The following is a 62,256-nucleotide window of genomic DNA, read 5'->3' as shown; positions in this document are numbered from 1 at the left end:
TGATGGTGCTAATAATCCACCTTTACCTGCCATCATTTCCAGGATGGATGTACAGGATCACCGCTTGGATCAATTTGCACTAGCCCTGCAAACCCTGCTGACACGCACTGCACATTTGGACCAAGGTGTCCTGCAAGTTATGGCTGCTCCTGTTTCCGCTGCTGCACCTATGCCTACCAGGAGCATGTCCGGTTCTGCACCTCTACCTCAGTGATATGGAGGCGATCCTATTCAGTGCAGAGGGTTTTTGAACCAGGTAGGCATTTAATTTGAGATGTTACCTCAGGCGTTTCCCTCTGACAGAGCTAAGGTGGGATTTCTCATCTCGTTACTCTCTGACACAGCTCTTGCCTGGGCTAATCCCTTGTGGGAGACTAATAAAGCTGTGATTTCAAATTACCCTGAATTTGTGGCCTCCTTTCAAAGGGTATTTGATGTTCTGGCTCGCTCCTCCTCTGCTACTAAACGACTCATGTCCATTCAGCAAGGTACAAGATCTGTTGCTATTGAGTTCCGTACGCTTGCCGCAGAGGTAGGTTGGAACAATGAAGTCCTTGTTGCCGCCTTCTTTCATAGGCTCTCTGATGCGATTAAAGATGAAGTTGCTGCCAGAGATTTACCAGAGGATCTCGAGGCATTGGTGCCTTTTTTGATCCTAATTGACATCAGACTCAGGGAGAGGCCCTCTTTCAAGGAGCGCTTGCGGAAGCCTCCTGTTCCGTTGTCTCCTACGTGTTCGTTTCCACCCATGCCTCCCTCTCCTCCCATGCCTCCTGGTCCCGAGTCACCAGGTACTGCTGAGACGATGCAGCTTGGATTCACGCGTCTCTCTGCGGCGGAGATGTCCTTTAGGAGGAGGGAGGGGCTCTGCCTCTATTGTGGGTTACAGGACCACCTTTTGAAGTCTTGTCCTACACGGCCGGGAAACGCTCACACCTAAGGTCCTGTCGGGGGCAGACCTTGGGTGGTTTATCCTTGTCCCCGGAACCGCTTAAGGAGAAACCTTTTGTCACGGTTGTCCTTTCCTGGGTGGACTCCTCCATAGTCACCCAGGCTCTTGTTGACTCCGGTGCTGCAGGCTATTTCATTGACAGTGCTTTTGTATCAAAGCACTCCATTCCTGTTTTGCCTCAGTCCATTCCGCTTGCTATTGAGGCCATTGATGGCAGGCCCCTTCAGCCCGCACTCGTTACTCACGAAACTGCTCCATTGTCCATGGCTGTTGGGGCTCTCCATTTTGAAACCTTCGAGTTTCAGGTGATAAACTCTCCGCATTTTCCGGTTGTTCTGGGTTATCCCTGGCTCCAAAAGCACAATCCCAGTCTCGACTGGCGCAGGTCCGATATTTTGTAGTGTATTTCCACTTGTCTTCGGAAACCAGTTAAAGTCTTGTGCACTTCTTCGGTATCTCAATTGCCAGAGGAGTACCGAGAGTTCCTAGACGTGTTTGACAAGGTGCATGCTGGTACGTTGCCTACTCACTGGTATTACGATTGTGCCATAGACCTGCAACCCGGAGCCATTCCTCCTCTGGGCCGGGTGTACCCTCTGTCTGTTGCAGAGAATTGTGCTATGGAGGAGTATGTTGCCAATGCTCTGTCGCAGGGGATCATCTGCAAATCCTGCTCTCCTGCAGGGGCTGGCTTCTTCTTTGTGAAGAAAAAGGGTGGCGAGTTAAGACCATGTATCGATATATATATATAGGGGTCTTAATCGTCTTACCATTAAGAATGCTTACCCTATTTCACTTATTACGGAACTCTTTGACCGCCTCAAGGGAGCTACGGTCTTTACTAAACTTGATTTGAGAGGAGCGTACAATCTCGTTAGGATTAAGGAGGGCTACGAATGGAAAACAGCATTTAACACCAGGAGCGGGCATTATGAGTATCTTGTAATGCCCTTTGGCCTATGTTATGCTCCAGCTGTTTTTCAGGAATTTATTAATGATGTCCTACGAGATATGTTGCAACAGTGTGTTGTGGTGTACTTAGACGACATCCTCATACACTCACCCACACTTGAGGCTCATCGTTCTGATGTTACACGGGTTCTTCAGAGACTACGTGAGAACGGCTTGTTTTGTAAGCTCGAGAAATGTGAGTTCCATCAGACTCAAGTAAATTTCCTAGGTTATGTTATCTCCGTTGCAGGGTTCTCCATGGATCCTGACAAGTTATCTGCAGTTCTGCAGTGGCCTCGCCCAGTTGGTCTTCGGTCTATTCAACGTTTTTTGGGGTTGCCAATTACTATAGAAAGTTTATTAAAAACTTTTCTTCCTTGGTCAAACCTATCACAGACATGACCCGTAAAGAGAATGATCCACTCCATTGGTCACCTACTGCCATTAAGGCCTTTGATAGTCTTAAGATTGCCTTTGCTGCCGCTCCAATTCTGGCTCATCCTAACCCTGTCCTGCCTTTCGTTCTTGAGGTCAATGCGTCTGAGACTGGAGCAGGTGCCCTCTTGTCTCAACGTCCTATGCCTGACGGTTCCTTGCATCCGTGTGGTTTCTTCTCTAAGAAATTGTCTCCAGCAGAGTGCAATTATGAAATTGGCGACAGGGAATTACTGGCCATAATTTTGGCACTCAAGGAATGGAGGCATCTTCTTGAGGGTACTAGCATGCAAGTGATCATTCTTACCACAAGAATTTAACTTATCTATCTGAAGCAAAATGTTTGTCGCCCCGACAGGCCATATGGGCTCTATTTTTGTCTCGGTTTAATAATGTGGTCTCCTACCTGCCTGATGAAAGAATGATGCCCTCTCTCGACAATTTTCGCCTCTGTCCAAGGAGGAGTCTGTACCTACTCCTGTTATAACTCCTGACCATATTTTGGCTACCATACGTACTAATTTGACTTCTCCCTTGGGGGAGGAGATCCTGGCTGCACAAACCAATGCACCTCCTGAGAAACCTAGTGGTAAGTGTTTTGTTCCTGAGAATCTTCAAACTAAACTTTTGCACACTTACCACTATCCTAAAGCCGTAGGTTACCCAGGCAAGAACCAAATGATTTGGTCTGTCACTCGACAATTCTGGTGGCCAGGTCTTCATTCTGATGTTGCTGCGTATGTTGCCTCCTGCTCAGTTTGTGCACAGAATACTCCTCGACGTCTTCCTGTGAGTCTTCTTCAACCTATTGCTAATGGTGAGCGTCCTTGGACACATCTTTCCATGGACTTCATTGTCAAGCTCCCTGTTTCAAATGGCAATACTGTTATCCTTATGGTGGTTGACCGTTTTTCTAAAATTTCACATTGCATTCCCTTGACAAAGCTGCCTACCGCTCAGAAGCTTGCTTCAATTTTGCCCGAGAGGTCTTCCGTTTACATGGGTTACCCAAGGAGATAGTGTCGGACTGGGGTAGCCAGTTTGTCTCCAGATTTTGGCGTTCCTTTTGTGCTCAAATGGGGATCCAGCTTTCTTTCTCCGCGGCATATTACCCTCAATCCAATGGGGCTGCGGAACGGTCTAATTAAACTCTGGAACAGTTCCTCCGTTGCTATGTCTCAGATCACCACAATAATTGGTCTGAACTGTTACCTTGGGCAGAGTTTGCTCGTAATAGTGCTATTAATGCTTCCTCCAAGATATCCCCGTTCATGGCGAATTATGGGTTTCAACCATACTTGTTGCCCGATTCATTCATGTCTCAGGGTATTCCGTCTTTGGAGGAGCATCTCCGGCAACTCCGTTCCACGTGGGTGCAGATTCAGGATTGCCTTCATCGTTCTATGCAGCGCCAAAATTTCCAGGCTGATCGTAGACGTCTGCACGCACCTTCCTACCAGGTTGGTGAGAGAGTTTGGCTGTCCTCCCGCAACTTGAACCTTCGTGTGCCTTCCAATAAATTGGCTCCCCATTATGTTGGTCCTTTTCGAATACTCCGACGGGTTAATCCTGTGGCCTATGCTCTTGACCTTCCTCCTGCTATGCGCATCTCCAATGTTTTTCATGTCTCCCTCTTGAAACCATTGGTTTGTAATCGGTTTACCACTATGTTGCCTCGTCCCCGTCCTATCTTTGTTGACAACCATGAGGAGTATGAGGTCAGCAGCATTATTGACTCTCGTATGTCCAAGGGCCGTGTACAGTATTTGGTTAACTGGAGAGGCTACGGTCCGGAGGAGCATTCTTGGGTTCCCTCCTCTGATGTTCATGCTCCTGCCCTCCTCCGTGCCTTCCATGCCCGTTTCCCCAATAAGCCTTTTGTCCTCCCGTGGGGGAGGGGTCGTTGAGGGAAGGGTATTGTCAGGGTTTTTTCCCTGTTGTGTTTGCCATATGCTGCTGGCAGCCATTTTACTCACCTCTCTTCCTGACTATGGTGCATTGTGGGGGATGCTGCTCAATTCCTGCACTTCCTTTTATGGCCACAGTGGTGTGCATCATCCATGTGAGACAGGATGCAGTCTCAGAATTGTGATGTCATCACTTATTATGTAATGTCTCAGTCTGATTCCTGGCACCCTAACAAATTTAAATTTTCCTGGCTGAGACTTCACACCAGTAGGAGGAACAACAGAGCCCTGGGAGCTCTCAACCCTGTCATCCCCTCCTATCTCCATAACTTCATTGTTAATAACAGATACTTCTGACTGCATAGTTTCTTCTTCAGCCACCTCCTGGAGGTCCTCATCCTCCTGATTAGCAGAACCTCCCAGGGACACCACCAAAGGAACACAACGGCCCCACTGGCGTCTCTCTGGACAAGAACAACAAACGTGGTCCGTACCACCACAAAGATCACAATCACAAACCTTATCATCCTTAGACAGGTGGCCCGGCTGCTTACAAAACTGACACACCTGCTCATCACAGCATTCAGAACCTTCATGCCCATATTTCAGATATCTGCGGCAGAAGGGGGGCATCTGGTTAAAAAAAAGATACTGTCTATTAACACCAAGGGAAAATAATGGGAGAGGTCTCAGGAAATCCCCATATTCTTTTTCATCCGTACTAAAGGACACGCAAATCTTCAATTTACTCGTCCACTCTCCAAATTGGTTCAACACCTGCCCCTCTATCTTTATGTGAGTGCAAAACCGCATCAAATAACGAACAATCTCATGCTCACTCACATGAGGGTTATACATATGTATAATGAGAAGTTTTTCTCCTCCTCCAAAAAGAGGAGAAAACGTTACCTCCTTCAGAGCATTGTGTGAATTATAAATTCTGCATTTGTCCAGGACTACATTAGCTAATTGATTCGAGATCATAGACAAATCATAATAGCCCCTTCTAAAGAAGTCCTGGAAACACATGAACTGGTCAAAACTGAAACCAGTATAGTCTTTTGCAGAAAAAACTAATTTTTTCAGTTTGAAATTCAGGGGCAACCTGGACATGCAGTGTATCATAGGGAAAATAACCTGTAGATCTTACCCTTTGAGGTCTTCTGGGTTCCCCTTCACCACACTCTTTTTGACCAGTACCATCCCGAACACCACCTCCATTAAAATCACCAGCTTCAAAAACTCCGACTCCTCCTTCTCCTCCACCTGACTCCTCCTTCTCCTCCACCTGACTCCTCCTCCTCCGACTTGACGTCGTCCTCCGACTTGTCCTCGTCCTCCTCCGACTCGTCCTCCTCCGACTTGTCCTCGTCCTCCTCCGACTTGTCCTCGTCCTCCTCCGACTTGTCCTCGTCCTCCTCCGACTTGTCCTCGTCCTCCTCCGACTTGTCCTCGTCCTCCTCCGACTTGTCCTCGTCCTCCTCCGACTTGTCCTCGTCCTCCTCCGACTTGTCCTCGTCCTCCTCCGACTTGTCCTCGTCCTCCTCCGACTTGTCCTCGTCCTCCTCCGACTTGTCCTCGTCCTCCTCCGACTTGTCCTCGTCCTCCTCCGACTTGTCCTCGTCCTCCTCCGACTTGTCCTCGTCCTCCTCCGACTTATCCTCATCCTCCTCCGACTCGTCCTCCGACTTGTCCTCCTCCTCCGACTCGTCCTCCTCCTCCTCGTCCTCCTCGTCGTCGTCCTCCTTCTCCTCGTCCTCCTCCGACTTGTCCTCGTCCTCCTCCGACTTGTCCTTGTCCTCCTCCGACTTGTCCTCGTCCTCCTCCGACTTGTCCTCGTCCTCCTCCGACTTGTCCTCGTCCTCCTCCGACTTGTCCTCGTCCTCCTCCGACTTGTCCTCGTCCTCCTCCGACTTGTCCTCGTCCTCCTCCGACTTGTCCTCGTCCTCCTCCGACTTGTCCTCGTCCTCTTCCGACTTGTCCTCGTCCTCTTCCGACTTGTCCTTGTCCTCCTCCGACTTGTCCTCGTCCTCCTCCGACTTGTCCTCGTCCTCCTCCGACTTGTCCTCGTCCTCCTCCGACTTGTCCTCGTCCTCCTCCGACTTGTCCTCGTCCTCCTCCGACTTGTCCTCGTCCTCCTCCGACTTATCCTCATCCTCCTCTGACTTGTCCTCCTCCTCCGACTCGTCCTCCGACTTGTCCTCCTCCTCCGACTCGTCCTCCTCCTCTGACTCGTCCTCCTCGTCGTCGTCCTCCTTCTCCTCGTCCTCCTCCGACTCGTCCTAGTGCTCCTCCTCCGACTCGTCCTCCTTCTCCTCCTCATTCGACTTTTCCTCCTTCTCCGACTCGTCGTCGTCCTCCTCCTTCTCTTCCTCCTTCTTCTCCTCCTCCTCTGATGATGACACTCTCCACGACAACATTTCCTCCAACAATCGCAACCTGGACGCTTTGGATAGCTTATCCCCCAATAGCAGCAGGGGGTGCACCTGAAGGAAACACCACCAGGCCGAGGGGTCAGGTTCCACCACTCCTTCTGACACTTGATCTGAGCCAAAAGGCAGAGAAGCGATAACCGCAACGCTCTTGTCTGGGATGCCACAAGCCCAAAGCACTCCCTCTTTCTCGGGCAGCCGCACACCATTCTCGACAAAATCTCTTTGAGGAAAATTTCAAACAGTATAAAAGACTGATATATAATTTAGGCCTCTTAAAACAAAGAGCCATCCACAAAACCAAAGTCGCTCAATCCCATCATAATGGTTAAAAATATAAATATAATTGATATAATTGTATATATTTTTACATAAAAAGGATGACATTTAATTTTAAGTTAATTTTAAAGGAAAAAAAGGAAAAGGGAAAGACAGGGACTAACCCTACATATCCCTAAATCCTTACCCTAAAAAACTGACCCTCACTTCACCCAACCCACTAACTCACCCTCACACTCTCCCTCACAAATATCCCTAATAACAATCCTGAAAAGGGGAAGGGAAAGGTTTAAATAAATAATTTTGTTCCAAATATAAAAACTATAACATTTCTTTGCACTTTTTTCACCTAAAAGCCTACGGTCTCTTAAATAATAAATATAAATTAGGCTAAGTGCATAGGAGATGCAATTCTTAACTGAAAGTGTTTCATGTTTAAATAAAAATAAATTTCTTGCAAACCAAAAAGCTTATTAAAAACAACCAAATATATAAAAACTTTTCTTCGTATATGCAACGCATACGCCCAAATAAAATAGCCTAATAATTTAATAAATAAATACCGCCCTCCCATTTTAAAAGAGGACTCACTTTCCTCCAAACCTCTTGTGCATATGGGCAATTCCAGAACACATGTAACGGTGTCTCATCAGCCGTACATTCCAGTCTCGGGCACTGTGCTGGAACTCCCTTGTTTGGAGAGATTCAGTAACAATCCCCCAGGCTAAGTCCTTTTGGTAATTACTCTGCCTTTTGTGAGAGACGTTAATCCAAATTTGTTGTGAAACCTCATTAGAAAAATGTAAAACCGTAGAGACCTGCTCGCCAGATTTAAAAACTTTTAAAACCTTTTTATGATCTTGCAAAATCACAACATTAAAATTTTGTAATTTAAAAAATCTAATAATTCTCTCTAAAATAATAAAATGCTTAGGAAGATTAAAAGCATACGGTCTAGTCAATAAAAGCGGAATCCAATTGTACCTCTTAAAAATAAAACCTGCAGCGTATTTTATAAAAAGGCCTGCAATGCAATCATCGCCACGAAGAACCATCTTTATATTAAAAGCGAGGAATTTAAAACTTAAAAACATATTAAAGTCTATTGCATTCTTCCCACCATTTATAGCAAATTTCTGAAGTTCTGTTGTTTTATAGCTTTCCATTTTAGCCTCCCAAATAAAAACATAGCACTCTCTAATAATTATTTTTATCCATAAAACTGGGGGAAAAAACCACCGCTACATATAAAAGAATTGGTAAAATTATCTGTTTAATAATTAAAATCTTTCCTTCAATAGTTAAAATCCTAAAACACCAAGAGTTGAAATGTCTTTTTAACCTTGGCTAAAACTAGTTCCCAATTAAAATCATATTACATATCCTGCGTAAAATAAATACCTAAAATTTTAATTTTATCCCTAGCCACATTCAACTCAACACCCAACAAGCTATCCCATACAACATACATTCTGATTTTTCCATATTCACCTTACAACCAGACACCATACAAAACCATTCAACCACTCTCACAGCTTTCTTAATAGACACAGGATCCACACACAAAATAGTCACATCATCCATATACACCACAGTCTTAATATGTCTACCTCCACCACCAGGCACAGTAACACCCTTAATCATTCTCTCTTTCCTCAAAGCACACAACAGGGGTTCCATACAGCATATAAAAAGAATAGGGGACAACGGACATCCTTGTCTTACACCAGACAACACCTTCACTTCCTCAGTAATAAACCCATTCACAGACACAACACTCACACATCCCTCAAACACACTCAATCATTTTACTCATTCTCTCAGGAACACCCATTCGCTCTAAAACATCAAATAAAAACTCATGCGAAACCCGGACAAACGCCTTCTCAAAATCTATACGAAAAAGAGCTAAACTCTGGTTCCTATTCAAAGAATAAAAAATAGATTATCTAAGAACAGTTAAAATCTCAGTTATGCTCCTCCCAGGCACCGCACAAACTTCACAGGGCGCAATAACTTTAGCATGACAGGTTTAAGACGGGATGATAAAAGCTTAGTAAAATATTTATAATCGCAATTTAAAAGAGTAATGGGGCACCAATTCTTTAAACATTCTTTGTCTCCTTTTTATACAATAAAACCAAGATTTAGGTAAAATATTAAAATCCGCACATCTTTTAATTAAAATCATAAAATTGTCTTTTAAAACATTCCAAAACTTTTTCTAAAATTCAATAAGTAACCCGTCATTGCCTGGGGTCTTCCCATTTAAAAAAAACTCTTAATAACCCCTAAAATCTCACTATCATTAAAATCCTGTGCAAAAAACTGCTGATCATCAGAATTAAAAGAGGAATCTAAAAGGTTTAAAAAATATTTTTCTAATGAACGGTCAATTTTGGGTGAAAATAAATTCGAATAAAAATCATGCACAATTTGCTTAATTCTTAAAATCTCAGATAGATTCACGCTTTAAAACATCAATAAAACTGTTATTCGTAGCTATTTTTTTAAAAAGAAGCGTGAGCACTGCTCATCTTCCTCTAAAACCTGAACTTTAGAATTAAAAATAATTTGTTTACCCTTTTGCTCTAAAACCTTTTTAACCTCCTCATTTAAAACAATAATCTGGTCTTCTACATCACAGTCATATGATCTAGCTTGGTAAAGTTCTTGTAATTTAAATTGTAAATCAGAATAAAAAATGTTCTTTTCCCTACAGAAATAAAAAAATTCTGAATGTTAACTTTAATCTTATCCCACCATGTTAAAATATCCTCATTACCCCTATTAAAATGGCAAACCTTATATTGTTTAATAAAATCAGCACACACACGTTCATCGTCTAAAAGAGTAGTATTTAATTTCCAGTATGTGGGTTTACATTTAAAACCAACAGGCAATTCTAAAACACATTTTAGCAGCTTATGGTCAGATAAAACATTTTCACATAAAACACACGACCCCACTTTAAAAACCTTTGAAACAAAAATAAAATCAATACGGGACTTAACTGATGCACTCCCCCAGGTAAAACCATCACCCACACTCCCACTCGTTCTCCACACATCCTCAATCATACCCTTCAACAGACTCGCTGACCCATCCAATCTCTCTCTCATACCAACACTCTCTCTTTTCTCCCCAGGCCACACACAGTTAAAATCATCCTCTAAAATTAAAGGCACATTACCTGCTAAAATTAAACTTAAAATCTGAAAAAACTCCACCCTCTCTTTCTTTACACGTAGGGGCATACACACAAACCCACTGAAAAGATAAATTATAACAACTCACATACGCAACTAAAATCCTCCCAGGAATTATCTCATCATAATTATTAATCTTAAAAGCACTATTCCCAAAATAATACTTACTCCAACATTTTTATTTTCGTTCCCACCCGACCATACGGATGGGCCCTTAATCCAACTTTTTTCCAAGATACTAAAATCAAAACCCATATCAATATTACACTCCTGGAGAAAAATTATTTCATCTTTTTCATTATACTAAAAATCACACAGAGCAGCCCATTTTATTGGGCTTCTTCAACTCATCTGCAGCATAATTTAGAAAAGTGGCAAAAAAAACTTAGTTATGCGCAATGCACCGGGACCCTGATCCTCAGACAATGCGTCACTGGATGCAGGGCTTAAACCACTTTCCACAGCAGGCACCGAACTCTCTTCGATCCTGAGATTAGGACTGGCATCAGAAGAGTCCACAGGACTTAAAGGAGACACAGCTTCAAGAATACAAGCAGTACCCACAGAAACGTCTGCCTGCAGTGGTTCGACTCGAAGACCGGACTCCTCATGCGACAAGCAAAATAGATTGTTACTGAGGAACATACTAAAATCCGTAGAAGAAGGGGACATAATGGGTGACGAAACACCATCAGACACCTCCTCCTCGAAGTCAATTAGGGAATCAGCTCCTCTCCTCACGTTCAACAATAGCAACAGCATAATTAACTGCCTTCTTCCCCATGACCTTCAGGGACTTTTTCTTGACCTGAGATCCAACCTTTTTTATAGGTTAAGTCAACTTCTTTTTTGCTTGCAACTTACCAACTGAAGAAGTAGTACAATTTGCTGACACAACTTCAGTTGAAACTGCAGGAGAAATTGGCTCTGAGACCTCTCCACAAAATGAGCCTGTGCTTTTCCCAGGAACAGCGTAGGGGTCCTTTGTCCTACCCACTTGCTTGGAATCCACAGTTACAGCAACCTCCCCTCTTCTGGGGACAGCTTCAGGAGTATCCTTTGTTTCGCATCTTCTTTTTTTGGGACAAGTACGAAACATGTGACCAGTCTCCCTGCAGATGACACATTGCCTCTCCATACAATCCTTACTCTTCTGACCAGTTTTCCTACAGAGACGACAAGCTTGGTCTTTCCTACATAAAACTGTGTCATGACCGTATACAAGACATTTTGCGGCAGAACAAAGGCATTTGATTAAAAACCAGAAAGCCTCTGTTATTACAAATTGAAAAAATGGGAGGAGGTCTACGAAAACCCCCAAAATCAGCAACATCTGATTTAAATGTAACAATGAGCCTCCGATTCCCTGTCCATACTCCAAATTTATTGAGAATTTTTCCTTTTGATTTTTGAACAATAATCATCAATGAAACAGATGATTTTTGATTCAGACACATGGGGGTTGTACATGTGCACAACCAACAACTTATCAGGACTTACAAACAAGGGGGAGATGGTCATCCCAGCCATAAGGGCATGATCATGATGAACCCTGGCCTTGTCCATGGACAATTCATAAAACCCCCTACGCTGAAACTCCTCGAAACACATGAAGTCAGTATAAGGTAAGCCGAAAAATTCACTCACCAGCACCTTCTGAATGAAATCTCCATTCTTCTCCACCTGATAAGCATCAGAAATGACAACACGTAGTGTGTCCATCGGTCGAAAACCCTGAGGATGTAGACAAAAGCCTCCACCACTGCTACCAGCAAAGTTTCCGCCACCTCCAGGATCTTCATCTCCTCCTCGATCTTCTTGATCAGCTGCTAACTCCTCCAGCTCTCTCCGCACTTCATCTTCTACTCCAATAGATGCTGCCATAATGGCAACTGGGGATCACAACCGGACATCTCAGATAGCTGTCCCCCCAATAGCAGCAGGTGGTGCACCCGAAGGAAACACCACCAGGCCAAGGAGACAGGTTCTTCAACTCCTAATGGCTCAGAAACTTGATCTGAGCCAAAAGGCTGAGAAGCGATAACGCTCATTTCTGGCACGCCCAAAGCACTCGCCAATAGCAGCATAAGGCTTAAGACCGAGGCCTTAAGGCCGAGTCGCTAGTACCAAGACTAACCTGCCTGATGACATGACCAGGATTGATCGTGACAAAAAGCCGAGAAGCGATAACTACAATGCTCTTGTCTGGGACACCGCACGCCCAAAGCACTCCCTTTGCCTCGGGGAGACGCATACCATTGCCGACAATCTCTTCAAGGAAAATTTCAAGAAGCAGCAGCCCCTGGCTTGCTGCTAGGCCAGGCACAAAAAAAAACAATTACTAGTAGCCTCAGCCAGCTTACTGTCTAGGGAAGACCCCCTGCTTGCTGCTGCAGCTCCTACCTGCTTTCCAATTTGCATGGTTTTTCCTCCCAAAAACGGCCCCCCTCCTTCCCTCCGGAGACAGAGAGACGTGAAAGCACCTGGCTGATGCTGATAGCACCTAATACTGGATCTTCTGTCCCTGTCCAGGCACCAGGTGGAGAAAGAAGCACACAGACAACATTGACACAAGCTGCTGCTGCAGCAGCAGCAGCTCAAAAGACTTCTATTGTCTGTCAAGAAGGATAGATAGATGAAAGAAAAAAAGAATGTCACAAAATTAATAAATACATGACTAAATAAATGAATTAAAACATCAATAAATACATTTGGGAAGTAATCATAATCAAATGAAGATTGAAAAAAACATAGGAGCAAAAAAGACGTTGCCTCTCCTAGAACAGCCTTTTTCTAAACTTTTCGGTCAGCACACAAGGGGTTAACAAAGGTTTTGTTTTCTTCCACTCAGTCTTGCATGATTTTAATATCAGAACATAACCTTTCTGAATAAAAAATGCTTTAAAACATCCTTGTGGAAATAATAATGTGGTTTTTAAGCAGACTGAAAACATAAGAACAAGGGTAACAAAAATATGCAATAATTTAAGAATAAGAGAAATAACTAACTAAAATAGTATTCCATAATAAAAAATAAAAAAAAACTGAATTTGCCTTTTTTTCTCCCAACTTTCTTAACATCCTGTAAATAATAAATATACATAAAACTAAGGCCAAGAGCTAAACAATCTTTAGGAGAAACAGTGTCGTTTTTAAACAATAAAATATTGCTCACTTTCCATAAGGCTTCTTTAAAACAGTTAATTGACATCCATACCCATAAAAACTTTGCTTCATCTATGCATGTGAATCTACCGTATAAAACTGCCTCATGATTTGAAAACCGAACCCCACACAACCATTTAATAAGTGGCCCTGCCAGTCTCCACACCTCTTGTGCAAAAGGGCAATTCCAAAACACATGGAGAGGTGTTTCATCAACTGAGCAGGTCAGTCTGGGACACTTTGCTCTTGCCACTAACCCCCTTCTATGCTGAAATTCTCTAGTGGGTAAACAATCTCTAACAATACTCCAAGCTAAATCTCTGACAATTGCTTAACTCTTTCTTAGAGACATTCCTCCAAATTGCGAAAGACACAGAACCAGAAAAATTACAAACCGACGCCACCACTTCTGCTTGTTTAAATAAAAGCAACGTTTTCTTATGATCAGATAGAGTTTCAGTAGGAATGTCTCTAAGATTAAATTCCATAACTAGCTTTTCTAAAATCACATATTGGGGAGGGGGAATAAAAGCAAAACGAATTTAAGCCACTTATACAGTATCTATAAAAAATGGAACCGGCAGAATATACAATAAAATGCCTTAACATGCAATCATTGGACTGAAGCGCTCTCTTTAAAATAAAAGCCAAATACTTAAAAACTTCTTAATATCAGGAAAATCTTTCCCCCCCCATTCATATGCAATTTATACATTTCTTCCCTCTTAAACCTCTCCATCTTAGAACCCCATAAAAATATAAAACATTCTCCAATAACACGCTTTAACCATAAAACAGGTGGGAATAAAATCATAGACACATATAAAACAATAGGTAAAAGGACTTGTTTAATAACTAAAATCTTTCCCTCCAGAGTTAACTTCCTAAAATTCCATAAAACTATTTTCTTTTTTATCTTTTCCAAAACTATCTCCCAATTTATATCACTTTTCATCTCTTTTGTAAAATAAATACCTAAAACCTTAATCTTATCATACACAACCTTTACTTCTATATCCAATAAACTCGCCCACTCCCCATACAACATACACTCAGACTTATCAGCATTCATTTTAAACCCACACACCTCACTAAACCATCTCACCACCCTTACAGCACGCTTCACAGATACACTGTCACTACATAACACAGTCACATCATCCATATACGCCATACACTTTATTTGTACACCACCACCACCTGGAACATGCACACCTCTTATTGACTTCACCTTACGCACACAACAAAGGCTCAATCGCACAAATAAATAAAATAGGAGACAGAGGACAACCTTGTTTAACACCAGATAAAATCCTTATTTTCTCAGTAAAAACACCATTAACAGATACCACACTCGTACTATTATTATATAATAACTTAATTTGTTCACACACTTTCTCAGGCACACCCATTCTCACCAACACCTTAAATAAAAACTCATGCAACACTCTATCAAAAGCTTTTTCAAAATCTAAAGAAAGGATTGCTAAATTGTTTTTGTTATCCAAAGCTTTAAAAATACAATCTCTTAAAATATATACATTTTGATTAATACTCCTTCCTGGAACAGCACATACTTGATTAAAACCAATAACTTTATTAATAACATTCTTAAGTCTAGTTGCAAATATTTTTACATAAATTTTATAATCTGTATTAAGTAAAGTAATAGGACGCCAATTAGCCAAATCTTCCCTATCACCCTTCTTATACAATAACACTACAACCCCCTGCTTCCAGGAAGGAGGAGATAACAAATCGCACATACATTTATTAAATAAAACCATAAAATCTTCTTTTAAAACACTCCAAAAAGTTAACCAAAATTTAACAGGCAAACCATCCAGACCGGGTGTCTTAGAATGTTTAAAACTTTTAATAATCTCTAAAATTTCTAATTCACTAAAATCCCTCAACAACAACTCCTGGTCAATAGAATTAAAAGAAGATTTTAAAAGAGATAAAAAATATTCTTCTAGAGAAGCATCAGTTTTCTTAAAAGAGTACAAATTTGAATAAAAATCACAAGTTTCCCTTAAAATCAGAAATCCCATTAATTTTACCAATTTTCTCTTTTTTACTGACAATCTTCTTAAAAAAATATCTAGAACACTTCTAGTCATTCTCTAAAATCTCAACTTTAGCATTAAAAATAATAGTCTTACCTTTTTCATTTAACAACTGAGCAATCTCTTTCTTCACAGCCCTTAAGTCTTCTTCCACATCTATATCATTTGCCTTTAATTTAAAAAGCATCTGTCTCATTTGTAACTCATAATAAAATCGCTTTCTACGCACTTTCCCTACCCTAATAAAAAACTCCCGTATCCTCACCTTCATCCAATCCCACCATGCATAAGCATCCATCCTATCCCTCACCATACTTCCTTACAAACCTCTCCCTTAAACATTCATCCTCAAGTAAACACACATTCAACTTCCAAAACATACTTTCATTAACTTTCATCCCACCTACATCACACACACACTCAAGCAACCTATGATCCGAGAAAACATTATCTACTACTGACACACTCTGGACTTTAATATTACCATCAAGAAAAAGAAAATCAATCCTCGACTTAGTATTTTCATTAGACCATGTAAAAACCTCCTTCTTCCCCATAATAAAAGCAGCATCTTGTAACCTAAAATCCTCTAAAATCACTAGCAGACCCATCTTCCCTATCCTGAGTACTAAACCCAACCCTTTTTTCCCCAGGTAAAACACAATTAAAATCCCCACCCAAAATAACAGTTTCAGACCCTACTAAAAATAAACTTAAAATCTTAAAAATTTCCTTTCTCTCCTTCTTATCTGCTGGCGCATAAACATTGAAACATTTAATCGTAACATCATTAAAAATAATCTTAACCATTAAAATTCTACCAGAAATAATTTCCTCAGAACTAAGAACAGTAACACTTGAACCCTTAAATAAAATCCCAACACCAGCACATTTATTATCGTTACCACCTGTCAGAACTCACTATACCACCTTATGTTAAATATCATACAATTACCAATACCACCTTTACCTTTTAGTTCCTCCTAGCCTATTTAAGCTTTCTCCTGACGCCAGCCAGGTGCTTAGTAATTGAGTTTTATCCCTAGGTAACTCTGCTACAAACTGAGCTCCTGCTTATTTCAAGCTACCTTATTGGAAAATAGTTTTAAAACTTATTTCAAGGGAAACTGACACCCTGCTACGGTGTTCTGTTTTCTCTACTTTGGTTTCGGTATTCATTTCAGTTACATCTCCACTTATATTATCAAGCCAGGATTATACTTCAAACATCTGATTGCTTTTGCAACATTACCGGAAGATTTGTAAGTTTATTTCTCCCGCGGACTTCAGCCCTGTGACATCAGACGCCAACCGCAACCGGTTTTCAGTAAGCTGTCACTCACCGCCTATCAACTGCTGTCTCGAGTGCCGCTCGAGTTCTCTGTTCTCAGCCGATTCAACAGGTAACCTGCGACTATCTCACTACAGCTAACAGAGTTGTGTAACATCTAATTGTGACTTTAAATCTCTGGCGCACACCTCACTAATTTGGGCATAGAGGAACTGCTACATTAATTGTATTGATACATATGAACTGATACTTTTCCAAAAATCATCAGAAAGAATTACTTTGTAAATTTGTTTCTAAATGGACACTTAACATATTAAGTTACTCCTTTATTTTTCCTTAAGTCTCCACATAGACTTAAAGTTTATTAACTCACTCTGAGCCCCATTATGGTTAACATCGTCATATGTTAATTAAGTGCTGAGTGAAACATTATATCTGATCCGCAGCTGTAGATCCACAGCAATAGTTACAAAATCTTTAACCTACATAGCCTTGACAGAATTACTAAGCCAGAATAATGGATCCAGCGGATCTGCCGCAAATTGTTTACAATCTTACACAAAAGGTAGATCAACTAGGACAGGCCATGAGTGCCTTACAAGTGGAGAATGAAACTTTAAGAAAGGTTATCAGAGACACTGTGAAGGTTACAACACCACCTCCGGTGAGCCAACCTGAACCTCAGATAGCATCCCCTGATTTCTTTTCAGGCGACAGACGCCTATATCGTCAATTTAAGAATGCATGCATGTTGCTTTTCTCACTCAAACCTAAAACTTACCCTAGTGATCACCTGAAAGTTTTGACAATGATATCTTTTTTACGTGGTGAACCCAGGATCTGGGCAGACTCGTTTTATGAAACACATAATCCTATTCTCACTTCCCTACCAGATTTCCTCACTGCCATGGATGAATTGTATTTGGATACTAATTCACAAATTACAGCTGAAACTAAGATGAGAGCTTTACGACAAGGTTCTAAACCAGTTGAGGTGTATATCACCGAATTTAAGCAGTTCTCCACAGACTCCCAATGGAATCAAATAGCTCTTAGAAACCAATTCAGGCTGGGTCTCTCTGAGTCTATTAAGGATGAGTTGGCTAGAGTGGTTCTACCAGATACATTGGAAGGACTGATGAGGCTGTCCATACAAATAGACAGGCGTCTCAGGGAAAGGAGAAGTGAAAGACACAATTCTGAAGTTATCTACCGGAAACCTACACCTCCCATACCCCATGGGGCTACCAGTAGTTCCACTCAAGAGCCGATGGAGATTGGAGTTCTAAGAGGTCCTCTGTCACTAGAAGAAAAGCAGAGATGCAAATCTCTAGCACTCTGCCTATACTGTGCTAATCCTTCTCATTCCGTAAAGGAATGTCCACTGCTACAAAAGAATAAGAAAAAGAAGTGCATTATGACTAACATTTCTACCTCAAAGCAGAATAACCCTATTTACTGTATCATCTCTCTCTCTTTTCAGTGGGAACGTAGACGCCTAACCACTGAGGCTATTGTTGACACCGGGGCCCACGGGAATTATATAGATTCTACCATTGTGAAAATAAATAAAATAGCACTTGAAAGAAAAACCACTCCTGTCTCTATTCGTGTGGTTGATGGCACATACATATCTAGCGGTCCAATAACACATCATACTGTTCCTTTATTGGTTACCACACAAGACAATCATCATGAATATATTAGTTTTGATGTTTTGCCCTCTCCTCTTTTTCCTGTGGTTTTAGGTATACAGTGGATTCGCTTGCATGAACCCACTATAGTTTGGAAGACATTAAAACTTACTTTAGACTCCCCATATTGTAAGCGTACCTGTACATCCCCCACACATGTAATACAGGTAGCACAGGTAGATGAGGAGTTGCCTATCATTCCCAAGGAGTATACCCAATATATAGAAGTATTTAGCAAACGTGAGGCAGAAAACTTACCACCGCACCGCAGTTATGACTGCCCCATAGACCTGAAACCTGGTGCAACTATACCTTATGGTCACTTATACCCGTTGAGTCAACCTGAGCTTGAACATTTAAAAGCTTATTTAGACGAGAACCTTAAGAAGGGATTCATCAGACCCTCAGTATCTCCTGCTGGAGCAGGCATGTTTTTTGTCAAAAACAAAGATCAATCATTACGTCCGATCATAGACTACAGAGATTTAAACAAAATCACTGTTAAGAATAGGTACCCTCTCCCATTAATACCCGAGCTCATAGAACGCCTTCACAAAGCTAAGATTTTCACTAAATTAGATCTCAGGGGGGCCTACAATCTCATACGCATAAGAGAGGGAGATGAGTGGTTGACTGCTTTTAGGACTCGATACGGTCTGTATGAGTACCTAGTTATGCCATTTGGCCTTACCAATGCACCAGCTACTTTCCAACACTACATCAATGATGTCTTCAGAGACCTGTTAGACATCTGTGTCGTAGTTTATCTGGATGACATCCTGATCTACTCTCAAAACCTTCAAGATCATATCAAGCACGTCAGCTGGGTGCTTTCAAGATTACAAGTACATCGACTTTATGCAAAGGCTGAGAAATGCTTATTTCACACTAAAAAGATATCTTTCCTTGGTTACAACATCTCCTCTGAAGGCATCGAGATGCAACAAGACAAGGCTGAAGCAGTAAAAGATTGGCCTATTCCACAAACCCGAAAGGATCTCCAACGCTTTTTAGGTTTCAGCAACTACTATCGAAAATTTATAAAAAATTATTCCTCTATCGTTAAACCTCTTACCATCCTTACGGGCAGTACAACTACCTATCGGTGGAACTCAAAGGCCAATGAAGCATTTGAATTCTTAAAACACTCCTTTACAACAGCTCCAATATTGCGTCACCCTGATCCTGCTTTACAGTATTTCCTTGAAGTGGACTCCTCGGACTACGCCTTGGGAGCTGTCTTATCCCAAAGAGAATCTTTAACCCAACCTCTGCACCCTATAGCCTTCTATTCGAAAATTATGTCTCCTCCTGAAAGGAATTACCCTATTGGGGAAAAGGAGTTACTCTCCATTAAAAGAGCTTTTGAATACTGGAGGCATCTTTTAGAGGGTACACTCTTACCTGTTATAGTTTATACCGACCACAAAAATTTGGAATACCTCCAGAGAAATAAGACCCTCTCAGCTAGACAGGTGAGGTGGAGTCTTTACTTTAGCAGATTTCATTTTCAAATTATTTATAGACCAGCTAACCGTAATGGAAAGGCGGACGCTCTCTCCCAAAGAGACCCTAAACCACCTTCGGAAGATAACCCTACAGTGATGATTCCCCACGAGAAGTTCCTAGGCATCACATCATCTTCTGAATCTGTTTATCAAAAGGCCATACAAGCTGAACAAGATTTACCTAAAGAAATAACACTAGGAAATGATGGTCTATATTACAATTCAGATAAATTATATATACCCGAGCAATTAAGACAAAATTTGATGAAGGAACATCACAATTCCCCTCTTTCTGGACACCCTGGTATTCAAAGAACTCTAAACCTCATTTCAAGGACTTATTGGTGGCCACATATGGCCGTAGATGTTCGTAACTATGTACAAAGTTGCACTAGATGTATCACTTCAAAATCGGAGAGACGTCCTCCTTATGGATTTCTGATGCCCATACAAGTTCCACAAAGACCCTGGACTCATCTAGGTATAGATTTTATAGTTGAATTACCTACTTCAGCTGGAATGAACACCTTAATGGTAGTTATCGACTTGTTTACCAAGATGGCTCATTTTATACCGCACCACAAATTGCCAACTTCAGCTGAAACTGCACAACTATTTATAGACAACATTATTAAACTACATGGGATACCAGAAATCCTTAATTCTGACAGGGGAACTCAATTCACCTCTCGTTTCTGGAAGAACCTCTGCAACAAGTTACAGATTGAACACCGTTATACCACAGCCTACCACCCCCAGACTAATGGCCAAACAGAGCGCTTAAACCAGTGGCTTGAGCAGTATCTGCGCTGCTACTGTGCCTACCACCAAACAGACTGGAAGAAATTCCTTTCAACTGCAGAATTCGCATATAACAACTCTCTCAATTCGTCCAGTAAGATGTCACCATTCTTCGCGAATTATGCATACCACCCAAAGATTAGTCTCTCAACAAAAGAATCTTCTTTAAACCCAAATGTGGAGGATCTAACTGATAGACTTACTGAAAACTGGCAACTATTACAAAGGAATCTACAAACAGCTCAAGAAACACAAAAGAAGTACTATGACCTCAGAAGAAGGCCATCCCCACAGTATTCAATCGGAGATTGGGTCTGGCTATCTACAAAAAATCTAAAATTGCAGACCCCAAGCAAGAAACTAGCAAGCCTCTTTATAGGACCATTTCGTATTATACGTATCATCAACCAAAACGCTGTTACTTTACAACTTCCTACCACTCTTGCCATCCATCCTACATTCCACGTCTCCTTATTGAAACCTGCAAAAAACACTGGAACCCAACTATTACCTCCTGAAGCTCAGTCTTTAGACCCTAACGTTTATGAAGTGAAGGATATTTTGGATTCGCGTTTATATAAAGGGGATCTACAATACCTTGTCAGATGGAAGGGGTATTCTTCAGACGAAGACACTTGGGAACCCCATAATCTTGTGAACGCTCCCCGACTGGTGTCTCGTTTCCATTCAAGGAATCCTCATAGACCTCGCTTACAAGCCGTGGGACGGCTTGAGTGAAGGGGGCAATCTGTCAGAACTCACTATACCACCTTATGTTAAATATCATACAATTACCAATACCACCTTTACCTTTTAGTTCCTCCTAGCCTATTTAAGCTTTCTCCTGACGCCAGCCAGGTGCTTAGTAATTGAGTTTTATCCCTAGGTAACTCTGCTACAAACTGAGCTCCTGCTTATTTCAAGCTACCTTATTGGAAAATAGTTTTAAAACTTATTTCAAGGGAAACTGACACCCTGCTACGGTGTTCTGTTTTCTCTACTTTGGTTTCGGTATTCATTTCAGTTACATCTCCACTTATATTATCAAGCCAGGATTATACTTCAAACATCTGATTGCTTTTGCAACATTACCGGAAGATTTGTAAGTTTATTTCTCCCGCGGACTTCAGCCCTGTGACGTCAGACGCCAACCGCAACCGGTTTTCAGTAAGCTGTCACTCACCGCCTATCAACTGCTGTCTCGAGTGCCGCTCGAGTTCTCTGTTCTCAGCCGATTCAACAGGTAACCTGCGACTATCTCACTACAGCTAACAGAGTTGTGTAACATCTAATTGTGACTTTAAATCTCTGGTGCACACCTCACTAATTTGGGCATAGAGGAACTGCTACATTAATTGTATTGATACATATGAACTGATACTTTTCCAAAAATCATCAGAAAGAATTACTTTGTAAATTTGTTTCTAAATGGACACTTAACATATTAAGTTACTCCTTTATTTTTCCTTAAGTCTCCACATAGACTTAAAGTTTATTAACTCACTCTGAGCCCCATTATGGTTAACATCGTCATATGTTAATTAAGTGCTGAGTGAAACATTATATCTGATCCGCAGCTGTAGATCCACAGCAATAGTTACAAAATCTTTAACCTACATAGCCTTGACACCACCTGACCAAATTAAAGGACCTTTCCGCCAACATACACTAAAATCATCATAATTTAATTTACTATTGATATCACATTCCTGTAAAAAAACAATATCATGACTCATACAATCAAAAAAATCACACAAAGCATGACGTCTTGCAACGCCCCTCATGCTTCGCATATTTAAAGACGCTATCTTCAATGGCATGAGAATCACCTAAAAAAGCTCATTTTCTCAAAGCATTAAAATCCCCTGGGGATTCACCACCTGTTACTATATCTCCCAAAAAAGGGGAAGAAATACTGAGCGCTTCATCGCTAGATGAAAGTTGTGTCAAGAATTCACGAACATCCGACATCGGCACCTTAACGAGAGAATCCAAAGAACCCGACTCTGTAACCAAAGTCTCAGGAACAGCAAAAACCTCAGAAGACTCAAGAACCTGCAGCACACTACCCGACTCAAAAAAATGAGTCCCAGGCAAAACACCACATGACTGACTCAACAACATGAGCCCCAGGGACCTGTATAAAAGGCAATTCTTCCTTCATCACCTCCACAACATCATCTTCACCATCGACCTCAAGACAAGAGAAGCGATTACTGGTTTGTATATCCAGAATACTTTTCCTCTGAATAACTTCTCTCTTCTTTCCATCTCTTATAATCTTTTCATCCAGGCTTCTTTTCTGTGACTGCTTACTCTTCCTTTTAGGCATAATAAAAGCCTCATCAGGAATCTCTTTAGTCGGAGCCACAGAAACACCCAGAGCATAACTAGATGATACTACTTTAGCCATTTCTGCAACTTTTTTCTTTGCTGCATACTCCTCCTTATGCATCCAAGCACCAACCTCAGAAACCTCAGAAGTCGCACTTTCGCAATGAACAAATCCCATGCGTTTCAGATCTTCATCCTGTTGTGCATCAGAATAGGTGGGAATGAAATCAGTACCAGCCTTCCTCTGAGCACCAGGACCTGAAAACTTCTGAGAGAAACATTGATGCTTCTTAGGGCACTTGAAGTAAGTATGACCTGAGACTCCACACAGGTCACAACACCTGTTAACACAGTCTTTGGCATTATGTCCAGAACGACTGCAAAACCTGCAGAAAAGACCCTCCTCACATTGATGAGTCTCATGCCCATACTTGCAGCAATTACGGCAGAATTCAGGCATACTATTAAAAAACAGAAAGCCTCTACGACCACTAAGATTAATTATAGGTGGAGGTCTTCTAATGCCACCATAACTGTCTGGGTCCACCTGGAAGGAAACACAAAACTTATGTTTCCCATTCCAAATCCCAAAAACCTTATGCACGTTTCCCACATAGGACACAGAACTGCAAAAACGGTTCAAGTACATTGCTATGTCCACCTCAGAAACATGTGGGCTATACATGTGAACCGTCACAAGACGATAAGAGATGCCAAACAAAAGGGTTACACGAAACCCATGTAGCTCTTCCTTGTTGCACTGAAGCTTATAGGCTTCATAGTATCTCCCTGCAAAATGCTCTGATGTAAAAGTTACATCATAAGTACCTCTCTTCAGGAAGTCCTGGATACAAAGAATCTCCTGGCATTGAACATTCCCTCCTCCAGGAGAACCGTCACCACAAACTTTAAATCCCTTGAGAGCCACAGATCCGCTTCAACTTCAAACCGGATAGTATCTGCTTTGTCCATCGTCGCACCTTCAGATTGGAAACTAGTACCTTCCATCTTCGCAACACCACTAAACCGGTGCACCAAAAAAAAGGCTTGACTGTGGTATGACGATCGCAACTCGTTGCTTAGGGTAAGAATCCCCCCAATAGCAACAAGTGGCTTAAGACCTCACAAAGAGGCCGATGCCACAAGGCCGAGGGGAAACGTCCCTTTAGCACCTCCTGAAAAAGACACAAGTTTACACTTGATCTTTGCCAAAAGGCTGAGAAGCGATAACCGCAACGCTTTTGTCTGAGACGCCGCACGCCCAAAGCACTCCCTCTGCCTCGGGAGACAGGGCACACAGCCGACAAATTACACAATTGGAAATTCAAAGCAGCGGCGACGACCACCAACCCTGGCTGGCTGCTAGGCTAGGCCCGAAAAAGACAACTACTAGTCTAAGCCAGCTTACTACTGGCCAGGGAAGACCCTCTGCTTGCTGCTGTTGCTTCTACAGCGCCTACCTGCTGCCTGACTGGACAGCTAGCTGCTCTCCAATTTGCATGGCTCCTCCTCCTCCCTTCCCCCACCCGAAAACGCCCCCCCTCCTTCCCCCGCGGTTGCACTTTGGAGACAGAAAGATGTGAAAGCACCTGGCTGATGCTGAATGCACCTAGCTGCCTACCTACCGAGCTACCTAGCTACCAGGCAAAGCAGACAAAAAAGAAAGAATGTCACAAAAAAGAATGTCACAAAATTAGTAAATACATAAATAAATCAATGAATTAACACATCAATACATAAAAAATGATCAAATACATAAATAAATCAATTAATTGACACATCAATACATACATTTGTGAAGAAATCATAATCAAATGAAGAATGAAAAAAAAGGATAGCAAAAACATCACCTCTCCTAGAACTGCCGTTTTCTAGACCTTTTTGGCCCAGCACACAAGGGGTTAACAAGAGTCTAAAAGAAAGCTGTGCGCACACAGACAGCATACAAGGCAAAAAAAGAATGCAGGCAGCATGTTGCTGAGGCTTTCTTCCCAAGCTCTGCAGATAATGCTTGTCGTTGTTCTGATTCTGTTTTTGTCACACAGCAAAAGAGAGGGGTGCACCGTTCCTGGAGGTACTGCAATACCAGGTCAATGCGTGGAGTGGACAGAGCAAGTTCTTCTTCCATCTCCCTGTTCCAAAAATCCATTTAATATATGGCACCCAGATAGGGGACATATCAGATATTAAACTGTTAATAACATATTTTTTTATTTATTTTTTTTATTCAAAATTTAACTAAGTTATATGCAGAATAAAAGAAACAATAAAAATACAAAATATACAAAAAACATCAATTATACATAAAATGCTAAATATACATACAAAAGAAATACATACAAAAAAACACAGACAAATACATACAAACTAAATAAAATACAAAAACAATCTATCCCTAAAAAACTTTCCCTTACTATCCCTCAATCTCTCCATACAATAAACTATCACTTTCCCTAAAAGAAAAAACCCCCATGACCCTTTAACTAAACTAACAATGTCCCTTCCGCTGTCCCTTGACGACTGTCCCTCCTTCCGACCACAACACCAACATCAAACACTTAAAAAGAGAAACAGAAAATTAGAATACATTATAAAGACGTCCTATTATTCCAGAGCTCAGGCTTCCACCTAGACTTAGCTAGCTGCTCATCATCTTTATAATTGAACTGGAAATAAATATACATAAAGCTCAAGGCCAAACCTATACAATCCTCTACAGATAGTTCGTCTTTCTTAAACAACAAAATATTTCTGAACTGCCATAAACGCAAGCTTAACAGAGTTGATAACCTGCCAGCACACACGGTCATTCACTTTAGAGAGGGAGAGATTCCATCCATACAACACAGTTTCATAAGAAAGATCTTTCAGACCACACAAATCTCTTAGCAGAGGAATAAAATGTTGCCACACACCTTTAGCAAACAAACATCCCCACAGCAAATGTCGTACAGTCTCAGAACAGAAACACCCATCTCTAGGACAGCGACCAGAGCCCACCAACCCCCGCTTGTATTAAAAATCTCGAGTTAGTACGCACCCATGAGCAGCTGACCAAGCTATGTCCTTCTGTAGATTACACAGATGATCAGAAGACACTCTCAGCCATACAGTTCTAGAGAAAGACTCAGAAAATCTGTCAATGATTATAACATGACAGCAAGATGTAACATGAGACGTCAGTTTCCTTTGGTCAGTGACAAGTGATAGGGGCAAAGCTGACAGGCTATATATAGAAACAATTTTCTCAAAAAGGTAATAAAACTTAGGAGGGACTAAAGAAAAAAGAGACTTTAGTGAAATTTTTAACCAGTTAAAATGATTCAAGAGTCTACCAGCATGATAGCGTACAAAAGCCCTAGCTTTAACATCTTTCTGGGAATTTTTAACAATAAAACCCAAAAACTTTAGATATAAATAATCCTGCAATTTAGGAAAATTCTTACCCCCACAAACCTTTGGCTTACACAATTTATCCCGGCTCAATTTGTCCATATTTGAGCCCTAAAAGAAATTAAACAAAGGCTTCGAAAGTCTTTTAAGTCATAAACTGTTGGGGGGGAAAAGAAGACAAGCAAATAAGATAATATGAAGCAAGACAGATTTTATCACTAATACCTTCCCCTCCATAGAAAGGCTTCTTAACTTCCATAAGCTACATTTAGCATTAAGCTTATCAATTATCATGGTCCAATTGTCTTGTCCAGTTAATCGCTGGTCAAACCAAATACCAAGCACTTTAATTTTGTCCTGGACAATAGGGATATCATCAGGCAGGTCATCATTCCAATGTCCAAACAACATGCATGCACTTTTATTCATATTAAGTCTAAGGGCAGAAACAGCTGACAAACATAGAAGCATAAGTCGTGCAAACCACATTCACATCGTCCATATATGAGATGCATTTAACTTGCTTTCCAGCAGCACCTGGGACAAAAATACCTCTGACCACCTTATCCTCACGAATCTTATTGAGGAAAGGCTCAAGGGCGCATATAAATAAAATTGGTGACATAGTGCACCTTTGTCTTACACCAGAGCGTACAGGGAACACACTACCCACATAACCATTTACCTGAAGGGCACTTACACCAGCAGAATACATAGATCTTATATGTTGCACAAAACAGGAAGGGAACCCCATCTTATCTAAAATGGAAAACAAAAAATCATGAGATAAGGAATCAAAGGCCTTCTCAAAGTCCAGGCTAAGCAAAGCTACAGGTATATTACGCTCTTTAACATAAAACAAGGAATCTCTGAGAAGGCACAGACCATCCTGAATAGTCCTAGAAGGAACAGCACAAGACTGATCCTCTTTAACCACCAGACCAACCACTCTTTTCATACGATTAGCAATGATCTTGGCACATAGCTTGTAATCACAATTCAAAAGAGTGATTGGTCTCCAGTTCCTAATATCTTCCTTAGGGCCCTTCTTGTAAATTAGGGAAACCAAACCTTTAGAAAAGGATTCAGGCAGAACATTAGAATCAAAAACATTAAGACATATATGAAGCAGATCACCCTTAATGGAAGATGTACAGAGAGCGACTCCTAGTGCAGATCAGTTAGCATTAAATTGTCCCACTAACAACTCCCCTTAGAAGAATACTCACACAGTGGGAAGCACACTATAGTGCTAATGTAGCTTGCTGGGTATATTGCAGTGGCCCAGCGCACATATACACTCTGGCAATGAACTGTTCCAAGGTATTTTTTTATATATTCTAATGAAACAATAGGAGACTTCAGTGAATAAAAAGAACTTTATAAAAAATCAATGTATCCTATATAAAATCAGTCAGTAAAACACGTTACGCGTTTCTCAGAGCTAACCACTCTGTTTCCTCAGGCAAGTAATGCTGAACAATAGCTGAAGTCTCCTATTTATGTAACTTAGAACCAATTAAGGAATAAGTTACACCTAGTACACACCCTTTCTCTATTCTCACAGGTGTATTTGTCTATCTAATCTAGAACAGCATTGCTTCAATATAATATGAGAAGTGCATGTACACAAAGTTATACAATGTATAAAAAACCAAACAATATATATACATAAGCACATGGAAACATGATATAACATATCCAACAATATTATTTTTAAAACAAATAATTAATACATGTATACATACATTTTAGACTGATAGTTTCCTAGGTCATTGAAATCCATTGTCAAAAAACCATTGTCTTCTGAAATAATCTTGTATTACCATAAAACCCTATCATGGAAACTGTGTTTGTTGTGAAAAACAAGTGACTAAAAACCATCATGTGATGTGTAATCACTAGTGACCGTGCATTCTATATTCATTTGCCGTTAGAACTTGTAACTCTATCTTTGGTCCTGTTTATTTAAGCTATACTTATGGTAGCCACCATCTATTTTTATTTGTATTTTCCTTGAAATAAATTGTGAACCGGTATATGCGTTTTTGTGTGGTGTTCTAACCTAGTTTTTTGCAAGTTGAAATCTGCATCTGTCATCAGCCATGTAGCAGGATGTATAGCCAGTCAGATGACTGGATGAACAAAGGGGTGTGTGGAGCTTGCCCAATGGGTTCGTGTATAAAGTTTTTGAAAACTATCAATGTCAGTCTGATAACTCTTAACCGCTATAGCTACAATATTGCAGAGTGTAGTCTTTACACTATGTGTGATACGAACGATACACAGTAGCTGTTAATGCTTACAAAGTTTGTCTCACATCATAATGTATACTCAGCTCCTCTCTGTCTGAACTATAAGTCCTACGGTTTTCATATTGCTAGGATCTTATTTTGTTCGATATATAGAGGTGTGTCCTTATTAGCCAATGATATTTTTTGTCTGTTAAATGCAACTAAAATGAATGTGATAGTGTCGGACTTTGGTATAAATGAAAAATCTTTCCTAGTTATAGTCTCTTTTCAGCCGTATTTTCGAATAAGCTGATCTTAAACTTGTAGCCCTTGGCCACTGTGGTTTTATGTTCTTAAACTCAATTGCTACACACAGCGATATATATAGAAATTTATAAGATATATGCCTGTCCTTAGAGTGTTTTTAACACATCTTATTAAATAGTATTCTATTCTGTAATTGGGGCTAAATGTCATATGTTAATCCTATTTCGTGAAAATCTTTTATTATTTGAATTTTTAGGGTTTGTCCCTATTGACCAATGGTATTTGGCGGCTATTAAAATGAACCAAATTGAGTGGATAAATGTAAAACTCCTGACTCAGACTTGTTTGTACTGTAAAAAATACCTGCGTCTATTGATAATTGAAAATTATAAAAATGCTAAAAAAATATTATTGCTAATAAAATAATATATACTTTTAAAAATAAACCCATCCATTTGATATTTTGTAAATGGATGTAATATACATAATATCATATTGTGACAATATGCATATGTAGACACCTCATATCTCAAAATAATATAATGTCAACTCTCTTATTATGCAGCGTGATATGAAATTCTATATATGTGAATGTAATTTAGTGTGCATCTAATATAATAAGTTGTCCCTATCTAGAAGGACTTTTAATGTATAGCTATAGAATATACAGTGAACTGATAGGGAATCATAACCAAGTATAATAGTCTTTATTTAAACATGATACCATACAGTAGGAATTATAAATGTATGTGTACCCAATCTAAGTAAAAGTAATATCAATGTATATTAGTCACTATGACTATGGGGGCATATTAATGTAAATAAAGTTCTCTGTCTAGTGTAACTGTACTAGTATTTAATGAGTGTATCAAATGGATTTATATTAATAATGTAGTGTAAATCATGAAGTGATATCAAATAAATGTGATAACTGTAGTGTTTTTAATTAAATCATATATCAAAATATTCCTACTAATCAGAAATAATAAAAATATGAATATATCAGTATAATGCTGAATGTTTAAAAATAATATGAAGATTATGATTCACAACCTATATAGTGAATGGTTTTTATCTCTAATAAGGTGTATAGATATTCAAAAGAATAAGGTGATGTGAGTGTGAATGAATGTGTATACCAGAAAATACCATAACTAAAAGAAGAATGTTTAAATCTGATGTATGTAATAAAATGATTTAAAAAGCCGCTGTATCTATAACATCATTGAGACCCTCTGGATATAGAGAAGAAAATGTGTAAATCCAGTAGGTCTCTCTTTGGCGAAGTTTGGTCATTCTATTTTGTGAGTTGCTAGTGGTCACTATCCCCAATGGAGTGATGTTCATGAGTCATTTCTTAGTACCATGTGATACTGTATGATGCCTGGAGGTACTATATTTGTCTAGTCCTTTCAGAATGCATCTAAGATGTTCAGACCATCTTTGCCTTATCTTCCTGCAGGTGCGACCTATATACTGCAGGTCACAAATGCAGGTGATACAATAAACAATATAAGTGGAACTGCAAGTGATTTTTTGTGTTAGTGTGAAAACTTCCCCTGTGCTGTTTGATTCAATGGTCCTCTGTCCGTTATTGGTGTATTTACACATGCTACATCTACTCATATGGCACCTATAGAAACCTATTTTTGTACTAAGTGTGGGTCCTAATTGGACTGAATCCCTATAGGCTGGTTTGTTATTTCCTTTTTTGCACATTACTACTTTGCTGGGTTCTAGTTTTTCTTTTATTGTTGGTGCTCGTCTGAAGGTACATAGTGGTTTGTCTCCCAGGATGGTTTTTAAAATTGGATCTCTTTTTAATAGTGACCAGTGCTTAGATAGAATTTTTTTGAGTTACAAGTTCTAACGGCAAATGAATATAGAATGCACGGTCACTAGTGATTACACATCACATGATGGTTTTTAGTCAGTTGTTTTTCACAACAAACACAGTTTCCATGATAGGGATTTATGGTAATACAAGATTATTTTCAGAAGACAATGGTTTTTTGACAATGGATTTCTATGACCTAGGAAACTATCAGTCTAAAATGTATGTATACATGTATTAATTATTTGTTTTAAAAATAATATTGTTGGATATGTTATATCATGTTTCCATGTGCTTATGTATATATATTGTTTGGTTTTTTATACATTGTATAACTTGTGTACATGCACTTCTCATATTATATTGAAGCAATGCTGTTCTAGATTAGATAGACAAATACACCTGTGAGAATAGAGAAAGGGTGTGTACTAGGTGTAACTCATTCCTTAATTGGTTCTAAGTTACATAAATAGGAGACTTCAGCTATTGTTCAGCAGGCATATCACACACACACTCCACAATCTTATGGTCAGAAAAAACATTCTCACTGACAACACACGACCTAGGAGTAAAAACCTTAGATAAGAATAAAAAATTGATGCAGGATTTCACTGTACTACTCGCCCACGTAAAACCAGGATAATCCGCACCACACTTCTTCCATACATCACACAACCTGAAATCCTCAATCATACCTTTTAACAAACTTGCAGAACCATCCAATCTAGCACTTACACCGACACTCTCCCTTTTCTCACCAGGTAAAATACAGTTAAAATCCCCACCTAAAATCAAAGGAACAGAACCTGCTAAAAACAAAGCTAAAATCCTAAAAAACTCACTTCTCTCCTTTTTAAGAACAGGGGCATAAACATTAAGACATCGAAATTTAAAATTCTGAAAAGTAATATGGTCAATTAAAAGTCTCCCCGGGACAACTTCCTCATAACTATCAACAGTAAAACAATGACTATTAAAAAGAATCCCTACTCCTACAGATTTATTTTCATTGCTACCTGACCATATAGAGGGGCCATTATCCCAACATTTTTCTAAAACCTCAAGTCTATCATTTGTATTAATACCACATTCTTGTAAAAATATAATATCATTATTTCTAGTTTTCAGAAAATCACACAATGTAGTCCTTCTAGAAGGACTTTTAAAACCCTGTGTATTTAATGATGCTATTTTAAGCATCAGGAGAGAAGATGCAAATCATTTTTATCTTGAAGACCTTCTTAAAAGGAATCCATCCTAGCCCTCAGAAAGATCACTGGGCGCAGGACTTGCAATCTCCTCTCCTACAGGCGTTGACAACTCATCAACCCTGAGATCACTAGCATCCCCACAGCTAGTATCTGAAATATTTACAGTCTCAGTCAATATATCAAAGTCAATAGTTTTTAAAACAGAATCCTGTTCAAGGGGCAAGAAGCGGTTCTGATGCTCCAGGTGGCTCAGATCAGGAGATAGAGAGGAAAAAACATCCTCCCCAGGTAAAATCTTCAGCTTCTTAGGAGGATTATCATCCCCCTCAGCCATAACCTCCTTAGCAGCAGTATGAGAAACCTTCGGCTTCACAGAAGCAAGCTTCTCAGCCCTAAATCCAGATATATGAGTTTTATCCTCAAACCTCCTTTGTTTATAAAGAGAGGGAGGAACGGCAGACCACTGGGTTGAGCCTGAGGACCCTGCCTCACCAGTATCCATAGGCGCATGGCCTCCATCCATGGACACAGATTCCAAAACTTGAGAATCCGAGACATTCAACGTCCCACCACCTTCCTCCATGGGAGACGAAGGGACAGGTTGTTTCCCCACCAGATGCTCCTGACACTCCCCCTTCCCAGAAGGAGTGCCCAGGTGCACCACAAAGGGCTGACGTTTTGTCTCCCACCTTCTCCTTTCAGGACAAGCACGACTCAAATGGTCCGATTCTCCACAAAGGTCACAAATAAGAATCGTGCAGTCCTTACTCAGATGTCCCACTTTTTTACAAAAGCAACAAGCTTGTTCCTCCAAACAAGTTGAAGAGTCATGCCCATATCTCAAACATCTGCGACAATATGGGGGCATCTGATTAAACACCAGAAAACCTCTGTTACTCCCGATAGAGAACAGAGGAGGGGGTCTTAAAAAACCTCCAAACTCGTCTTCGACTGGACGGAAAGCGACTCTAAATTTCCACTTTCCCGTCCACACACCAAAGTTGTTGAAAACTTTCCCCTCAGGGTTAATCCTGGCACAAAACCTCATAAGGTAACGAGTGATTTCACCTTCTGGAACATGAGGGTTGTACATATGTACAATTAAAAGTTTTTCCCCTCCACCAAAGATAGGAGAGAATTTCACCCCTTCCAAAGCCTCGTGATTCCTGTACAACCAGCATTTTTCTAGGACCACATTTGCCAATTGATTTGAAATCATGGTCAAATCAAAATAACCCTTCCTATAGAAGTCCTGAAAGCACCAAAATTGATCAAAAGAAAATCCAAATAAATCCACCATAACAGTTTTCTGAAGGAAAGCACCAGTTTTCAGTGCCTGATATTCAGGAGCCACCTGTATACGTAAAGTATCATTTGGATAGGAGCCAATGGCACTTACCCTTCTGCGACCTGCTTCCCCCTTACCAATAAAGTGACCAGATCCACCATCACGACCTTTAACCTCCTCTCCGACAACTCCGACATCTCCAGCACCTCCGACATCACCAGCACCTCCGACACCTCCAACACCTCCGACACCTTCTCCAACGACTCCTCCAATAACACCCTCCATGGGCACAGCAACAATGGCTGCCATACTGGCAACTCGATCGCAACCGGACGTCTCAGATAGCTGTCCCCACAATAGCAGCAGGTGGTGCACCCGAAGGAAACACCACCAGTCCAAGGGGACAGGTTCTTCAACTCCTAATGGCTCAGACACTTGATCTGAGCCAAAAGGCCGAGAATCGATAACCGCAACTCTCTTGTCTGGGATGCCGCACGCTCAGAGCACTCCCTCTGCCTCGGGGAGACAAATCACACCATTGGAAGTTCACAAGCTGCAGCAGCAACCCACAACAACACATGCCAGGCTGCTAGGCCAGGCAAAAAACACAACTACTGACCTGGGATACAAAAAACAAAATCTGCTTCATGATAAAAAGCAGCAGCGGCGGTGGCGACCACCAGGAACCTGCTGCCTGACTACTGGACAGATAGCTGCTCTCCAATTTGCATGGCTCCGCCTCCTCCACCCTCCCCCGAAAACGGCCCCCCTCCTTCCCCCCGCCATCATCGGAGCTGCACTCTGGAGACAGGCAGAAAGGCGTGAAAGCCGCCTGGCTGATCGCACCTACCTAGCTGCTACTGGATCTTGTGGGCCTAGCTGACCGCCTACCTACCTAGCTAGCTAGCTTGCTTGCTTGCTGGCTAGCAGGCTCCACTCATTTTAGAAAAACTTCCATGAGCAGGCATTAGGTGGAGAAAGAAGCACACGGCCAACATTGACAGCTCCAAAGACTTTTATTGTCTGCCAAGAAGGAGAGATAGATAGATAGAAAGAAAGATTTTGTAAACACATAGATAAATCAAGCGATGGACACATCAAAATACATACAAAATGATGAAACACATAAATAAATAAATGAATAATTTAATAAATAAATAAATTCACACAGCAATACATAGATTTGTGAAGAAAGGTTTGTCACATGAAAAAGGAACAACAAAGGCTAACTAACACATCGCCTCGCCTGGTAAATACCGTTTCCTAGGTTTTTTCTGGCCCAGCACACAAGGGGTTAACAAGACTTCGAAAAGAAAGCATGCAGGAAAGCAGCTCGTTGCTGAGCCTTCCTTCCAAAAATCTGCTGCTGCAGCTCATTTCGGCTTCTGGTTGTTGGGATGATGATGATGATTCTGTTTTTGTCACACAGCAAAAGAGAGGGGTGCACCGGTCCTGGAGGTACTGCAATACCAGTTCAATGTGTGGAGTGGACAGAGCAAGCTCTTCTTCCATCTCCCTGTTTCAAAAATCCATTTAATATATGGCACCCAGATAGGGCGCGTATCAGATATTAAACTGATAAGAACAGATTTTTATTTTTATTTTTTTTCACTTCAGTCAAGAGTTAACCTCCAGTTTTAATTCCCCCGAAGGAGAATACGCACATAAAACCAATGAGGGACTCAATCACATCATCTGTGAAAAAGCCAGAAAAATCAGTAAAAACTGGCAGAAACAAACAGACATAAAACGAACTGACATAAACAAACCGATATAAAATGATATAAAAAAAATGGCATAAAACAACTGGCATAAAAGAACTGTCCCTCAGAATAACCCTATAAGCTCACCCTCAGCTCTGTCTCTCTCTTCACCAACCCAACTAACTGACCCTACAGCTTTCCCTACAGCTGTCCCTACAACTGTCCCTAGAAAAGCATAAAATATAATTAAAAGGAGATCCGGCTCCAGAACAGAAAACCGAAATGTGCTTTAGCGTCTTTGTCTCCAATGCTTTTCCTTTCACGTAAATAATAAATATGGATTAAACTCAAGGCATATTGTACACAGTTCTTTACAGATAAAAGTTCATGATTAAAAAGTAAAATATTTCTGGCCAGCCAGATGGCTTCTTTAAAACAATTGATAATAAGCCAGACATATAAAAACTTTTAGACACAAAAGAAACATGGGAAGAATCCCATTCTAGAATACACTTGTAGCACTCATTATAGGCATAGGAATGTAGATAATAATCGAACTTGGAAATGATCAACAAAGGAAACTCAAGGTCTCAGGTCTGGATAAAACATAACTTTTATTAGGAACACATAAAAATAGGAGATTTAAAATAAAGGGATGTGCAACTTAAAAACAATGCTCATACTAGGGTGATATAGTACCTTGCTATCAAAAATTGTGGTTCCAGAGGTTCAAATGCATATGTGTTATATGTGAACCTTAATGGATCTCTAAATCACGTTGATCCAAATCACATATAGGTTGCACTAAATAGGCAATAGTAACACTAATGAACCTCGTGGATTAGAGAGAGTCTATGTACTATTGGTACAGGTACCTAATATCAATACAAATAGTTCTTGTTAAGAAAGTGTTTATAGATCAGTATACAGATCGGGCATACCAAGGTATCCACAAGGTAATAATGGTTGGGGTGTTGGCTGTGTACTTGAGTATCACATTGGAATGTGTTGATGCATACTTGGATATGCCAATGTTACTTGGCCATAGGGTGGTTATGTAGAATCTAATAACTTTATTAGGGGATTATTTTTGAATCCCTGGATAGTACCCCTGTTACCAGGTTTTACTATATAATTACTGGAGCACTTGTTGATTCCTAGCGGTCTGGTATATGCATATAATACTATGCCTAAGGTGTTTCCACAACTTATAAATGCTATGCAGGGTTAGTACAATCCTGAGTTGTTGCGTAAGTGTGATAAGTACAGATTTTGTAAGACCTGCATAAATATAAGTTAAACTCCTAAGGAAATAGTGGTGGATTATGAACTAGATTGTCCTCCACTGAGCATTCCTAATCGAATTTAAACTATAGGTTGAGAGAATACCTGTCACAACTACCATCATACGTCCAAGATACACCGGATGTACTAAAACATCTTGAACACCTGCATGTGAAACCAAACACTTGGTTAGTAACAGCCGATGTTGAATCGCTTTATACAAGCATTAATCATGATCTAGGACTAAAAGCAATCAAGAGTTTTCTAAATATGGGATCAAGTGAAGACCACTCTCATGATGAATTTATTCTTAACCTGCTAAGCTTTGTTCTTCATCATAATTACTTCACGTTCAATCATGGATTTTATCTGCAAGTCAGAGGCACAGCGATGGGCACATCATGTGCACCCACATATGCTAACTTGTTCTTAGGATGGTGGGAACAAAACACAGTATTTTCAGATCAGAATTCCAGCTATATGTCACAAATACCAATGTGGCTGCGGTACATAGACGACGTCCTCTTCCTATGGGAGGGCAATAAGTCGGATCTGGACAAATTCATGCGTATCCTGAATACCAACAATGTCAATATCAAACTGACATATGAAACAAGCCAGACTGAAATTACATTTTTGGATCTAAAAATTAACATAAACCAGGAAGGAACCATCAATACCGACCTGTACAGAAAACCCACGGCAACTAACAGCATTCTCCACCACTCTAGTGCCCATGCTCCAAGCACCACCAAATCGCTACCCACAGGAGAGTTCTTGCGAATCAAACGCAACTGCTCTAGCGAGGAAAACTACAAATGTAGAGCCAAAGAACTAAAAGAGAGATTAGTACAGCGTGGTTACAGCAAGAGATCCTTAAAAAAGGCAGAGTACAGAGCAAGACATACCCCTCGACAAGAATTATTGAACAAAAAACTAACAGCAAATCTGTTGAAACAGTTAGATTCATTACCACTCATAACCCTCAAACCAAAAAAGTGATTAAAATCCTGCAAGACAATTGGCACATCCTTAAAGCTGATCCTATTTTGAAAAACATACTGGATGATAAGTTAGCGGTAGGATTCAAAAGGGCAAGAAATCTTAAGGATATGATCAGCCCGAGCCATTTCTCTGGAGAAAGAACAAAAACAAAACTAAAGCAGGGTACTTTCAGATGTGGTACTTGCAGTACCTGCAGTTTCGTGAAAAAAACAAACACAATAACTGACAGATTTGGCAAGATACACAAAATCAATGCACATATCAATTGCCATACAGAGGGAGTCATCTATGCTCTGACATGCAAATGTAATTTATTCTATGTGGGTATGACCACCAGAAAGCTCAGAACCAGATTACAAGAACACCTGAGGAACATTAAAAATGCCCAAAAAGACAAAGATGCAGATAAACCCATCACCTCAGTTGCCAGACATTTTCTAAAAGTACACAAATCCAAACAATCAGATTTACAGTGTTTTGGACTACAGAAAGTGACCCTGGGAATTAGAGGAGGAAACCAAGAAAAGGCACTCCTCAGAGCAGAAACAAGACGGATTTTCCTGCTCAATTCTGTTCATCCGTATGGGTTAAACGAATACAATAATTTTGTTCACTATGTATGAACAAAAGGTCAAATGACGCCAAATAGAGAGCATGAGGATTATATGCGAAAGCATGAGGATCATATGAATCAATTACAACATATCAAATAACAAACATCATTCAATATATGAATTCAGAAATATGCAGATTAAGTAAGATTATAGTATTAATATTAACCTGAAGTTCATACATAAATACATCAACTGTAGATAATGGCCCTTTCAATGCAAGGACCATAAATCACCAAAAAATTCTTCAAAAGAATAAGTACACACATAGTAAATAAATATTCATTTCAAAGAATGACAAGCCAACTGGCACAAAAATTAGAAAACACTCCTAGCACATCACCTAGTCTGCACCTGCGGTGCACTGTCACTTTTGTTATATAGTCACCAAGTTTTTTCAAAATTTTAGCTTAAAGTGTAATTAATAGGTTTTTTTTTTTTTTTTTTTTTTTTTGAAATATACTCACTAAGTTTTCTTAAAATTCTTTTCAAATATGTAATCGTATATTTTTACACTTCACTAAATCAGTTAGGGCTTAACCTTACTTGGTTAGGCTCTACCAGCACACTTACAATCACGTATTAACTTTATGAGTTTTGAGAAACTCGAACCTGATAGGATAATCACATACTTCATAAGCACCAACTCCCCAATTCACAGGGGTTTTTTGCTATTAATTATAATGTGATTTACACATCCTTTCACACACACCACTCTATATTTTTACATCTACATCTAACTGTGATGTAGCAACATACCATCAGGCACCCCACAATATGTCACGTCATTACTATGAACAAGTATAGCTTGTGAAGTTCATTCAGTTACCGCACACGTATGGCTGTTAGAAGCATACACATATGCATCATTGATACAAATATGAGGGTAAAACAATCTATTAACATGAACAAATATTAAGCTTACAATCACATCCTCATAAGCACTTGTAACTTACGCAATTAACATATAATCTATATATTTGCAAGATCATAGTACATGTTCAGGACTATTATCGGCTTCAAGTCATATGACCATCTGACATCACAGATGGGGGAGGGAACTCCCAGCTTCCTTGCACATAAAAAGCCAATCCAAGCGCGACGCGCGCACACACACCCCTTTGAGAAAGCCGTGAGAACGGCGAAACATGTTAGGGTACTGGTGAGGAGTCAGGGAGCTCCTGTGTTTGTTAGGGCTTGCTCTATCTAGGATTACTTAGCCTTAGTTCTTAAATTTCGGACACCTCAGATGGTATCCCAGATCAGTTGAGGATTACTCTTGGGTGTATTCATATATATATAACAACACAAGGCGGACCACACTTACGGTTACTAAGTTAACTTTATATGGGGAGCGTACTACTTATTCCTATTACCTGACATACTGATATGCTAGGATTCAATGATACCAAAATGTTATACTAATAATCTTATACCACAAGGGTAGGTGAAGTGGACATTATTTGAACTCGTCAATAAGCTGACTCACATCAATCTGGGTCTGGCGGTAAACCGGCGAAACTAAGCAGTAACCCCTGATGTACATGCAGTTACCATTTGAATACAAAATTAAGTTGTCCCAACTTTGCAATTAAATATAAGCACTTAGGAGAATTCTCTAAGCTGTAAAGTTTTCTCTACTTCTAATATACAGTGAATCTTAAACACTTAAGTTACATTATAACAACACGAATTGACCACGCTCATACACATTGAGTATGTTAATGTAACTTTATATATTTGTGCTTAAATTCGATTAGGAATGCTCAGTGGAGGACAATCTAGTTCATAAACCACCACTATTTCCTTAGGAGTTTAACTTATATTTATGCAGGTCTTACAAAATCTGTACTTATCACACTTACGCAACAACTCAGGATTGTACTAACCCTGCATAGCATTTATAAGTTGTGGAAACACCTTAGGCATAGTATTATATGCATATACCAGACCGCTAGGAATCAACAAGTGCTCCAGTAATTATATAGTAAAACCTGGTAACAGGGGTACTATCCAGGGATTCGAAAATAATCCCCTAATAAAGTTATTAGATTCTACATAACCACCCTATGGCCAAGTAACATTGGCATATCCAAGTATGCATCAACACATTCCAATGTGATACTCAAGTACACAGCCAACACTCCAACCATTATTACCTTGTGGATACCTTGGTATGCCCGATCTGTATACTGATCTATAAACACTTTCTTAACAAGAACTATTTGTATTGATATTAGGTACCTGTACCAATAGTACATAGACTCTCTCTAATCCACGAGGTTCATTAGTGTTACTATTGCCTATTTAGTGCAACCTATATGTGATTTGGATCAACGTGATTTAGAGATCCATTAAGGTTCACATATAACACATATGCATTTGAACCTCTGGAACCACAATTTTTGATAGCAAGGTACTATATCACCCTAGTATGAGCATTGTTTTTAAGTTGCACATCCCTTTATTTTAAATCTCCTATTTTTATGTGTTCCTAATAAAAGTTATGTTTTATCCAGACCTGAGACCTTGAGTTTCCTTTGTTGATCATTTCCAAGTTCGATTATTATCTACATTCCTATGCCTATAATGAGTGCTACAAGTGTATTCTAGAATGGGATTCTTCCCATGTTTCTTTTGTGTCTAATCATTGATTCAATACACAGCACCACTGACCCCAGTTGTAACTTAGCATATAAGCTACTTAATACCATGAGGGTACAGTCATAGTGCATCACATTACACGGTAGTGCCATTGAACCCCCCTTTTTCTCTATATAAAAACTTTTCTTCCGCTATGCAAAGCATCTTTCCATATAAAACAGCCTCATGGTTGAGAATCCTCAGACCGCCTACCCACTTTAGAAGGGGACTAATTTGCCTCCAGACCTCTTGGGCAAATCTGCAGTTCCAAAAGATGTGAAGTGGCGTCTCACAACTTTCACACCCTGCTCGAGGGCACTTGGCACTGGCAACCAGGCCCCGTCTATGCTGGAATTCCCTGGTAGGGAGAGAGTCTGTGACAATCCCCCAGGCCAAATCCTTCTGGAAGTTAGATAGAAATTTATGCGCCACATTCTTCCAGACTTGTCGAGAGACAATTGCAGAAAAATTTAAAACAGGACTTATAACTTTGCCAGTGAAAAATACCCCCAAAAATGTTCTTATGGTCAATTAAAGTCTCTGTAGTAAAATTCTGCAACTTAAAAACTCGAATGATTCTCTCTAAACCACATAATGTTTGGGCAGGTTAAACGCATAAGGTCTATTCAAAGCCAATTGAACCCATTTATATTTGTGAAAAATAAATCCAGTGGTGTATTTTATAAACAAACTAGCAATGCAATCCTCACTGCAAAGAGCCATCTTTATATTATAGGATAAAAACTTAAAACTTAAAAACCTATCCATGTCCAGAGCGTTCTTCCCACCATTAAAGACAATTTCTGTAATTCAGTTCTTTTAAAACGCTCCATTTTAGCAGCAGTGACCACTACCCTGAGCTGCAGCTTTGAGAATCTGTAACCCAAGAGATGTTGCTATTTGTTTTAAACGAATAAAAGCCTTTGGATTTACTTACAAGACACCGGGACTCCTGACTCTTTCTTTTCAAAATCACCTGTCTAACTATTAAAATTTTACCCTCTAAAGTTAACTTCCTAAAAGCCAATAACTGAATTTTTTTCTTAACTTTTGCTAAAACAGTTTCCCACATAAAATCATACTTCATGTTACCCGTAAAATAGATGCCTAAAATCTTAATCTTATCTCTCACAAGCGGCACAGTCAGATCAAGCAAACTGCCCCACCGGCCATACAACATACACTCAGATTTATCCGCATTCATCTTGCACCCAGACGCACAACAGAACCACTCCACAGTCCTTACTGCTCTATTTAAAGAGACTATGTCAGTGCACAGAACGGTGATGTCATCCATGTATGCCACGGTTTTAGCTTGCGTTCCTCCCCCTCCAGGAACAGGTACACCACGAATCACCTTGTCTTTTCTTAATGCACATAATAGTGGCTCAACACAACAAATAAATAAAATAGGTGATAATGGGCAGCCCTGCTTAACCCCAGACTTAATAAAAACACCATCAGTTAAAAACCCATTAACAGACACTCTACTCACACAACCATCATACACACTCCTAATCTGATTCAGCATCCGTACAGGCACACCCATCCTCTCTAAAACCGTAAATAAAAACTCATGTGACACGCGATCGAAGGATTTCTCAAAATCTACACTAAAAAGAGCCAAGCTCTGGTCCCTATCTAAACAATAAAATATACAATCTCTAACAGTGCTTAAAATTTCCGTTATACTCCTCCCAGGCACCGCACAGGCCTGACAGGGGGCTACAACTTTGGAAATGACAGATTTCAAACGGGATGCTAAAAGTTTAGTAAAAATTTTTATAATCTGTATTTAAAAGTGTAAGGGGACGCCAGTTCTTAATAAAATGTTTATCACCTTTTTTATAAATTAAAACAACAACTCCCTGCGTTGAAGATAAAGGTAAAATATTAAAATCACTACACTTTTTAAATAAAATCATAAAATCATCTTTTAAAACATCCCAAAAAACCCTATAAAATTCAATTGGTAACCCATCATTTCCTGGGGTCTTACCATTGCTAAAACTTTTAATAACCCCTAAAATTTCTGCACAACTAAAATCCTGAGCTAAAAAAGATTCATCATTAAAATTAAAAGAAGAATCCAATTGTGATAAAAAATGTTCTTTTAGGGAGGGATCTAAAAATTTGGGAGACTATAAATCCAAATAAAAATTAAAAAACTCTTGCTTCATACTATTAATATCCGACTTCCCCTCTATACTCCCCATAAAACTCTTTTTACTAACTAATTTAAAAAAAAAAGAACCTAGAACACTTCTCATCCTCCTCTAAAACTTGTACTTTAGAATTAAAAATTATTTGTTTCCCCTTTTCCTCTAAATTTCTCCTAATTTCTTCTTTTAATTTTAAAATATCATCTACATTAAAACCATAAGAACATGCCTGATAAAGTGCTTGAAGTCTAAAATTAAGTTTAGCATAAATTTCCCTTTTCTCTCTAGCCACTCTCTTACCCATTTTAATAAAAAAATCCTGAATTAAAACTTTAACCTTATCCCACCATAAAATAATGTCCTCATCCCCCCGACTAAAACTCCATTTCTTATAACTAGCGATAAAACTCTGTCTAATAAAATCATCATCTAAAAGAGAGGTATTCAATTTCCAAAAAGAAGATTTAAAATTCTGCTCAGCAGGTAAATCACATACACACACTCTAAAAGCTTGTGGTCAGAAAACACATTCTCACTTAAAACACAAGACCGCAAACTAAAAACCTTTGATAAAAACATAAAATCAATACGGGATTTAACCGCCCTATTACTCCACGTAAAACCAGGATCCGCACCATTCAACCTCATCCATACATCATTTAGCCTAAAATCCTCAATCATACCTTTCAACACACTAGCAGACCCATCCAAACGCTCACTCACACTCACACTCTCCCTCTTCTCACCTGGTAAAACACAGTTAAAATCCCCACCTAAAATCAAAGGTTCTGAACCTGCTAAAAACAAAGCTAAAATCTTAAAAAATTCTAACCTCTCTTTTTTAATAACGGGGGCATAAACATTAATACATCTAAAACTAAAATTAAAATAACTGACGTGGACAACTAAAAGCCTACCCGGGACAATTTCAATAAAACTATTAAAAATAAAATCATGGCTATTAAAAAGGATGCCCACCCCTACAGACTTATTCTCGTTACTACCTGACCATACTGATGGGCCCCTATCCCAATATTTTTTTAAAACTTCAACTTTATCATTTTTATCAATACAGCACTCTTGCAAATAAATAATGTCATTATTGGTATTAACCAGAAAATCACACAGGGCCACCCTCCGAGGAGGGCTTTTGAAGCCCCGTGCATTTAAAGATGCTAATTTAAGCATCAGAAAAGGGATTGCAAAGCATCCTACCTAGAAGATCTTCTAAGAAGGATACCATCCTGGCCCTCAGAGATATCACTGGACACAGGACTTGCAATCACCTCTCCTTCAGGCATTGATGAGTCATCAATCCTGAGAATACTATCATCCCCACTGCTAGCATTCGAAATATTCTCGGTCCCAGTCAATAAATTAAAGTCAATGTTCTGCAAATCATCTGGGGGAAAAACAGGGTCTTGCTCTAGAACAGAAAAACAATTCTCATGCTCCAGGTGGCTTAACATAGGAGACATGGAGGAATAAATTTCCTCTCCGGGCAGAATTTTCAGCTTCTTAGAGGGATACTCAGCCAGAGTATCCATAATTGGCACAGAAATATTCGGCATCACAGAAGCGAACTTCTCAGCCCTAGATCCAGATAAATGCTTAGGCCTTTAGTCCTCTTCTGTTTAGAAAGAGTGGGAGGAACAACAGACCACCGAGTAGAACCTGAGTTCCCTGCCTCACCAATGTCCATTGGAGCACTGTCCCCAGCTAGGGACACAGTTTCTGCGACAGAATCAGGAGGAAGCAAATCCTCCCCCCCCTCCTCCATAGGAGACGAAGGAACAGGTCGCTCCTCAACCGGATGCTCCTGACACTGCCCCCTCTCGGAAGAAGCACCAAGGCGCACCACAAAAGGCTGTTTTCTAGGCTCCCAACGTCGTCTTTCAGGACAGAAACGGCTCAAATGGTCAGATTCACCACACAGGTCACATATAGAATTGTACAGTCTTTGCTTAAGTGACCTGTTTTTTTGCAAAATCGGCAAACCTGCTCCTCCAAACAATCAGATGACTCATGCCCATATCGCAAACAGGTACGACAATACGGGGGCATCTGATTAAACACAAGGAAGCCTCTGTTGCTCCCGATGGAGAACAGAGGGGGGGGCCTAAGAAAACCCCCAAATTCCTCCTCCACTGGACGGAAACCTACACGAAACTTCCATTTCCCGGTCCAGACACCAAGGGAATTATAAACCTTGCCTTCAGGTTTAATTCGAGCACAGAATCGCATCAAATAGCGAGTGATCTCCTCCTCTTTCGTATGGGGATTGTACATATGTAAAATGAGAAGCTTCTCACCCCCACCAAAGATAGGTGAAAATGTAACCCCCGCCAAATCTTCATGTGCTTTAAAGAACCGGAATTTCTCCAGAACCACATTGGCCAAATCATTAGAGACTAAGGTCAGATCAAAATAACCCTTCCGGTAAAAATCCTGAAAGCACATAAACTGCTCAAAACAAAAGCCAAAGAGATCCACCATAAAAGACTTTTGCAAAAAAGTCCCATCTTTAAGTACCTGATACTCAGGAGCCACCTGGATGCGTAAAGTATCATGCGGGTAAGTACCAATGGCACCTAACCGACTACGTCCTCCTGCTTCCCTCTTACCAGAAGAATGTCTAACTCCTCCAACACGAACACCAGCCTCCTCTCCGCCACCTCCGACTCCTCCGACTCTTCCGACACCTCCGATGATACTCTCCACGACAACACCTCCTCCAACAGTCGCCGCCATAATGGCAACACGATCACAACCCGGACACCTTGGATAGCTGACCCCCCAATAGCAGCAGGTGGTGCACCCGAAGGAAACACCACCAGGCCGAGGGGTCAGGTTCCGCAACTCCTAATGGCTCAGACACTTGATCTGAGCCAAAAGGCCGAGAAGCGATAACTGCAACGCTCTTGTCTGGGACGCTGCACGCTCAGAGCACTCCCTCTGCCTCGAGGAGACAAATCACACCATTGGAAATTCACAAGCTGCAGCAGCAACCCACAACAATACATGCCAGGCAAAAAACACAACTACTGACCTGGGATACAAAAAAAAAAATCTGCTTCATGATAAAAAGCAGCAGCGGTGGTGGCGACCACCAGGAACCTGCTGCCTGACTACTGGACAGATAGCTGCTCTCCAATTTGCATGGCTCCGCCTCCTCCACCCTCCCCCGAAAACGGCCCCTCTCCTTCCCCCCCGCCATCGTCGGAGCTGCACTCTGGAGACACACAGAAAGGCGTGAAAGCCACCTGGCTGATCAGGCTGATTGCACCTACCTAGCTGCTACTGGATCTTGTGGGCCTAGCTGCCCGCCTACATACCTACCTACATAGCTAGCTAGCAGGCTCCACTCATTTTAGAAAAACTTCCATGAGCAGGCACCAGGTGGAGAAAGAAGCACACGGACAACATTGACAGCTCCAAACACTTTTATTGTCTGCCAAGAAGGAGAGATAGATAGATAGAAAGATTTTGTAAACACATAGATAAATCAAGCGATGGACACATCAAAATACATACAAAATGATGAAACACATAAATAAATATATAGATTTGTGAAGAAAGGCTCGTCACATGAAAAAGGAACAACAGCACACAAGGGGTTAACAAGACTCCGAAAAGAAAGCACGCAGGAAAGCAGCTCGTTGCTGAGCCTTTCTTCCAAAAATCTGCTGTTGCAGCTCATTTCGGCTTCTGGTTGTTGGGATGATGATTCTGTTTTTTGTCACACAGCAAAAGAGAGGGGTGTACCGGTACTGCAATACCAGGTCAATGCGTGGAGTGGACAGAGCAAGCTCTTCTTCCATCTCCCTGTTTCAAAAATCCATTTAATATTTGGCACCCAGATAGGGCGCGTATCAGATATTAAACTGATAAAAAAGGATTTTTTTATTTTTATTCAAAACTTACGAAATGCAATACATAATAATAAAATACATTCCGAATAACAAGTACAATTAGTAATACATATCATAAGAATACAAATACTTCAAATACAATCACATAAGATAGAAAACATCCACAAACAGGTTACAATAGAACATAGTACAAAAAAATCTTAATTTAGAAAATGTACAATTTAAGTATACCCATAAAGCTGATATCGAATTTGCTTAAGTTTCCAAAAGAAACGTTCTTTAACAAGCCAACCATAATGATTCTCAAAGAAATTATCAATATCATAAATCCGCCCTTCAAAACAAAAGGCAGATACAGATCCTCTACTATAAATACCTTTTCCATTACGAAGAAAACTATTTTCTTCAGGATCAAAAACATTTGACATAACATTTTCTTCAGTAAGATATTCGGTAAAAATTTCACCTTTAACAGGAACATAAGGCCATTCAGGACCATAAAAAAACCTTTCATAATCATCAACAAACTGTTTACTTTTCTTCATAATAGATTTAGAAACATATGCCTTTGCTATAATAGAAACTTCATCAGAAATACTAAGACGTTTTTTAACATTAGATAATGCCTTTGCTATAATAGAAACTTCATCAGAAATACTAAGACGTTTTTTAACATTAGATACAGAAAATGGCTCAGTAACAGGAACATCAGATTGAATATTATTACTTACATTAGGAATGTCACAAATAGATGGTACAACTTCCTCACAAACTAGACTAGGGCCACTGTCTAATACAGAAACAGAACTATCTGCAATAGAGGGAGAAAAAAACTCAACTACCTTACTAGAAATAACACAATGATCAGATGTATCCAAGTCCTTAGTAGAACTTCCTTTACGATCATTATAGCACCAATAACCAGGACTTTTATTTAACATAAAGTTACTTGGAGGAAGAGACACAAGATCTCCACCCAACATGTCACGCTTCACCCACAGAGAAAACTTCTTTCTTCCACTCCAAACGCCATAATCATTTAACAAGTCCTTCTGATGCTGGACATCATAGCAATAAGGAGAAAAAAAGGTAACAATGTCCTCATTACTCACAAAAGGATCTTCCATCATTACTCTTGTAGACATGCAAATGATACACATATCCTGTAACACGGCACAGTCCTTAAAGCCTTCCATTTAGAAAAGACCCCAAGGCAAACCTCCCCAGAATGGAAGGTCACATCACAATACGAACGATTCTTCTTAAACTGCATACAGAAGACATCTCCTTTCTGCAGACCAAAAACAGATTCCAGGATATCTTTACCCAAGGTAGCAGCAGACCAAGACTTTGCTGTATCACCTTGGAACAGGAACCGCAAACAATTTTTCTTCCTCCACTTTCCATCCATAGCCATAGCAAAACGACAATCCAATAGAAACAGGAAACAAATCCCACAGGACCAGGAACTCAACAGGTACAAGCCAAAATAGAACCACAGGAAGCAGCTCTCCTCTCCACTCCGCCAGCAAATCCTCCAGGGTTCACCTGCACTCCAGCGCAAACCAGAGATCAAGAGTCAGGGATCACAACCCGACGCCTAAGGAGAGACTCCACCCTAATAGCAGCAAGGTGCTGAACTCTCACAAGGAGAGGAAACAACCAAGGCCAAGGAGAAGTGTTCCAGGCTACCAAATGGCTAGTTGATCTTTGCCAAAAGGCCGAGAAGCGATACCCGCAACGCTCTTGTCTGGGACGCCGCACGCTCAGAGCACTCCCTCTGCCTCAGGGAGACAAATCACACCGTTGGAAATTCACAAGCTGCAGCAGTAACCCACAACAATACATGCCAGGCTGCTAGGCCAGGCAAAAAACACAACTACTGACCTTGGATACAAAAAAAAAAAATCTGCTTCATGATAAAAAGCAGCAGCGGCGACGACGACCACCAGGAACCTGCTACCTGACTACTGGACAGATAGCTGCTCTCCAATTTGCATGGCTCCGCCTCCTCCACCCTCCCCCGAAAATGGCCCCCCTCCTTCCCCCCCGCCACCGTCGGAGCTGCACTCTGGAGACAGGCAGAAAGCCACCTGGCTGATCAGGCTGATTGCACCTACCTAGCTGCTACTGGATCTTGTGGGCCTAGCTGACCGCCTACCTACCTAGCTAGCTAGCTTGCTTGCTTGCTGGCTAGCAGGCTCCACTCATTTTTGAAAAACTTCCATGAGCAGGTACCAGGTGGAGAAAGAAGCACACGGACAACATTGACAGCTCCAAAGACTTTTATTGTCTGCCAAGAAGGAGAGATAGATAGATAGATATAAAGAAAGATTTTGTAAACACATAGATAAATCAAGCGATGGACACATCACAATACGTACAAAATGATGAAACACATAAATAAATAATTTAATAAATAAATGAATTCACACAGCAATACATAGATTTGTGAAGAAAGGCTCGTCCCATGAAAAAGGAACAACAAAGGCTAACAAACACGTCGCCTCGCCAGCTAAATACCGCTTCCTAGGCTTTTTGGGCCCAGCACACAAGGGGTTAACAAGACTCGTAAAAGAAAGCAGGCAGGAAAGCTGCTCGTCGCTGAGGCTTTCTTGCACAAAATCTGCTGCTGCTGCGGCTCTTTTCGGCTTTTGGTTGTTGCATGGATGATGAGGAGGAGGATCATTCTGTTTTTGTCACACTGCAAAAGAGAGGGGTGCACCGGTCCTGGAGGTACTGCAATACCAGGTCAATGCGTGGAGTGGACAGAGCAAGCTCTTCTTCCATCTCCCTGTTTCAAAAATCCATTTAATATATGGCACCCAGATAGGGCGCGTATCAGATATTAAACTGATAAGAACAGATACTACACTTGATCTTAGCGAAAAGGCCGAGAAGCGATAACGCAAAGCTCTTGTCTGGGACGCCGCACGCTCCCAGAACTCCCTCTGCCTCGAGGAGACACATCACACACACCTTTGGAAATTCACAAGCTGCTGCTGCTGCTGCAAACCACAACAACACAGGGCAGGCAAACAAACACAACTAACACAATCTGCTTCATGATAAAAAAAAAGCGGCGACGACGACGACCACCACCACCAGGAACCTGCTGCCCGACTACTGGACAGATAGCTGCTCTCCAATTTGCATGGCTCCGCCTCCTCCACCCTCCCCCGGAAACGGCCCCCCTCCTTCCCCCCCCCGCCATCGTCGGAGCTGCACTCTGGAGACAGACAGGCACAAAGGCGACAAAGCCACCTGGCTGATCAGGCTGATTGCACCTACCTAGCTGCCAGTGGATCTTGTGGGCCTAGCTGCCCGCCTACCTACCTACCTAGCTAGTAGGCTACAATCATTTTTGAAAAAAATTCCATGAGCGGGCACCAGGTGGAGAAAGAAGCACACGGACAACATTGACAGCTCCAAAGACTTTTATTGTCTGCCAAGAAGGAGGGAGACATAGATAGATAGATAGATAGATAGATAGAAAGAAACAAACAAACAAACTAACAAACAAACAAAAGAAAGATTTAATAAACACATAGCTATAAATCAAGCGATGGACACATCAAAATACATACAAAAGGATGACACACATACATCAATAAATAAATAAATCGACAAATAAATACATAAATAAATAATTAAATAAATTCACGCTGCAAGACATAGATTTGTGCGGAAAGGCTCGTCTTATGAAAAAGGAACAACCAAGGCTAACAAACACGTCGCCTCGCCAGCTAAATACCGCTTCCTAGGCTTTTTGGGCCCAGCACACAAGGGGTTAACAAGACTCGGAAACAGAAAGCAGGCAGGAAAGCTGCTCGTCGCTGAGGCTTTCTTGCACAAAATCTGCTGCTGCTGCAGCTCTTTTCGGCTTTTGGTTGTTGCATGGATGATGAGGAGGAGGATCATTCTGTTTTTGTCACACAGCAAAAGAGAGGGGTGCACCGGTCCTGGAGGTACTGCAATACCAGGTCAATGCGTGGAGTGGACAGAGCAAGCTCTTCTTCCATCTCCCTGTTTCAAAAATCCATTTAATATATGGCACCCAGATATGGCGCGTATCAGATATTAAACTGATAAGAACAGATTTTTTTTTTATCTTTTATTGAAAAAATACAATTTAACAATAAACACAGAAAATTTTCATAAATACAATCCATAAAATTATACACTATAAAATCATAATTTAAAAAAAAAAAAAACTAAATATGCCTTTAACACTATCCACTAACATAAAATCTGTCCCTCAATCTTTCCCTTTCTCTAAACAAACTTCTTTACAAATCTTCAGATAAGTCTAAAAGAGAGAAAAAAACTAAATTAATCAATCATCATTTTTTTAGACCACTTCAAAGGCATTATGGTCATTAAACTTCCTATCTAATAAAAAGTACATATACATAATACTAAAAATTAGACCCATACAATCATCCACTTAAACAACTTCATTCCTAAAAAGGCAGAGGTTACGGATTTTCCATAATGACACTTTTATGGAATTAATAATTTGCCAAGCCACACGATCTTTCACTCGTGATAAAGACAAGCCACAACCATACAAGACCATTTTATGTGTCACCAGACGTACTTCACAAATCTCAATCAACAGAGGAAAACAGTCCCATAAGAGATGAAATTCAGTTTCACTGGCACCGCAGTCACCCCTCGGACACACTTCTGTTCTCACCAGTCCTCTCCTATGCTGAAAAGCACGTGTAGGGATGCATTCATGCACTGCGGCCCAAGCCAAATCCTTCTGCGGATTAAGAAGACATTTATGTGACACTTTCATCCAAATTTCTCTACATCTGGTCTCTGAGAATCTCTCCACAGGGATTGGCTGCACATCCTTAGAAACAAAACGTGATAATTTATAAGGGTCTTTAACGATGTCACAAGAAACCAAAGATAAATGGAAATCCACTACAATTTTACTCAGAAAAAGGTAAAACTTTGGAGGAACTAACCTAAAAGGAAATCTCAAAGAAATAGAAAACCAATTAAATTTTCTTAAAAAACCTCCAAGAAAATATTTTAAAAAAGCAGCCGTTTTACTTTTTTTTTCAACAGATCTTACAATATAGGAAAGTAACTTAAGGTAAACAAATTTACCAACATCAGGGAAATCCTTTCCTCCCAAACAGCTTGTCTCTATTTAATTTCTCAATTTTTGAAGACCAAAAAAAATGAAAAATTGGCTTCTTAATTTTCTTCAACCACAGAGCATTCGGTGGAAAAATAAAACAAGAATAAAGAATGATGGGTAAAATAATAGCTTTTATTACCAAAACTTTACCCTCTTGGGACAAATCTCTCAAAGACCAAAACTTTGTTTTTGCCTCAATCTTTGAAATTATGTGCAACCAATTCTCCTGTCCTGATAATTTCTTATCAAACCACACACCCAGAATTTTAATCTTATCATGAGCCATTTGTACATCACATGGCACATCATCCTTCCACTCACCAAATGTCATGCAGACTGATTTATCCACATTAACACGCAATAAAACCCTGTGGATAGATGCAAAAGAAGAACACAAAACATTAACATCATCCATGTAAGCACAGACTTTAGCTTCTTGACCACCAGAGCAAGGTACACAAACCCCTTTAATCACCTTATCTCCCCTTAACTTGTTCAAAAAGGGTTCAAGGGCACAGATAAACAACACCGGTGACATAGGACACCCCTGCCTGACACCTGAATTTATTGCAACTGGAGAGCCACTAAAACCATTAATCTGGAGCTCACTAGAACCTCCTCTATACAGTTCTTTAATCTGGGAAACAAGCTTTATAGGGAAACCCATTTTACACATGGTGGAAAATAAAAACTTATGGGAAATTGAGTCATAAGCTTTCTGAAAATCTAATGATAAACAAGCTATTGATTGCTGTCTTTCCAGGGTGTATAAAATGCCATCTCTTAAAAGACTCAAACCATCATGTATTGTTCTACCAGGGATGGCACAAGTTTGGTCCTCTTTAATTACAGTATGAATCACTGACTTAATTCTATTAGCAAGAATTTTTGTGACTAACTTGTAATCACAATTTAACAAGGTAATAGGTCTCCAATTACGGATATTCTCCTTAGATCCTTTTTTATACAGAAGAACTATACTACCCTTCTTAAAAAAGTCAGGAATCTCTTCTCCTGATAAACAAGCTTTGCACACTGTCAGGATATCATCTTTAATCAGGTCCCAAAAAACCTTATAAAACTCGTAAGGTACGCCATCTACACCTGGAGTCTTGTTACTGTCCCCTGCCTCAACAGCAATCTTCAATTCCTCCATAGTAATTTCCTTAACCAGATCAGGAACATCCTCATCTTGTACTGTAGTTGAAAAAGAGTCAACAAAATCAGACAAACATACATCATCCACAGGTTTTTGAGCATATAAATCAGAATAAAAATTACTTGCACATTCTAATAGCTCAGTAGAAGAGGTAAACCTCAGCCCATCCTCCTCTAAGGCCTCCATCTCAGTTCTAGAAAAAGGTTTTTTAAAAAAGTAACGAGTACGGGCGGAGTCTGGCCACGCTTGCAGATGGCCGCATTCTAAGAGGGCTCCATTATCCCGAGCCAGTTCAGATCCCTCTACCTGACTTCCTTCCCTTCAATCCTTCCCCTTTGGCTTCATTAATGCCCCTGAAGTATCCCCAATACACTGCGTGACCAGGCAAACACTGATAATTAGGAGCGCTCAGCTCCCATCGCAACCCAGCACCTCCTGAGGCCTTTGAGTCCTTCGACCCGGGAACACACTCGCGGCTCGGCCTGTGATTTGAGGTGAGAATTAGCGGGGGTAAAGACTGTAGCAACCTTGCAGCATCTCTGATGACAAGAGACCTGTATGACAGGTCACATACACCATCCCCACACTCCTCACATACCTCGCCCTGCACGTCGCCAAGTGGCCCTGCCGCGGCGCATACCTAAGCACAGACCAAGGGGCTATTCTTGCCTGCCACAAGTAACCTACCTCAGAGAAGGGACGCCTCAACACCCCCTGGGGGAGGCTGGAGAGTGCTTCTCCCCCTGACTCGCTCCTTGGGCCTCTAGTTGTGAGCATGCGGTAGCGCTCCCCGGAACATCACACGGATTACTAGTCCCAGGCCTTTTTCTGCTCCCATCAATCTGCTGCATTTCCTGGCACCGGACACCTCAGCTGGGGCTCTTAGATAGATAATTGTGCTCAGCTAACTTAACTTAGCCCAGGGTAATCAGGACAATTCTCATATTCAAAAAGCTTTCCCAATTACTTCACAAAAGGGCACATATAGCACCTATCAACTGTGCCCCATTCTTGTTTCTAGTTTCTGTGTGATGCCTTGCAAAAAGCACAATAAACCAGGAGTGCTCAGTACTGGGAAAACACTAAAACAATACCTTACTCCCAGGGATACCCTCCCTGACTCAAATGACAAGGACATGTCTAACTCACAAAGTATTGACTCAGTACCTACAACTACCCTAGACCATACAGCCTTTGTCACTAAACAAGACATTCAGCACCTCTCCTCCAAAGAGGATATCAACGTAGTGCTTAAGGAAATGAGAACACTTTTTGGGGACCTTAGAAAGGACCTGGGTGCCCTGGACCGCAGAGTTCAAGCCCTAGAGGAGAAACAGAACCCTACTAACCTGAAGATACAAAATAATGCAGCAAATATAAGTGATCACGAAGATAAACTTTTTTTCCTCAATGAAAAGTTAGAGGATCTGGAGAACAGATGCCGCAGAAACAACCTCAGATTCAGGGGGGTATCTGAGACAGTGCAGCCCTCCACCATCGAGGGTTATCTGCAGGCCCTCTTCAAAATTATTAAGGACAGTCCATCAGCTCCTGATATCTCAATAGAAAGGGCACATAGAGCCTTAAGGGCAAAACCTCCACCTAAGGCCCCCCCACGTGACATCATTGTAAGATTTTCAAACTTCAAGGATAAGGAGGACATCCTCCGAAGCGCAAGAATTAAAAAAAAACATCTACCATGCAGGAGAAGAGATCCACATCTATTCTGACCTCTCCCAAGCTACCTTACAGAAAAGGAGAGACCTTTCATTCATCACAACACACCTGAGGAATCACAAAATCCTTTACAGATGGGGCTTTCCAGTCTCTATAATAGTCAACCATAACAACAAAACTTTTACCTACAGGCCAGGAACTGATCCTGCTCTTTTCATCAGCGATCTATCCCTACCCTCTGCCTCGAATCATGAGAGCGAGACCACCCCTGGACACGGTGTAGTATGATCTTTAATAGGATGACTTATTTATTGTTGTATACACCTAAATGCCTATATAGCAGGACTTTTGACCTCTTGTTAGAGGATTCCTCTAGCTTGTCAGTTAACACCTTTAAGCACACAAATGCATGAAAAGACTATAGTAATGTATTCAGCCTCCTTATACTGCTATAACTTTCCACAATATGGACTCGGTGTAGTATGAACTCTAACATAAAGTATTGATTGATGTTATAGACTTCTAAATATCTACCTTGCAGGTCTTGTATAACTCTGTTAGATATGATTTCTAGTTAACTACTTAGCTACTTTTAGCTACTTTTATCACATTAATGTATGCTGGGACTTGAGTAGCCTCTCATTCTCTGTATATTTCAACAACACACCATAATAACACTTGCATTTAAACATAAGACTGTGGGCAATGACAAACTTCCTTTATTAATCTCTCTCCCGGACCAGGGTAATCCCACAACCCTCCTCAAGATCTCACTATCCCATATCACTGTAATGAGCAAACACAAGACTGACTTAAATTACTTCTTGGCGACTCCCTTGGACTGCTGACCTCCACACATTTGTTAGCCCATAGTCACAGTCCCTTTTCTTCGTTACTGGTGTCAAATGACACAAACACTTAACTTCTAACCCCGCCTAGGGGTGGGTGGGGACGGCGGGTCTACACTAAAATTGCAGGCATTTGTTACCTAAGCCCTCTAACGACCCAACCCCCCCACCTTTTAATCTGTCACTGACAGCGCTTGACTGAAGATCCCTTTACCGGGTGAGACTACTTTTTATGACCTCCCCCTTCTTGAACATCCATACAGCTCAATTCCCACAGTAGTACTCTGACACTATTCCCTATAGACTTTTGGGCTCCAATCTTAGGGGTCTTGTGTATTTCAACTGGCTATGCTTGGTGCACTGTTAAGTTTATCGCACAGTTTAACATGTTATTGCTTCAAATACTGTCAATGTTTCATTGTTATTTTAGTGAGTAATTCACGTTTGTCTATACTCATGTTTATCTTATTGTTTGGAGGTCTCCGCCCCTTCACGCAACATTTGTTTTCAGGTCCTCCTTGAGTTGACTCCTTCCCCTGCACTCCCACAACTTCCCACTTACACACCTTTTGGGGGGGGGGTCCTTGTTGTCCTTCTTCCAGACATTACTTTTGAAAAGTTACACTAATACAATCACTAATACAATACCTAGACACCGGGACTTTCTTGCTCTTTGCCTGACTCCCCCTCACCTGAGTAGCCCCTTCCATCCAGCTATTGAACATCCCCAGACCCTAATTATGTCTTCTCTTCCTGAGTGAAGCCTCTCTACCCCTGTTATTATTTTTTTTATTTTTTTCACTTAACTGAGCCATACCGAGAATAACCCTCCTCTCCCCCCACATGCTGAACTTCTTTGCCACTAATAATAACCCCAATATCAGATCTCCCTACCCTACCCCGATTACACCCACTAAGAGATCAGGGACTAGTCCTCCCAGGGCCACCTCCCTTCCTTACCCCCCTCCACCCACCTCTCCATACCTTGAAGCGGATTTTCTTACCCTACCCACCCCCTCACCCCCCCAATTTGTTTTTTTTTTTCCTCTGTCAGGTAGACCAGCATTTATCTCACACATTAGGAACCTTTACCAAACTGGTCTCGGGATTACTTCCCCCGTTATACATTATTAACCATTTCCTCAGCACTTATCCCTCCTTGCATTAACTCTCTTTATCTAACTCTTCTTATTCCTACTTACTCCTCTCTTACTCTACATCAACCCCCACTCTACAGTTTCCCTCCTCTCCTTGCTAACCTCTTACCCCTCCCCTTTTTTTCTCTCTCTCTCCTCCCCCCCAAATGGCTAAATACAGTAGATTCCAGGAACACACCATTAGACTAACTTCCATCAACGCCAAGGGTCTTAACAGTCCTGGCAAGAGATCTATAGCATTGAAAGAATTGCACAAATTAAACAGCCAAATCCTCCTAATCCAAGAAACTCATTTCCAGAAAGGTAGGGAACCCAAATGGAGCAACCCCCACTACCCCACAGCATTTTTTGCATCCGGCCCCCATAAGAAAAACGGCGTTGGGATCCTGATCCACAAATCACTCCCACTACAGGTTTCACATTTAGTAAAAAAAAAAGACGGCAGATTCCTGATTTTGGTGGGGACACTCTATAGCCATCACATCACGATTGCCAACATTTATGCACCGAACCATACACAAGCTCCTTTCTTCAAAAAGGTCTCAACCAAATTATTGGATATTGCAAAAGGGGTGACCTTTCTGGCAGGGGACTTTAATCTTTCCTTAGATCCCTTACTTGACTCATCGAAGGGTATATCCTGTACCCCTTCTAAAACACTTAAAGCAATTAGAGCTTCCCTTGCCAGAATGACCCTCCACGACACATGGAGAACGTTGCACCCCACCCAGAGAGATTACACATTCTTCTCCCCTCCTCACAATTGCTACACACGCATTGATCACATTTACACCGACTCTAACGGCCTCTCCATAACAACCCATTGCGACATCGGCGCAATAACTTGGTCGGATCACGCCCCGATATCTTGCACAATTCTGTGGCCAGATCTCCCTATTACCTCCAGAATATGGAGATTGGATGATTTCCTACTAGATGACCCTCTTATCTCAAAAGATATACAAACTGAATTAATAGATTATTTTAAACTCAACTCCCACTCTTCTAGTTCGGCTCTCACTGAGTGGGAAGGCCACAAGTCGGTAATACGAGGCAGTTTCATTAAACATAAAGCTAAAATTAATAGAAAAAACAGAGAAAAATATTCTAACCTGTTATCCCAAATTGGATCTTTAGAATCAGAACACAAAAAAGATCTCTCTAATGAGTCGATCAAGACTCGCCTCCTTGAGGCCAGATCCTCCCTTACAAAATATCTCATAGAAATACACCAAAGGAAGGCCTTATACTTGAAACAATATTTCTTTGACGGGGGCAACAAGCCGGGCAAAATTTTAGCCCGCTGTCTACGCAGAAAACAACTTAATGCCCATATACACACTATCCTAACGAAAGACAACGTCACCCTTAAGAGTAGCGACCAGATTGCTTCTGCTTTTCACTCGTACTATTCCAGGTTGTACAATATAGACCCTCCCCACAGCAGAGTATCACAGCCTTTGGGCTCAGATTCCTCACTATAAGAGGCAACCAACTCGTACTTCTTAGGGTTAAATCTTCCCTCTCTATCAGAAGAACAAGCCCAGCACCTAGACTCCCCTATTTACGCAGAGGAGCTAATTCAGGCTATTAAAGACTCTCCTTCAGGCAAAAGCCCAGGTCCCTATGGCTTCACTCCCGGTTACTATAAGGCCTTCAAGGACATCTTGATCCCCCACATGTTACACATTTTTAACACATTAAGAGAACACCCATATCCAGATCTCTCCTTGAGGCCCATGTCACTGTCATCCCCAAACCAGGTAAACCTCACACCAGCCCTGAACACTTTAGACCCATATCATTAATCAATACCGACATGAAAATTCTAGCTAAGGTCCTTGCCAACAGGCTTAACAAGTTTCTCCCATGTCTAATATCTAATGACCAGGTAGGGTTTGTCCCCGGGAGGGAGGCAAGGGACAACACCACCAAGGTCCTGAACCTGATTACCCACGCCAAAGTTGAGGGGAAACCTATGGTCCTGTTTGCAATAGATGCAGAAAAGGCCTTCGACAGGGTCAGATGGTCGTTCCTAAAGAGAGATATGCAGGAAATGAATATACCCGAAGCCTTCATTAACATGTCACTCTCACTTTACTCGAACCCCAACGCCAGAATCAGAGTTAACAATGTCCTCTCTGACTCATTTGACATAAAAAACGGAACAAGGCAAGGATGCCTACTTTCCCCCCTCTTGTTCTATATCTCGATAGAGGTACTAGCTAAAAAAATTAGAGAAAACAACGAAATCAAAGGACTCCGGGTGGGCGACAATCACTACAAACAGGCCCTCTTCGCCGATGACGTCCTTTTCACCTTGACTGAGGCGGAAAGCTCTGTTCCAGCCCTGCTCAGAGAACTTGAAGCATATGGCTCCATTTCTAACTTTAGTCTTAACATTAGCAAATCTGAGCTTCACAATATTAACACTCCTCATCACCACATACAATATCTAAAGAATAACTTTAATGTCTCCATAGCCCAACAGAAACTCAAATACCTGGGTATTTTCCTATCACCCTCCCCTCAAGACCTATTTAAACACAACTACCTCACCCTTAAACAAGCAATATCTAGAGACCTTTCCACATGGAAAAACAAACCTCTCACATGGCTAGGTAGAATAGGGGTGGTAAAAATGAATGTCTTACCCAGGATCCTATACATCTTACAAACGCTTCCCATCCCCCTGCAGAGAGGTTATGTAGAACAACTCCAAGGTATAATAGAACAGTTCATCTGGGCAGGCATCAAACCTAGGATCCCCCAAAAAACAATGTATCTCCCTAGGCTCAGAGGTGGCTTGGGCGTACCCAACTTATTAAACTACAGAAGAGCTATTTTACTCCAGCACATTGTGGAATGGTCACATAATACCAATAGTAAGTCATGGGTGGAATTGGATAGACACATATTCAAGCTCAACAACGCTGGCTCTTTGGCATGGACCCCTCCTCGCCACAGACCCAAAATATTGCACAATTTTGCAATAGCCTCGGCAACACTAACAGAATGTGACAAGCTAGTAGCCACGGGCACTCATATTTCGTCTAAACATAGCCCACTCACTTCCTTCCTGGAAAACCCTGACATCCCTTATCATAAACTCGGCTCCAGAATTAAGCAACCATTTAGCCTCAAATCAAATTCTATCCACTCCATAATCGAAAACGGTAAACTCAAATCACAAGCTAGACTAATGGAAACACACGGCGAAATCTTCTCCTCTTGGTTTCACTACTCCCAGCTCATACATTAAATCTCCCACCATAAACACAAAAAAGATTTAGGCAGGGAGTTAACACCTTTTGAGAAAATCTGCTCCGCAACAGATGCCCCTAGACACCTTATTTCATCCTTATACCAAATCCTGGGGGTTCCGGATGCGGACACTCTCCCCTCATATACTGTAGCTTGGAGTAGGGACTCGGATATAGATCCTGATACAAAAACATGGCTTAAGGCCTTCGCTATAACCAAAAGCTCATCGGTGTCTGCCCAGATTCAGGAAATGCATTTAAAATTTCTCTGCAGATGGTACCTTTCCCAATCTCAATAGCTCATGCTGGAGAGGCTGCGGCGAGGAGGGTTCTCTCCACCACATTTGGTGTACCTGCCCAAAATAACTTAATTTGTGGTCTGACATCTCTCGTGAAGCCTCCGAATTATTAAATACACAAGTCCAGATCAATGTCGACCACCTCCTCTTCAGGACACTTCCTAACACAAACTCCACTGCTCATAAAGCACTTTGGCTCATAATGATAAACGCGGCCAAAAAACTAATCCACAGACACTGGAAAACCCAAATCCCCCCCCCTCCCTCTTAGATTGGAAGACCCAAGTGTCAGAGCTAATTACCTTAGAAAAATTCCATTACTCCCAAACTCACGACCTCACCACCCACGAGATGATACAAACCATCTGGAATAGAACCATTTAACTATATCAACTATGAGCCCACCTCCCCCCCCTTTTTTTTTCTCCTCCCTTTTCTTCTCCCTTTCCCTCTCTCCTCTTCCTCTCCCTCTCTTCTACTTAATCTCTTCCTTCCCCTCTAGATCACCCCATTTAACCATGCATCACACTTGTCCATTTATAAAAACTTGAGCTCCAAAAGGTAAAGGGTGTTCAACGACCTTTAATGTTTATTGTTGTGTGTGGATAAGATCACGGTGAACCTTCTTTTCACATAATGTATGTAAAGACTTTTATTTTCTCTTATATGTGAACTTATCTTGTTTTACACACACTTTCTTGTTATCAATAAAGCTTGTTTTGAAAACAAAAAAAAAAAAAAAGTAACGAGTACACTTTTCGTTCTCCTCAACTTCCTTCACTCTAGAATTGAAAATACAGGGAGTGCAGAATTATTAGGCAAATGAGTATTTTGACCACATCATCCTCTTTATGCATGTTGTCTTACTCCAAGCTGTATAGGCTCGAAAGCCTACTACCAATTAAGCATATTAGGTGATGTGCATCTCTGTAATGAGAAGGGGTGTGGTCTAATGACACCAACACCCTATATCAGGTGTGCATAATTATTAGGCAACTTCCTTTCCTTTGGCAAAATGGGTCAAAAGAAGGACTTGACAGGCTCAGAAAAGTCAAAAATAGTGAGATATCTTGTAGAGGGATGCAGCACTCTTAAAATTGCAAAGCTTCTGAAGCGTGATCATCGAACAATCAAGCGTTTCATTCAAAATAGTCAACAGGGTCGCAAGAAGCGTGTGGAAAAACCAAGGCGCAAAATAACTGCCCATGAACTGAGAAAAGTCAAGCGTGCAGCTGCCAAGATGCCACTTGCCACCAGTTTGGCCATATTTCAGAGCTGCAACATCACTGGAGTGCCCAAAAGCACAAGGTGTGCAATACTCAGAGACATGGCCAAGGTAAGAAAGGCTGAAAGACGACCACCACTGAACAAGACACACAAGCTGAAACGTCAAGACTGGGCCAAGAAATATCTCAAGACTGATTTTTCTAAGGTTTTATGGACTGATGAAATGAGAGTGAGTCTTGATGGGCCAGATGGATGGGCCCGTGGCTGGATTGGTAAAGGGCAGAGAGCTCCAGTCCGACTCAGACGCCAGCAAGGTGGAGGTGGAGTACTGGTTTGGGCTGGTATCAAAGATGAGCTTGTGGGGCCTTTTCGGGTTGAGGATGGAGTCAAGCTCAACTCCCAGTCCTACTGCCAGTTTCTGGAAGACACCTTCTTCAAGCAGTGGTACAGGAAGAAGTCTGCATCCTTCAAGAAAAACATGATTTTCATGTAGGACAATGCTCCATCACACGCGTCCAAGTACTCCACAGCGTGGCTGGCAAGAAAGGGTATAAAAGAAGAAAATCTAATGACATGGCCTCTTTGTTCACCTGATCTGAACCCCATTGAGAACCTGTGGTCCATCATCAAATGTGAGATTTACAAGGAGGGAAAACAGTACACCTCTCTGAACAGTGTCTGGGAGGCTGTGGTTGCTGCTGCACGCAATGTTGATGGTGAACAGATCAAAACACTGACAGAATCCATGGATGGCAGGCTTTTGAGTGTCCTTGCAAAGAAAGGTGGCTATATTGGTCACTGATTTGTTTTTGTTTTGTTTTTGAATGTCAGAAATGTATATTTGTGAATGTTGAGATGTTATATTGGTTTCACTGGTAAAAAATAAATAATTGAAATGGGTATATATTTGTTTTTTGTTAAGTTGCCTAATAAT

General features: G+C 40.8%; 5 non-coding genes across 5 annotated transcripts; all 5 read right to left on the bottom strand.

Annotated features, from left to right (window-relative positions):
• Positions 1 to 25,079: 25,079 nt before the first annotated feature.
• LOC128655056 (U2 spliceosomal RNA) lies at positions 25,080 to 25,265 on the bottom strand. The gene has a single exon (XR_008401638.1). It is a non-coding gene; the product is annotated as a U2 spliceosomal RNA (small nuclear RNA).
• Positions 25,266 to 34,690: 9,425 nt separating this feature from the next.
• On the bottom strand, positions 34,691 to 34,882 carry LOC128655039 (U2 spliceosomal RNA). Its single transcript, XR_008401629.1, has one exon. It is a non-coding gene; the product is annotated as a U2 spliceosomal RNA (small nuclear RNA).
• An 11,529-nt stretch (positions 34,883 to 46,411) lies between these two features.
• LOC128655064 (U2 spliceosomal RNA) lies at positions 46,412 to 46,596 on the bottom strand. Its single transcript, XR_008401641.1, has one exon. It is a non-coding gene; the product is annotated as a U2 spliceosomal RNA (small nuclear RNA).
• A 2,652-nt stretch (positions 46,597 to 49,248) lies between these two features.
• LOC128654930 (U2 spliceosomal RNA) lies at positions 49,249 to 49,439 on the bottom strand. The gene has a single exon (XR_008401569.1). It is a non-coding gene; the product is annotated as a U2 spliceosomal RNA (small nuclear RNA).
• A 1,041-nt stretch (positions 49,440 to 50,480) lies between these two features.
• LOC128654976 (U2 spliceosomal RNA) lies at positions 50,481 to 50,666 on the bottom strand. The gene has a single exon (XR_008401598.1). It is a non-coding gene; the product is annotated as a U2 spliceosomal RNA (small nuclear RNA).
• Between the last annotated feature and the right edge of the window lie 11,590 nt (positions 50,667 to 62,256).

The sequence above is a fragment of the Bombina bombina genome, chromosome 3, assembly GCF_027579735.1.
Source record: "Bombina bombina isolate aBomBom1 chromosome 3, aBomBom1.pri, whole genome shotgun sequence".
NCBI classification, from domain to species: Eukaryota; Metazoa; Chordata; class Amphibia; order Anura; family Bombinatoridae; genus Bombina; species Bombina bombina.
This window is presented reverse-complemented; position numbering and strand designations above follow the sequence as displayed.